This window comes from Rhipicephalus sanguineus, chromosome 4 (genome assembly GCF_013339695.2).
Source record: "Rhipicephalus sanguineus isolate Rsan-2018 chromosome 4, BIME_Rsan_1.4, whole genome shotgun sequence".
Classification (NCBI taxonomy): domain Eukaryota; kingdom Metazoa; phylum Arthropoda; class Arachnida; order Ixodida; family Ixodidae; genus Rhipicephalus; species Rhipicephalus sanguineus.
In genome coordinates this window covers 159,910,809-159,982,897 of record NC_051179.1, presented here as the reverse complement: position 1 = coordinate 159,982,897, position 72,089 = coordinate 159,910,809, and the positions used below count along the sequence as shown (strand labels likewise).

The 72,089-nt window shown below is 47.6% G+C and overlaps 1 protein-coding gene and 1 pseudogene across 1 annotated transcript; both read right to left on the bottom strand.

Moving 5' to 3' along the window:
* The window catches only part of LOC125758339 (uncharacterized), a 5,122-nt pseudogene extending 101 nt beyond the window's left edge, over positions 1 to 5,021 (bottom strand).
* A 16,062-nt stretch (positions 5,022 to 21,083) lies between these two features.
* Positions 21,084 to 22,127, bottom strand: LOC119391800 (uncharacterized). The gene has a single exon (XM_037659447.1). The coding sequence runs from the start codon at positions 22,125 to 22,127 to the stop codon at positions 21,084 to 21,086; it is 1,044 nt and encodes a 347-aa protein (XP_037515375.1).
* Positions 22,128 to 72,089: the final 49,962 nt, after the last annotated feature.

Below are 72,089 nucleotides of genomic sequence, written 5' to 3'. Positions count from 1 at the left end.
GACCAGTAGTGTCCATCGCATCTTGCGAGGCGACAGACAGTCGCTCTACCGAGCGGTGTTTGCGTAGTGTAGACTTCGCCGCGGTAGACGAAGTCTTTGCCCCCACCAAGCCGGAGGCCGATGGAACCCCCTTGGCCTCGTCATTGCCCTGGCTGCTGCCAGAGCTTGTGGAGGCCACTGGTGTGGGCTGAGTGACAGTGGGCAGGGCAGCGCCAGCTGCTCCCGCCGTAGGGGCGAGTGGCGTTAGCCTCGGCACGCTAGGCGTAGTCCGGGCAACTGCCAAGGGCCTTAGGGGTGCCGCCCCTCGTTGGACCACTTCGGCGAAGGATGTTTTCAGTGGGAATGACGATGCAATCCGTTGTCTTGCTGCAATCGTCAGTACTGTGGCCGGTGGTGCCACACTTAGCGCAAATAAGCTGCCCTCGGCAGCTCTGTGATCCATGGCCAAATCTCTGGCACTTGAAGCAACGCCTCGGGTTAGGGATATAGGGTCGGACATGAAGTTTCACATAGCCGGTTTCAAGAGTCTCGGGTAGTGTGGTTGAACTGAAGGTAATTATTAGATGCTTCGTTGCTATTTCGCTGTTGTTCCGTCTGATTTTGATTCGTTGAACAAGAACTACACCTTGGTCCCTCCATCCGTCGAGGAGTTCATCTTCGCTAAATTTTCGTTTTTTTTTATTTTCTAGCATTGCATAATAATGATCATGCTGTTATTGATGCGCTTGTCCCCCCCTTATGTAATAATGACCATGCTGTTATTGATGCTTTTGTCCCCCCCCCCTTATGTAATACCCTGAAAAGGGCCTTTAAGGGTAAATAAATGATGATGATGAATGTCAACAAGTCTTCGTCCGAGACTACGCCTTTCACTGTGTTCATCGTTCGGTGTGGACTTACAGATACAGGTATGTTACCAAAAGCTACTAGGTGTGCGAGTTTGTGAACTGTTCTTTGTCTTTTAGTTCGAGCAGCAGATCCCCACTTGCCATCTTTGTGGCTTTGTAACCGGCACCAATCGTCTCTTTTAGGCTCTTGGCCACTAGGAATGGTGAAATCGCTCTAGCTTTTGCCGTTGGTTGCTCACAGTGAATCACATGAAATTTCGGGAATGTTTCTTTCCTTTTGGGACAGAAGAGTGATGTTGCGTCGGTGCGTACCCTTTTCGGGGCACGATCGGTTGAAGAAGGGTTGAAGGTTCCCATAAAAAAGTAATTTGTTCGGAAACGGCGCCTACCACCCACCACGGAGCCCAACAAGGGGACGTCGCAGAATGTGTGAACAAGTCTGCGCAACGCCAGTAGTGTGCCGTTCCTATAACCAAATATGGTTTACCCTAAGTAGGATAGCCACACAAGGTTAACCCTTGCCGCCAGGAAAAGTGGAAGAAAATGGAAGAGAGCAGAGGACAGGAAAGATTAAAAGTGAGAGGTAAAGACGAAGATAAGGGGAGAGAGAGACAGGAAGAGGCGACTGCCGATTTCCCCTGGGTGGGTCAGCCCAGGGGTGCCGTCTGCGTGAAGCCGGGGCCAAAGGGGCGTGTTGCCTCTGCCGGAGAATATAAATCATGCAGAAAGGGATGACAAAGAGGAACAGTAAATTTACACTGAATAAGAAAGCTGCCAATTTCCAGAGAAATAAGGCACCAGGTACTGGTCAGCAAAAAACTTGCAGCACTTCACCAGCTCAGTGAAGAATGCCTCATCAAAAAGTACAGGAACTTGCACACACTTTTCTTCACTGTACACGAAGAGGACACAACTCTTCAGACCGGTAACCCCCATTTGTGTCTGCACCTGGGTAAAATACCTGCTGCTGGCTTTGAGGCATCCACCACGCAGTTCATTCTTGCAAAATGCATCAATTCTCATGGGGATTTTGATCTCCAAAAGGCGTGGTGCACAACAACTGAATGTAGCGATTCCGTCTGGGCTTGCCCCAAGGAAAGGATGGTTGCGGCATAAAAAAAGACCACACTGCCTCACGTCGATGTCCACGTGCTGTTTATTTTTTTCAAGGAAGGCCTTCCTTGCGCTGTCTTCGCATAAAAGGCCCCGCTTCATGGTATAAGTAGCACGCACTTTCTTACCCATGATAGTGCTTAGCAGAGAGCGCACATCATGGGGCCCCATCTTTCTTTTGCACGTACTATTCACCCATGTGTACACTCTATGCGCCGATTATGCAGTTATAATTCCTTTCCGGTAATGATGCCACATGGGTGATCCACTCTGGAGCCTTGTGGCATTCTCCACAGCACTCACGTCATTAACTGTGTACTGGACTGCACTTCCAGCTTTTACAGCATCAAGCCATCGTTTCGGCATTGCTTTGTCTTCTTCAGCACAATTTCCTGTTTCTGCAATTCTCACGGGCAAGAAGTCGTTTGCCTCGAGAATGTCGGCAAAGCAGTCGAGGCCGCATTTCTTAAGATTGCCATGCAAGTTTATCAGGCTGGGTGTTTTCATCACCTTTCTGTCTGCTTTCAAAGAGGAATACTGAATTCGCTTTTCGTGTCGTTCTGGTGCACAGCTGATCCTGTCGCAGGTGTCCTTGGAAAAGACTACATTCTCAAAATCTTCCGTGACCTTCCTGGGGTCTCTGGGGTGATACCACTGTCTTTCTGTCTCTGTGCACGAGAGAGAGTCTGGCACAGATGCCAGATCATGCTGTGCAATGTACATTAAACCATACAAGACACAGCAGATGTGCTTGCACACTGCACCTTTGCCTGCAACGCAGGTGCAGCTCCCCGAAACTACTTCACCATCATATTTATACAACTTGATGGATGCCTTGTGCAGGGTCCTAGTAGTCATGGAATAATAATAATAATAATAATATCTGGGGTTTAACGTCCCAAAACCACGATATGATTATGAGAGACGCCGTAGTGGAGGGCTCCGGAAATTTCGACCACCTGGGGTTCTTTAACGTGCACCTAAATCTAAGTACACGGGCCTCATACATTATCGCCTCCATCGATAATGCAGCCGCCGCGGCCGGGATTCGATCCCGCGACCTTCGGGTCAGCAGTCGAGCGCCATAACCACTAGACCACCGTGGCGGGGCAGTAGTCATGGAAGCTAGCACTTCTGCACGTACAACGGTCTCTGCACCACTGCCTTCCAAAAACTGCAGCTTCTGCAAATGTCCTGAAGTGAAGAGGCGTATCCCAGCATCTTGATGTTTTTGAGCACCTTTGCTTTCTATGTACTTGCATGAAATATTATAATGTCAGCATATAGTGTGCAACTTATTGAGTGCAGATGTACACCTGGAAAGATAAATAAAATGAATAATACCATTTTTATGGAATTGCAACTTATAACTGGAGTTCAAGAACTGTTCTGAAAGATTATAATTGTGTGGTAAATGACCCCTCAAGCTTCATAAAACAGTATCTCTCTCTCTCTCTGCCTTTTGTCACAGTGTACTGTGCTGAACAACTGAGTTAATGAATCAATCCAGCTGGTAAAGCATAAGCGATAACAAGCTACTGACCAAGGACAAGCACCTACCCGCAGCTCAACACTGCAAACACAGTTATATATCTGCAATCATAGGTCGGCAAAAAACATGGAGCTCACTCAGACTCACTCACAATTTATATATTGCGCTTAGGGCTCCCTCAGGCTGAGGCTTGCCAAAATTTTTCCTGAACTGGACTCACTCACACGAAATTTTTTTTCCCAACCGGACTCACTCGTACTCACACTCACGAAAATTTTACTCCCCCGGACTCACTCAAACTCAGACTCACGGCACGATCTGAGTCTGAGTGAGTTGGACTGAGCTGACTCATGAGTGAGTTTGCCGACCTATGTCTAGAATACACTAAAAGCAAACTGGGAACACAGAAGGCAAACAATTTCTGTGACAGTGAAAGCTCAATCCTTGAGAATGTCTGAAACGTCAGCATTTGACGCAGCAGCGCTTCAGTAAATGAGAAAAGACCAGTGTGAGGATTTTTTATTATGTCACAGACTTAACTGGCTTACTCCAAACTCGCAGTGTGCTGGCAGGTTTCCACGTGCCTTTATGAACTCTATCACATTTTTGAGGAATGCTGAAGGATTAAGTGGAATCATGCGCGTGTGTCAGACACTGTTTGCTGATAGTATACGCCTCCCATAGTTTGCGACACATTCTGGTACTACATGACAGGACATTACCTGGCATGTCCAGCAGATTTGGAGCACTCACTCGTTAAGCAAGCTTATTATTTTGCAGTGTGTAGGTGCAGTTTTATGTTGCACACACTGACTGTTTGCCGGATGCTTTCATGACCTGCCCCTTTTTGTAGGTTTATTATGTAGTTGTTTTTTTCTCTTTCTGTGCTTCCAGTTTTGTTTGTGTTCAAATCCTTCCTATTTGTCATCCCTTTTTTTTCATCTTTGTAGTAAAATATTAGATTCTTGCACTGCACTTTTTGTATACAGGTGTTTGTGACTCTGTAACCTCCCTGAAAAAATGTCCTTGTGATGCTACAACAGGTCCAAATAAATAATTAGGTAATGATATGTGCCATGCAGATGTTTATACCACTCTGTGGATGTGGTTGCTGAAAATTCAATGTCATTTAAGTCAAGCTGCTGCGTGCAAGAGCTGAAAGTTAACGAATGCTCTCTGTCTTAAAAGCCCCGTGGCATTCAAGAAGTTGACACATACTATTTCATATTTTCGTTATTGTTCCGAAAGGCTCAGATTATTTCTACATTCATTGCCATGTCATAATTTTGCTCCTCAACGTGCTTGAAGGAGAAATTTCATAGGTGTTATCTGTCAACAAACATTTTGTGGTGGCATAATCACCCTAAGAAAGGTTACTTATGTGTTCTGGCAAGGGGACGCACTGAAAAACAAGCTTTAACCTATGTCTCGGCTTATTTATAAATTGGTTCCATTTTAACACAATGTTGTACATACCTATAGATGTGTTCTTTTCCAAAGAATGGGTTCAGTGACTTTGTCTGACTGGTCCACTTTTCCTGGTCGTCAGTTATAGGTCTACATGCCATGATCACAATATACAGGCCTGCGACAAAACACTATTTAGCATACTGCAACCTACCATAGTCAAGTGCTAACACACTTTTATGAGCTTGTCATGTAATAAAATTTCATAAGCCAAAATTTCATAGTTATCCATTTATGTAAGCATATGTTACCCTGTGTATTCCCCCCTGCAATAATGCCTTCGGGCGCTGCAGGTACTTTAAATAAATAAAATAAAAATAAATAAAGGTTTATATGGCGTGATTATTCTTACTGTTTCAACCGTACTCTTAGATGACCACACTACGAGGACCAGCACACATGCAGCTAACTCCCACAGCCATATGCTGCTTAAAGTGCTAACTTGGTCGTCTTCCACAAACAAAGCTCCACTGAAAACGTAGCTGCTTTTGGAAAGTGCTAGCAACAAACTATCCATACACAATAACCATCAATGCAAAAGGAATGATGATGCAGCACGAACGCGGCACGAACTACGGTTCCGTAAAATTTCAAGTGCTTGGGCGAGCACGTTTTTCCGTGAGCGACGAATTTTTCTTAGCCCTTAAAGCACATGCCCATCAGGGGCTAGCTACCCATGATAACCGATGCAGCACGAACGCGGCACGAACTACGGCTCCGTAAAATTTCAAGTGCTTGGGCGAGCACGTTCCTCCGCGAGCGACAAATTTTTCTTAGCACATGCCAGTCAGTGGCTAGCTACCCATGATGACCGATGCAGCAGAGACGGCTGCATGATAGCGAACTAGACAAATCGGCATTTCGCCACCCACTACACAGGCGTTCTCGGCTGCGCGTCACGATAATCTAATATGTAAAGCAGGCTTTCCATTTCCTATATTTCTCCTTGTTGCGTATCGCCTGGGTGGTGGTCAGAGCGACGGTACGTAGGCGCGCGTAATCGGCGGGATCAGCTGACCGCTAAGGGCGCATTACAAGAACGGCAGAATCGAGCGCGCAACACAGCGACAACATATCGGGCCTGCACTTCCGTGCGTCTTTACTGCTCGGTTTTTCAGTGCTCAGAAAGCTCCAACTGCACCACACTCGGAATGTGTTTAGCAAATGCCCGTCGCTAATGCAGCGAAATACGATCAGCGCGATGCTTCTCACTTCCGCGAAGCGGCCCATACAGCCTTTGGCAACTACCTTTACATTGCCTTACGTTGACTACACCACTTACATAATCTAAACGTTAACTGACGACCAGCTCAGGGTCACAAACCTCTCTGTTTCAGAATAAATGCACGGAAAGACCACGCCGGCTCGTCGGTTTATGCCGGGCCGATCCGGCCGCTACAGCTGTGCAATATAGCGTGATATTTTATAAACAACGCTGTAAGAAAGAATAAGCTTCGTTGAAACACTTACCTAGAAGGTCTGAGTAGTAATGTCAAGCACATGCGATGTTGATCGAAGTCGATTTTCTTCACACGGCGCAAGTTGATCGGAGAGTCCTGCAAACCGCAGCGGCACAAGCGCTCCGAGAACTACAACTAAGATGGCGGCCGGTCAGTCGTCGTCGAGCTTGCGCATGCGCAGTATGCTCGGTGACATCGGTCTATTGTAAACGTGGTGACGCGGAGTGGTCGAAGTCGTTCGGCGGAGGAAATTCTTCAGATTGCTTTCAGCAGTGATGTTGAAAGAAACCATCTTGACGACGAGGATTTTTCACTGGACGTAGAAGACTGTGAAAGCACCGAGAGTGATAGCGACGATGAACCACCCGCTGCTAACTCACGATGAGGGAGTTGCACTTCACGTCCCCTCGTGCGTTAATGTTCTTTCACGCTCGTAACTCGTAAGTCACACTGATTGTATTTAATATATAATATCCTTGAGCGAGATCAAAATAAAAGCATAGTTCCTCTTGTGCATTGCATGTATCACAATTATTGTGGATATTATGGAGCGCCGCATGCCGCCAACACGCTCGGCTCGACCAGCGAAGCGAAATGGTTAGAGCGATGGAACGTGCAGTCACGGCCACAATCCACGCCTCTCGGCGAACTTCTTCGACGTTGCGAAAAGCATACGTGTGCATTCTTTTTGATATTCGTGTTTCGATCGTGCTGATCGAACCTGCAACATGCGAGTGAAGTACACACGGCTAGAGTCTCAGCATGGCTGTGACACAAACACTACTGAATGGCATGTTAAATGCTTGTGTTCCGTTAAAGACGTAACTCCGCGTTTCCGACTGCGCAAGTAATGACGAAGGGGTATTATCACAGAACACTTTTATGTTTGCAAGCCATCATCACGCACAGCAGCGATGGCGCTACTCGCTGGCGGCCTACTACTGCGGCAAATCCGTCAGGCAGGCTCGGTACGTACTACCTCGGAGTGCCGTTCAGCTCATACGTCAATTCTAGTTCATACAGGTTTATGTAGCACGCACAGGATTTCGCAAAGCATCGTTATGCACGGTAACGGAGCTAAAATATAACCTTTCACTTCGCAGCTAATAATTAGGTGTCGAGTACTTAGCACTTTCCATGGTTTGGGAAAGTATTTTAGTCCCATATCCATTTCAGCGCAGCTCATGACTTCATCCGGTGAAAGTGGCATGGTCCGTACGCCCGCACGTCCTAGCTGTTCCTATGCAAACAAACGGGTTGACCCTCCTCCTGGCGCCATCTTGAAAAGCACGGCGCGCCACCTATAGTTCGTGGGCATTGCGAATACCCGCAGACGTAGTCGAAAAGGAGGAAGAGATGGAAAAAGGAAGAAATGCGCCTCCAGGCAGCATGATGCGGCAACCTTTGTCTTTCGATCCACCGCTCACCAAACTTGAGCAGACGACCTGCACGCGTCGGCAAGCGCTAGCGCTAACGTGCGTTCATGTTTCGTCAGAGCCGCTTCGATGAAGGGCGAACTCCGCTTGAGTTACAAACGTTGCTCAAACGACGGATGAGATATAAAGAACGGATCAGTGTGCACAGCGAAAGCCAGATAGCGACGCGCAGATGCGCCAACAATTAGGGTCCATATCACGTAACGAAAAGCTCTGCCGGCAGCGGCATCCCTTTCACATGCGCGCGTCTCTCTTCCCGAGATGCCGCGATACGAGAGGCGCCGCGCGGCGTTTAACCCTTTGTAAAGCCTGCACGCCCTTCGGTTTCGTCCTCTACTGCGGAGCGCACTATCTGCGGTGAACCAGCAGGTGCAGTGTCAAGTATCCTGCACATTGCGGCTGCTTTTGATGCTTCTGTCGGCATACCCCTTTTTCTCGGGACAGAGTGCCGTGGTAGCAGTACGCGCATGTCTGCGACGCACAAGATGGAAAGATTGACATGTAAATTCAAGGGAATAAGGTAGAGGTAGAAGAGAGCGGAGAGTCCACTCCCTTAATTATCGAGATGCGCTAGCGCATGTACACCACCGCCGATCGCTTGTTTTGGTTACCTCTCTGACATCCCTCCGTAATAGAGGAACAGGTGGACACGCCTGTCGGCACCTTTTTCAAGCACACGAGCGCCACCAACGGACGCGCAAGCGCTCATGGGAAATGCGTGTACGCCGCAGCAGCAGCCGCGACGAGCGCGCGGGCCTCGCGCTGTAGTTTTGCGCTTGCGCCATGCCAGGACTTCTTAGACACAGTGAATTTGGCAAGGTGTAACATGTTACTGTGCAATTCAATCACGAACTTCAGTGCTTAGCTGCGACTGCCTCTCGACAATTTCGATCTGTCCCACTGCTGGACCAGTTGAGCGGCTCAGAAGCGTCACCTTTTATTATTATCTGGCGCCAGTGCGCCTTACGGCATAAATGAAAAAACTATATATATAACTCGGTTGCCTATGAAGTGCAGGAGCGGTCTATGATTCGCGGATGCATTTGGAATCGACGTCCATCGACACTGTGGACGAGTACAGTGTGAGGTTCTGATATTTAAATAGTACACTAGAAAGTGTAGTCGGCATTTGGGGAAATGAGATACATTCATTGCGTCGCTCGCACCCTATATGTAACGAACGATAAGTGCCTACCTTCGTTGGTGCTATACCTACAGGTTGGAATAATACTTAGAGCGAAAAAATAAAGGAGCACTACAAGGAAGGAAATGCACAAACCAGGGCTCACACATAACTGAAAGTTTATTGCACGCGTGAAAAAAAGCATATATACAAAAATGGGAGTGCGTCGCGCGTGTGATAAAGAGGAACAAAAAGTCAAACAACCAAGGCGCGTGCTTACAGTCGATTAATAAACTTGAATTCCTTGTCTTGTAACGACTCAGCAGGTTGACTGACACAAAGTTTCGCGATATTTTTAACATGATATACCTCCGAAATTTCTCGCGAGTCCGAATAGGTTGATGGTACAAAATTACCACTGCTTTCCAAGATGAGATTACATTTTCATGACTGACTAGCGATGCGAGATGAGACGGATCCATTCAATGAATTTCGATGCTCACTGAGGCGCGTATTAATACATCGAGCAGTCTGGCCGATGTATATAGGGACACAAGAAAGAGAAATTTGCGGTTAACTCCTACACAATCTACAAAACAATTGCCTCTGACCGCATTTTTCTTTGCCTACCGCAGACGCCTGCGACCTTAATGCGACTAAGCTTATTTGGGGCAGCAAACACAACCTTCATCCCCACATCGCTTCCTACGTTCTTCAGGCCATGCGACTTCTTATACATATGTGGAATAACTGCCATATTTCTAGTTTCTTCATTATTTACGGATGGAGGACGCCCGTGTTAATCTTTCTTTGCCATGCGAACAGACTTTCGTAAACCGATACAGCGATACACAGGATATCCCGCCTCTTTGATCACTTAATTTGCAGCTGGAAAAAACTGCTCATCTTATGTGCGCAAGTTTTTTTCCAATGCTGCGCGTAATCATGACATCACAATTCCTCGTTTAACAATATTCGAATGCGCCAACGCGAAATCAAACACCGATTTCGCTGAACGCGGGCTATAGACCTTTTCACAGACGGCTCCCTGGGCGCCGCCGTAGTCCTCTCTCGGCTGCGCTAAATACGCGTGACCCCCCAAAAATGCACTGCCAAGGCTGGGACGTCAGCCTTTGTACTCCCGCGCGCAGCCCAGCATGGCGACGTTTTTTCTCGCCTGTGAAAAGGTGTATACTGCCCCATAAGCGTGCGCAGGGTTCCCCTTCAGGGGGGGCGAAGGTTTGTCGCAGCGCCCCCCTCCCTATTATGTCAATGTATGCGGCTGCCTTTGCGCCCCTCTTCTCGCCCCCCCTACAATGTATAGGGCTGACTTTGCGCCCCTCCTTCTCGCCTCCTTGCCACCCCCCCCCCTGCGCACGCCTATGTACTGCCCTCAAACATGCTCCGCAGTGAAACTTAAAAGCATGTATCAAGAAACCGCAAATTATCAGAGCAAGGCATCTCGCAAGTGAATTCTAGTCCCATCCATTTTTCTTTAAACACGTTTAGAATGTGCTCACTTATTTGTACAGCGCGTGACTTGTCCATTAAAATCAAATAATCATCTGTATACCTGACCACTGTAACACCTCTCTACAGTTTGGTTAAAACCGATCACGAGCCGCTATGGCATTAAATGAAATAGCGGCTTGTGAAAAAGTAATTATTGAATAAATACGAATTCGGTGTTCCAGCTCACATTTTTCACGATAGCACGTTTTGTTAGTTAGTTAGTTATGTTGGGTTTAGTGGCGCAAAAGCAACTAAGGCTATGCTGCGCCAGCCACATGGTGAAAAGAAAAAAGGAGAGAAAAAAGAGCAAAAGAAAACGTCCCTAGTTAGCTCGGCATACACTGTGCTGTGAAAGTCTGATTGAAAAACTATTTTCTCTGAGGGAGTAAATCCGTCAGTCAGGGGAAATTGTGCTTCGTCGTCCAGGTGATTTTTCCTTTACAATGGTCATGACTATGAATCCGCGGTTAACGATGACTAATGGAATAAAATGAATAATGTGCGGCTGTAGAGAGACCTAAAACATTCGCGTAATGTGTATACTTTTAAAATTATGGACATGGTACATGGCGTGGTCAATGGGTATGGTATGTGCGTGAGGTGATTTTGTCGAAAAATGTAAGGGGATCGCTCCAGCACTCCCGCCTCACCTGTGTCCTTGTGCGCAAGGACCAGGAGGCAGGTGCTGTGTTCAAAAGAAGCTGTCACAGCACTGACCTCTCGCAAGAGGCCGTGCTGTGGCCACACAGGTTCGTGAATCTTGCAGATCTGTACCGTACAAATACGATGGCGTGCTTCTTATAACTTATTTAGAAATTTGGTGTCATCCAGGAAGTTGACAACGTCGGTAAGGGGTATCAGCGCATCATCTCCTAGAAGGAACATGGGGTGACGTGGAATGCGTAACTTGTATAAGGTGTAAAAATGTTTTCTTCGATGTGCTTCCAAATATGCGCATGTAAGCAAGATGTGCAACACTGTTAGAGGTTCATCGCATTTATCACATGTTGGCTGTTCTTCTTGTTTTAACAAGTAATTATGGGTGATGTGCGTGTGACCAATTCGAAGACGGCACAGGATTACTTCGATAAAACGTTCTTGGTGGTAGCATGACTTCCATTCACTTAGGAATGGCTTGATTAGTTGAAGTTTATTGTTGCCTGTCATATTCCATTCCCGTTGCCATTTAGATGTTAGCGCTGTACGGATTGCGCGGATACTATCCCTAACGGGAACATTTACTTGCGAGATACTTAAGTTCCTTGCTGCTGCTGCGCACTGATCTGCCCTTTCATTTCCGGGCATCCCGACGTGACTTGGGACCCAGCAGAACCGGATATTTTGTCCTTCACTTAGACGCGATAATACGTTTAAAATGTCGCCGATGAAGGGTTCGTATTGAGAGCGTATATGGAGGGCCTTCAATGCACTCAAGGAATCCGTAAAAAGTATTGCTTTCTTGTATCTAGCACTTTCAATTCTTTTTACTGCCATCCACAAGGCATAACACTCAGCAGTAAAAACTGAAACAAACTGTGGTAATCTGACTGTTTCTTCCCACGCACCTTGGACGACACTGCTACCGACATAGCTAGCCGTTTTGGAGCCATCAGTGTAAAATTCTTGGTATGTGCTGTACCTTTCTTGAACGATGCGAAATTCTTGCAATATGTGTTCATGCGGTGTACCTTGTTTTTTGAGATGTGTCAATGAGAGGTCAAGAAATTGCATAAAGTTTTTCCAGGGAGGCAGCCTTCTTGGCCTTTTAGTAACAGAAAGGGCATCTGTAGGGACGTTACACTCGCGACATTTTTCTTCGAATCTGAGTATAAGTGGCCTTATTGCGTTTGGTTTGTTTGTGTAATGGAGTCGTTTGTCACAGTGTGTGGTAATGTTGTAGCATATGTGGTTAGGCGATGAGCGAACTCTTAGGACATATGTAAGCATGAGCTGCGTTCGTCTGCTGTCCAGTGCCGGTTCGTTACTCTCGGAGTACAAGCTGGGAAGCGGCGAGGTCCGGTATGCACCGGTTGCCAAGCGTATCCCTTTGTTATGTACGGGGTCGAGTCTCTTGAGGTAGGATTGTCTCGCTGAACCGTAAACTACACTTCCATAATCTAATTTGCTACGCACCAATGAACGATATATGTGCAGAAGGCACTTACGGTCAGCGCCCCACCGCTTCCGCGACAGAACTTTGAGGACATTGAGTGCCCTAGTCGCTTTAATTTTCAGACTGGTAATGTGTGATAGAAAGTTGAGTTTCTTGTCAAATATGACTCCTAGAAACTTGTGCTCTTGTTTAACTGGTAGGGCTGTTTCATTCAGTTCAAGAATTGGGTCCGGCTGCAAGCCTCTTTTCTGAGAATACACTACGGCAACTGTCTTTTCCCCGGAGAAACAGAAGCCGTTTTTCTCCGCCCATTGTGTTAGTTTGTTCAACGTGATTTGAATCTGTCGTTGACATGTCACCATGTTAGACGCGCGGCACGCAATCTGGAGGTCATCAACATACAGAGAATGCATCAGTGTGGATGGTATAACTTTGTTCACAGAGTTCATTTTCACAACAAAAAGTGTAGTGCTCAGAACGCACCCCTGAGGTACACCGTTTTCTTGAGTAAATACACGAGAGAATGTCACGCCAAGGCGGACCCGGAAGGTTCGGTTGGACAAAAAGTCGGAGAGACAGTTAAGCATTCTGCCGCGGATTCCTAGATCCGCCAAGTGTCGTAAAATACCATACCTCCATGTAGTGTCGCAGGCTTTTTGAAGATCAAAGAAGACTGCTAGGCAGTGTTGTTTGTGGAAGAAAGCTTCTCGTATTGTGTTGTCAAGCCGAACTAGGTGGTCAATTGTTGAACAACCTTTTTTGTACCCACATTGGTGGATGTCTAGTGAGTTTTCTGTTTCGAGGACGTACGTAAACCTGATGTTAATGACACTCTCGTAGGCTTTTGCAAGACAACTTGTAAGTGCGATTGGCCTATAGCTGTTTGCTATGATGATTAGTGGGGCTTTTTGGCGCAAGGGCCATGGGTGGCCAAAGAGCGCCATGTCTGTTATGTGGTGTTGGCGATGACCAATGATTACGATGACAGGGTGTATTGTGGCTGTATAAAGGCCTAAAATGATGATGATATATGGTGCTTATTGGCGCAAGGGCCATTTGATGGCCAAAGAGCGCCAAGACATGATAACGAAACTGAACAATGGTCATGTTACCTGGCTGTATAGGGGCCTAAAATTCCTCGCGCTAAAGGCGGGTAAAACATATATGTAATAAAATCATGAGAGCGACGTGAAGCATGGGCATGGAGAATGAATGGCAAGTGGTCATGATGGTAAAACAATAGTGATATGGTGGGAGCACGAATGCCTCCTCAAGGCCTTTGAGATCAAAGGCAGGGAGGCAGGTGCTTTCTCCAGTATAGCTACCGTAGCAACAACCTCTTTTCAGAGGTCGTGCTACGGATTCCCTGGGTATATGACGTGAAAACTATCGACGTCTTTAAAAAAACGCGAACAGTGACTGATGTTTAAAAACGGCTTCCCTACCGACGAACATTGATGGGTGTAGTGGTAATTGTTGCCGGTAGGGTAGTAGGAAGTGTCGTTTTCTAAGCGTTTCTAGTTCCTTACACTGTATTAAAATGTGAATTACGGTTAGTGTTTCACCACATCTCTCACACATGGGTGGATCACCACCAGATAGAAGGTGTGAGTGTGTACTGTGTGTGTGTCCTATTCTTATCCTGGTAAGTGTTACTTCTGTGCGGCGTGACTGTGTTACTGACGGCCAATACGCGATATGTGGCTTGATAAGATGAAGTTTATTTTGTGTTTGCGTGTCCCACGACCGCTGCCAGTGATCTCGGAGCTTTCTTTTAATGAAGGGTTTTAGGTCGAGTGCAGGGACAGCTATGGATGTATCGGCGGTAGCATTTTCGTGGGCAGAAGCAGCTAGCTGGTCCGCCAAGACGTTTCCTCTAATTTCGCGGTGCCCTGGCACCCAGCACACTACGACATGCTGTTTGAGTGCGTAGACCGTGCATAGAATTGTGTAAACCGAGACTAGGACAGGGTTCTTGTGCTTTTTAAGATTTTTCAGAGCTTTCACTACGCTTAGCGAATCAGTGTATATCACTGCACTTTGTAGTTTATTTTCTTTAATATGTTTGATGGCCGCAAATATCGCGTATGCTTCAGCTGTAAAAATACTTGTATTGGGGTGCAGAACGCCTACATCTGAAAAGGATGGGCCAACCGCTGCGTAGGACACAGAAGTGTGAGACTTCGAGGCATCGGTAAAAAATTCTGGGAAAGTGTACTTGTGCTGGAGTTCAAGGAAGTGTGTACGGATATGTGCAGCAGGCGCGTGCTTAGTAACTTCCATGAATGATATATCGCAGTCTACGAGTGTCCACTGCCACGGCGGGGGATATGCAGCGGGAGCCACCAGACGGTGTTCAAGAAGCGGCACACCCATTTCTTCAGATAGGCCCCTCACACGAAGTGCGTAGGGCTTTCTCATGGCAGGACGGTTTTCAAACAGGACAGAACTGGACAAATCATTTATAGTAGAGTGTAACGGGTGTTCGTTGTTCGCGTTCACCTTGAGGAAATATACAAAAGATAGGTAGGACCTCTGGAGGTGTAACGACCACTCGTTTGATTCAACGTAAAGGCTTTCTACGGGGCTAGTACGAAAAGCACCCGTAGAAAGGCGAATGCCTAGATGATGGACAGGGTCAAGCATCTTCAAGGCGCTTGGTGTCGCAGAGTGATAGGTTATCGCCCCGTAATCTAGGCGCGTGCGTATGAGGCTTCTATAGAGATTCATCAGGCACTTTCTGTCACTTCCCCAGGTAGTGCGTGACAACACTTTCAGAACATTCATGGTTTTTATGCATTTGTTTTTGATGTACTTGATATGTGGTATAAAGGTAAGCTTCGTGTCTAAGATTAGCCCTAAGAATTTATGTTCTGTATTTACCGACAGACGTTGACCATACAGGTTGATGTCTGGATCGGGGTGAGTGCCTCTCTTTCTGGAGAATAAGATGCACGTGCTTTTCTGTGGATTTAGTCGGAACCCGTTTTCCTCTGCCCATTTAGAAACCTTGTTCAAACCAAGCTGAACCTGCCGCTCACAAATAGCAAGATTACAAGACTTAGAGCCGATCTGCACATCATCGACGTACGTAGAATAGAACATGTTACGCGGGATGTACAGTCGCAGCGAGTTCATTTTGATAATAAAAAGTGTACAGCTCAATACACCACCTTGCGGAACTCCTGTCTCTTGGACAAATACTCGGGACAAAACATTGCCCACTCGAACACGGAATGTCCGATTGGACAAGTAACTATCGATTATGGTGAACATCCTACCTCGTATACCTAAATGTGAGATGTCTCGAAGTATGCCAAAGCGCCATGTGGTATCATAGGCCTTTTCCATATCGAGGAACACAGATAGAAAGAATTGTTTGTGGACGAAAGCATCACGGATTTGTGCCTCGATACGTAGCAGGTGGTCAGTTGTGGATCTACCTTCTCGAAACCCGCATTGGTAAGGGTCAAGTAGACAGTTCGTTTCAAGGAAGTGTAGGAGTCGCCTGTTTATCATCTTTTCGAAAACCTTGCACAGACAGCTTGTTAGGGCTATAGGCCTGTAATTGGAAACTGAGGATGGGTCCTTGCCCTGTTTTAAAATAGGAATAATAATAGCTTCTTTCCAGGCAGAGGGGATCTCGCCGGAAAGCCAAACAGCATTATACAAGGAAAGGAGGGTTTTTTGGGTTTCAGACGGCAGGTGTTTCAACATTTCATATACAACACGGTCGGAGCCTGGGGCGGAATTATTGCAGCAATTAAGCGATGCTTGTAGCTCAGCTATGCAGAAAGGTTCATTGTATGCTTCGTTATTTGTGGATTTGCGCTCTAGTTTCTGTCTTTCGATTCTTGTTTTGTATCGTTGGAAGGCTTTAGTATAGTGCGACGGGCTCGACACCTGTTCGAAGTGTGCGCCGAGGAAGTTTGCCTGGTCTTCCAAGCTGTCGCCTTGTGTGTTAACTAGAGGAAGTGAATGTGCTTGTCTGCCTGCTACCCTACTAACCATGTTCCAGACTTTAGCCTCCTGTGTATATGAATTGATACCCGATAAAAACTTCTGCCAACTTTCCCTTCTTGCCTGTCGGCGCGTTCTCCTGCCTTGGGACTTTATTTTCTTAAAACTGTCCAGATTCTCAGCTGTCGGGGAGTCCCGAAGCAGCCTCCATGCCTTGTTTTGTTTTTTGCGCGCGTTTCGGCACTCAGTGTTCCACCACGGCACGCGTCTTTTGCCGGGCAGTCCACTTGTTTGTGGTATACACTTAGTTGCAGCATCAATCAAAAAAGCAGTAAAATATTCTACTGCTTCATCCATGCTTAAAGCACACATGTCGTTCCAACTTAGGAGAGCCACTTTACGAAAATGTTCCCAATCTGCTTTGTCAATTTGCCATTTGGGAACCTGTGGAGGACATTCATTTACTACTGGTGTGCTGAGAACTACAGGAAAGTGATCACTTCCGTAAGGATTATTAATGACTTTCCATTTGAGGAGGGGTAGAAGTGATGGAGATGTGATGCTGAGGTCTATGGCCGAGTAGGTATTGTTGGCGAGGCTATAATATGTTGGCTCTTTTTGATTCAGAAGACATGCGTCGGAAGAGAAAAGGAAATGTTCAATAAGACGACCTCGCGCATCGCAGCGAGAGTCACCCCATAGACAGCTATGTGCATTAAAGTCCCCAAGTACCAGATACGGTTCTGGAAGTTCATCTATTAGTGATTGGAATTCATGTTTCTGAAGGTGGTAGTGTGGAGGTATGTAGATAGAGCATATGGTGACGAGTCTGTTCAAAAGAACCGCTCGAACAGCCACTGCCTCAAGGGACGTTTGTAGTGGTAAACGTGTGCATGCTACTCCTTCATTAACTATAACGGCTACGCCACCAGATGACGCTACAGCATCATCCCGGTCCTTTCGAAATATAAGATAGTGGCGTAGAAAATTGGTGTTCTTAGCTTTTAGGTGTGTTTCTTGTACACACATCACTTTTGGCGAGTGTTCGTGTAGCAACTCTTGGATATCGTCAAGGTTTCTTAGAAGACCTCTAACGTTCCATTGTAGAATTTGTGTGTCCATTTTGGGTGTAAGTTAGTGCTGTGTGTACTGGAAGAACTATTGCCTTAAGTCACAGAGCCCTTTCCAGGCCCTGTGATGCGGGCTTTTTCTTTTTTGGCGCGCTCCAAGGAGCTACGCCGTTCCTTCGGCGCTTGAGACGCCGTTGGGCTTGCCGTTGTTTCCATCGCCTCGGCAGAGGCGCTGGATGCCCGCTCGCGGCTTACGCGCACGGGTGTCAGAGATTTGAGGCTTTCTGCCTGAGCAGAAGGCCCTGGGCCTGCAGATCCAGAGGCCTGCGTGCCCTTTGGTTGCGGAGCAGCACGGGCTGCTTCCGCTGAGGGGGCGGATGGCGCTACCGCCCGTCCACTGTGCGTGGTACGCGCGGCCGCCGCGAACTTTTGTGGCACTGCCCCCGTGCGTGCCACATCCGCGTACGAATGACCCTGTGCAAAAGAAAGGCGTTTGCGCGCCTCCCTAAAAGATATGTTTTCTGTGACCTTGAGTGTGATTATTTCCTTTTCCTTTTTCCACGAAGGACATGTGCGAGAGTAGGCGGGGTGCCCACCGTCGCAGTTTGCGCAGTGTGGGGTTTCGATACAGTTGTCAGCAGGGTGTTCGTGTGAACTGCACTTGGCACAGGTTTGGCGGCCACGGCAACTCTGAGAGCCGTGACCGAAACGCTGGCACTTAAAGCAGCGGCGCGGGTTCGGGATGTAGGGTCTGACCTTTAGTTTCAAGTATCCTGTTGCGACATGTTCTGGTAGGGTGCTTGTGCCAAATGTGAGGATTAGGTGCTTTGTCAAGATTTCTTTGTCATCGCGCCTGATTTTGATCCGCTGGACATTTATCACATGTTGTTCACTCCAGCCCTCGAGGAGCTCCGCTTCTGTAAGGTCGAGAAGGTCTTGATCTGATACCACACCTCGCGAGCTGTTGAGAAAACGATGCTGGGTGATTGAGACAGGTGTGTTTCCCAATGAAACAAGTTTAGACAGTTTTTCGTACTGGGTTTTGCTTTGAACTTCAAGGAGGAGGTCTCCGCTAGCCATTCTAGTTGCCTGGTAACCATGGCCCAAAGTTTCAGTAAGGCATTTTGACACAACGAAGGGAGAGATTGTTCTGGCATTCTTATCGAGTGTTTCACAATGGATGACGTGGAATCGCGGGAAAATTTCATTTGGCTTTAAGAATAGGTTAGCTGTATCTTCGGTGCGTCCCCTCTTTGTGCGAGGACGATCATTGAGTCTGGGAAAGGAAGTGGAGGCCATAAGATAAGTGCATTTTCGGCAGCCATGCCAGCCGCCCACCATGGAGCCCAACATGGGGACGCGACAGCACTTATGTTTATATAAGGCATGCCAACGCCAGCTGTACACAGCCACTATAACCAAATATAATGTGCCCAAGTGAGGGCACACACACAAGGTTAACCCTCGCCGCCCAGAGAATGGAAGTAAATTGAAGAGAGGAGATGACAGGAAAGATTAAAAGTGAGAGGGAAAGACGAAGATGAGGGGAGAGAGAGACAGGAAAAGGCGACTGCCGATTTCCCCTGGGTGGGTCAGCCCAGGGGCGCCGTCTACGTGAAGCCGGGGCCAAAGGGGTGTGTTGCCTCTGCCGGGGGGCCTTAAAGGTCCAATCACCCGGCGTCGGCTCAACCCCCAGGATCCCCTTTTCCCCGGACACTGCAAAGCCACGCACGGCTAGGCGTGGGAGGGGGTCGAAACCCCCCCGTTAGCTCGGGTCCGTGGTGTCGCTACACACCAAACGCCTGCTTCCACAGACGCCCCTGCGGGGGATATAGCTGTTTGCTAATGTAGAATCTTTTCCCGTTTTTAGGAATGGGATTATAATGGCCTTCTTCCAATCCGTGGGCATTCGACCAGTTTTCCAAATAACGTTGAAGAAAAACAGAAGGGCCTCGACTGTTTTTGGCAACAGGTGGGCGAGCGAGCATTGCATAGTGTATTGTGTCAGGACCAGGCGCTGTTTTTTTACCTGTAGAGAGTACTGTGTTCAGTTCATGGATTGTTAAAGGCGCATTGTATGGCAAGTCTAAGAAACCTGCTGTAGGAAGCTTTTGTTTTTCTATAGATTGCTTGTGCCTTAAAAACGTTTCTGAATAGTTTGCTGAGCTAGATATGTCGTAAAAGTGAAGCCCTAATAGGTCTGCCTGTTCCTGTAGGGAGGTCTGGGTACCTGTTGTTGAAAGAAAGGGGATGGTATAGGCAGCGTAGTTGCCATTGAACTTGCGAACCTGATCCCACATTCTTTTGGATGTGACCGAGCTGTTTATGGATGAAACGTAGTTTTGCCAGGAGATTTTCTCGGCTTGCCTACGAACATATCCAGCTTTCGCTTTCGCCTTTTTGAAGGAGATGAGGTTCTCGTACGTCGGGTGCCTCCGGAAGATACCCCAGGCTTTGTTTTGGAGTTTTTTGGGTTCTGTACATTCGTGCGTCCACCAGGGCTTCAAATTCTTTTTTAAGCAACCAGAAGACTGAGGGATAGCTCTCTTTGCTGCCCGCGATTATACATGTTGTAATCCTTTCATTCATTTCATCTACGCTCAGATTATCTAGACTCTTTATCCAGGCTGGCTTGATCGGTAAAGAGAGCCCAGTCTGCCAAATGAAGTCGCCAGCGGGGTGGTCTGGAGGGTACGGTAGGAAGTGCTGTGGTTAGACTGATGAGTGCAGGCATGTGGTCACTACCGTATGGATTATCTATTACCTTCCATTTAAAATCTGTGAACAGCGCTGGAGAGCATAGCGCAAGGTCCAGGCAGCTCATAGCTCCTGAACTTGGGGAGCAGTAAGTGCCAGCACCAGAATAACCCAGCACCAGAATTTAAAAGACAAACATCGTTGGCTAAAATAAAATCTTCAAGTGTTTGTCCTCTAGAGTCAACTGTTTTACTACCCCAAAGCGTGTTATGTCCATTAAAATCACCTGCTATCACAAAAGGTTAGGGTGGTTGGTGTAAAATTAATTCTAAATCGCTTACGGTGAATTGTGTGTGCGGTGGAATGTAGAGGGAACAGACGGTGATGGTTTTGTGCGCTAAAATGGTAACGGCGGCGGCCTCTATATGACTATTAATATGAATTTCTCTCACTGCTATACCACCTTTAACAACAACAGCCACACCGCCCGACAGTCGGCTTGCCTGCGTACGATCGCGCCGCAAAACAGTGAAGCCTTTTAGGATGTTTTGATATCGATCACCTAGGTTGGTTTCCTGAAGGCACAAGGCTACAGAAAAAAAGTCGTGTAGTATTTCCTTTACGTCACCAAAATTGTTTAAAAGCCCTCTACAGTTCCAATGAATCATAAAAGCCATGTTGAATGTGAAAGTTTAAAAATCGAAGAGCAAGTGAGTAGGATATAGTAGAATGGAAGGTGACTTGCTTCTAAAAGAACTAAAAAATGCGAGTTCCAAAATGGTGCAGGTTCACTTATTTTACAGGACCCTTTTCTGGCCCTGTAATTGGGGTTTTGCTTTTTTTGGAGCGGTCGAGAGTGTCTCGCCGCTCCTTAGGCGCTGCCTGCACCGCTGGGCTAGAAGTAGTGTCCATTGCCTCGTGCGAGACGTCGGACAGTTGCTCTAGCGAGCGATGATGGCGTTGTGTAGGCTTCGTCTTGGCAAACGAGGCCTTTGACCCCACCAGAGAAGAGGTCGGCAGGACCTCTTTGGCCTCTGAGCTGTCCCGGCTGGTGCCAGGTCTAGGAGAGGCCTCCAGTGTGGCCACGTTAGGGGAGGGTAGGGCAGCCGTGGCTGCTCCCACCGTGGGGGCGAGGGGCGGTCGCCTCAGCACACTACGCGTGGCCTGGACGGCCGCCTGATGCCGTTGTGGTGCTGGTCCCCGTTGCACCACTTCGGCGAATGATGACTTTTTAGCAAGGTACGGTGAGAGACGCTGTCTGGCTTCGCAGAAGCTTATGTTTTCTTTATATTTGATAATGATGATCTTTTTTCTCCAAGCTGTGCAGGATCTCGAGTACGCCGGGTGGTCACCATCACAATTTGCACAGTGAGCTTCAGCATTGCAGTCGTCATCAGCAGAGTGTCCCTTAGCACTGCACTTAGCACAAGTAAGCTGCCCTCGGCAGCTCTGTGATGCATGGCCAAACCTTTGGCACTTGAAGCAGCGCCTTGTGTTCGGAATGTATGGTCTGACGTGCAACTTCAAGTAGCCTGTTTCTATTTCGTCTGGAAGTGTGCTAGAGTTGAAGGTAACGATTATGTGCCTAGTGAGTATTTCCCTGTTGTCTCGTCTGATTTTTATTCGTTGTACCTGTACAACATTCTCATCCTTCCAGCCGGCCAGGAGTTCATCAGTAAGGTCCATGAGGTCATCGTCTGACACGACACCCTTCACCGTGTTCATTGTGCTGTGGGCGGTGACAGTTATCGGTTGGTCCCCAAACGCTACAAGGTTCGTCAATTTTTGATACTGCGACTTATCTTTAACTTCAACCAGCAGGTCCCCACTGGCCATCTTCGTGGCTTTGTAGCCGCTTCTAATGGTCTCAGTGAGACACCTTGACGCTAGGAAAGGTGAAATGTTACGGGCTTTTTTGTCGGCGTTCTCACAGTGGATGACGTGATACTTGGGGAACGTGTCTTTCTTTTTCTGGAGGATTTCAGCGGTTGCATCGGTGCGCCCCCGTTTCGGAGGACGATCATTTGCGAAAAGGTTGGACGATCCCATTAAATGAGTACATTGTTCGGCAACAATGCCAGTCACCCACCACCGAGCCCAACAAGGGGACACGGCAGAGGTTGTGATGGAGCAAGCCCTGCCATGCAAACTGTACATCGTTGCTATAACCGAATATGGTGTAGCCAAGGTAAGACCACCACACAAGGCTAACCCTCGCCGCCAGGAGAAATGGATGTAATAGGAAGGGAGAAGACGACAGGACAGATTGAAAGTGGTAGAGAAAGACGAAGATGTGCGGAGAGAGATAGGAAAAGGAATACCGATTTCCCCTGGGTGGGTCGGCCCAGGGGTGCCGTCTACGTGAAGCCGGGGCCAAAGGGGCGTGTTGCCTCTGCTAGGGGGCCTTAAAGGTCCAAGCACCCGGCGTTGGCTCAACCCCAAGGATCCCCTTTTCCCCGGACACGGCACAGCCACGCACGGCTAGGCGTGGGAGGGGCCGAACCCCCATTAGCTCGGGTCCGTGGTGTCGCTACACACCAAACGCCTGCTTGCGCAGACGCCCCTGCGGGGGATAGCACGTTTTGACTGCATGTATCGGCACGTGATAACTCGCATGCCGCTTACCTGCTACATCCGGTATACATCCGCTCGGTAATACCTACACTGATTGCATCGTTCCTTTTGCATTTTATGCGTAGAGATACATGCAGGTGCGTTCAGACATGTGTAGTATTTAGGATTTATTAAGAGTCAACCAGGGGCTTTAGCGGCGACGCGTTTTTTTTTTTCGTTTGGTGCTCACTACGGCAACGAGCAGCGAGCGACGGAACAGCCGGCGGGCTCCCCGTACACATTTTTCCCATAGTGCTTCACGCGCCCGCGGGGGGTTCTGGGATCGCTTGAAAAAGGTCTATCGAAGCATTTCTCCCGCGTCGAAGGCGGACGCGAGAGAGAGATAGAGGGCCCTGTGCATGGAGGGAAGAAAAAGATGCTGGGATACCTATAGCATCTCAGCGAAAGGAAGATGAGAGAAGTGTACTCACACTCTTCCGTTCTCTTTGTTGTTTTTTCTGATAAAAAGGCACGACTGGGCACAGCTTTCCATCATTCTTGCTCGCTCACGCCTTTTTGCAAACATCATGTCGATGCAAGTTATTATTCACGGTGTGCTGACGGATGTTTACCCGGGCATCGACGTTGATGGACTGCCCATCATCGAAGACGGCCGTAGTCAGAGCGTAACGATTTAACTGTCAACATATTCGACAGACATCTGTCTGGCTGGGTGAAAATTCATACGAAAAAATAATAAACTCTCCAGCCACTTATAGTCCAAAGTTGCTAAAGTTAAAATTTAACTATACCTGACCCGACGTTTCGGGACCGATTCGGTCTCTTCCTCAGGGGTGGCTGTTCGGCCGGCTCCGAAGCTAGCGACTTTCTTTGGTGGTGTCCTCCTCTACATCGTCCTTCTTCCCGCCGTTTTTGTTGCTGCGGTGTTTTTTTCCACTGGTTCCGTAGACCGCGCACGTACACACTCGGTAAGGTTGCAGTTGAGCGGTTAACATTTTCAGGCCACCCCTGAGGAAGAGACTGAATCGGTCCCGAAACGTCGGGTCAGTTAGAGTTGTTTAAATTTTAACTTTAGCAACTTTGGACTATAAGTCTATAAGTGGCTGGAGAGTTTATTATTTTTTCGCGTGAATTTTCACCCAGCCAGACAGATCTCTGTCGAGTATGTTCAAATTTAAATCGTTACGCTCTCACTACGGCCAAGAAGCAACCCTGCTAGCGAAGCGGTACGTCAACCTATTGTTGTTATATGGTATTTTTTGGCACAAGGGCCAGTGGTGGCCAAAGAGTGCCAGGTCATGGTATGGGATGTGATCAATGAGGATGTTAGATGGCTGTATAAGGGCCTAAAATTGTTCGCAGTGACGGTGCGTAAAAAAAGTATAATTGCTAAAATCATGACAGTGGCGTGAATTGTGTGGTGAGGATAAATCAGTAGTGCTTGCGTTACTAAAATAGAGCATGGAGGTAGCACGAAAACCTCACGTACGCCCTTGAGACCAAGGGCCTGAGGTAGGTGCTTTCTCTTAGAGACTACCGCAACATCGACCTCTTGTGAGAGGCCGTGCTACGGATCACCTGTGTATATGATGTGAAAATTACGAAGTTCTTTGAAGTATCTTAAAAGATTTTCATATTTGAAAAACGGATCCTTGCCTAGCAACATTGCTGGGTGTAGTGGGATTTGCTGTCGGACTGGTACAGGAAAATGTTTTCTCCTAAGCACTTCAAGTTCTCGGCATTCCAACAAGACGTGAAGGACTGAGAGTGGCTGGCCACATTTATCACAGCTGGGTGGCTCACCACCGGATAAAAGGTACGCGTGTGTGCTGTGTGTGTGTCCTATTCTAAGTCTGCATAATGTTACTTCGGTGTGGCGTGTCTTTGCAGTGGGCGTCCAACTACAAAGGTGTGGCTTAATCAAGTGTAATTTGTTATCTAGTTCTAGATCCCATGACCTTTGCCAGAAGGCCCTGAGCTTTTTCCTTAAAAAGGGTTTCAGGTCCGTTACGGGAACCCCCATAGATGTATTAGTAGCATTTACGTGGACAGAAGTGGCTAGCTGGTCAGCCAAGACATTGCCTTCGATGTCTCTATGTCCAGGCACCCAGCATAACACGATACGTTGGCCAGATGCATACATGGTGCAAAGGAGTGCATATAGTTCCATCACTACAGGGTTTTTATTCTTTCGGAGAGACATGATGGCTTTCACCACACTAAGAGAGTCTGTGAATATAATAGATTTTTCTAACTTTTCTTTGCTGATATGTTTCACAGCAGTCAATAGTGCAAAGGCTTCTGCTGTGAAGATACTTGTTTCTCGGTGCATAGCACCGGATTCTGTAAATGAAGGACCTATCGCTGCATAATGAACACCGGCATGCGACTTGGAAGCATCAGTAAAAAACTCAGCACAACAGTACTTTGCCTGTAATTCAAGAAAATGTGTATGTATATGCGCTTGTGGAGCATGTTTGGAAGTTCTGATGAAGGATATGTCACAGTCAATTTGTTGGCACTGCCATGGCGGGAGTGGTCTCGCCGGGGGCATTACATGGTGTGTAACAATCGAGACATCCATTTCTTCATTAAGCTTCCTGACACGAAGTGAGAACGGCTCTCTTAGTGCCGGTCGCTTGTGGAATAGTGTGGCACATCCTGTGTCATTTACAGTAGGATAAGCAGGGTGTTCAGATTGTGCATTCACTTTCAGAAAATACGTGAAGATATTGTATGACCGTTGCAGGTACGTCAACCTAACCCGGGATGTGTCAACCTACAAGAACCACCTCTCCTTCACGAAGACATGCCAGGACCTGAACGTGATACCACGCAGCCTACGCCTCAAGCGCCTGGTCCACACGCCGGAAGGAAACAACGTCATGGCACAGGCCGAACGCCGCCTCGTGAAAGTCCGAGTACACGGATGCCACATCATCATCAGGAAGAAAGAACTGGACTTATATTTCCTCCGTAGGCAACTGGAATACCAGATGCCCGACGTATTCGGGTCCCTGGACACATTCGCAAGAAACGTCGCCGCAACCACGGACCAAGTCAAACAAACAGCCTTAAAGAGTAAACTCGCGGCACTGAAGAACAGCAAAGAGCCCCGGAACGACAGCAAAACCACTCAATCTCTCATCAAGACAACTATCGGAGCACGAGGCAAGCGTTCTGTCTAAAGGACACAATTTCAATACAACTCCGCCACCTCTTCCACAGATCATCGCAGCTGTTGAAGATCGCATACAACACATAGACAGCGATTCAAGAGACAACGTAAGACTCAAAGCCATTGGAATCCTCTCGAAGCTACCAGCTCGACCACGAGAGAACCTTACAAAAGCCGAAAAAGAAACACTTCAAGAACTCTGAAAAGACTCAACCATAACCATCCTACCAGCAGACAAAGGTAATTCGACCGTTATACTTGATAGAAAATCCTTTGAGAACCAGATAAAAAACCTACTGAACAACCCTGAATACGTGAAACTCACGAAAGACCCCACGCCCAGGATTCAACGAGAGCTAAACAAGCTATTGGCTGACATTTTCAAATAGCACCCAGAATCAAGAACGCTGTACTTACGCCTCGTATGCAGAAACGGTTCTGCGCCAGGTTTCTATGGCTTTCCAAAGATCCACAAGCCGGGGATACCGCTACGCCCGATATTTCACTTTAGAACATCCCCACTTCGCATGCTGTCCGAACATCTACACAGGACCCTATCACCACTAGTGGGGAAGAGAGCCATGTAAGGAACGCCACCCATTTTGTTCAGCGGATGTCGGAGGTGACAATCGGCAGTGACGAGAGCCTCGTGTCATTCGACGTAGTTTCGCTGCTCACGAGTGTGCCCGTACCCCTGGCGGTCTCATCTGCCAGAGCCGCCCTGGAGAGGGATGAGAACCTCAGCGGAAGGACGAACCTCAGCACTGACGAACTGGGCCGTCTGAAGGAGTTACTGCCTCAACACAACATATTTTTCTGTCGGAGGTGAATTCTACCAACAAACAAGTGGAACCGCCATGGGAGCCGCCATTTCAGCCACAGCGGCAAACTTGACGATAGAACACATCGAAACACGAGCTTTTGACACGTTCGCTGAACCACCAAAAATATTTTTGAGATATATGGATGACGTCTTTTGCGTGATCAAGGAGTCTAACATCGACAGTTTCCTGGCACACCTAAATTCGATGGAACCGGCGATTCAATTCACCGTGGAACGTGAAAAGAACAACGTTCTTCCTTTCCTGGATGTGCTAGTGAAAAGCAAAAAGCGGCGCTGAAAGGACGTTTGAGCTTCTCGGTGTACCGAAAACCTACACACACCGGACGATACCTGCAGTTCAGTTCTAACCACCCGACCGCCCACAAAAGATCAGTGGTCAACGCACTCCCGAATCGCGCAGGGCCATCTGCAGCTCCAAAGAAATACGGAGAAAAGAAGAAAAAGCGATCACCACCGACCTCCTGGACAATGGGTACACGAAGAGCTTTATTCGCCGAGTACGCCAGCTACGCCTGGAAGCCCCCCCCCCCCCCCCACACACCTGCATTCTTCTACAAAAGGTGACACTAACAATTAAGCCACCCCCAAACGTTCCTACCGCATCTCGGTCCCATACGTTCCGGGAATCAGCGAGCAACTGTCCAGGGTGCTGGGGAGGGAGGGCATCCAGGTAGCGCAAAAACCCGTGTCAACAATCGGGCGACTCTTGCCACGGCCAAAAGACCGGTTGCCAAAAGCAAGATCCCCCGGTTTGGTCTACCAGGTTCCATGCACGGACTGCAACGCCACTTACATCGGTGAGACAAAAAACATCCCCGAAAAGATACGGCAACATCAAAACGACGTGCGTAGCTTCAACGCTGCGCGAAACACTCTTGCAGAACATAGCGAAAAGATGGACCATCGCATCGATTTTGAGGACTCCCGGGTCATCGACACGGAAGGCAGCCGCACAAAAAGACAGTTCTTAGAGTACTGGCATATCCAAACAACACCTGGAAATGTTAACCGCTCAACTGGAACCTTACCGAGTGTGTACGTGCACGGTTTACGGAACCAGTGGAAAAAACACCGCAGCAACAAAAACGGCGGGAAGACGGACGATGTAGAGGAGGACACCACCAAAGAAAGTCGCTAGCTTCGGAGCCGGCCGAACAGCCACCCCTGAGGAAGAGACCGAATCGGTCCCGAAACGTCGGGTCAGGTATAGTTAAATTTTAAGTTTAGCAACTTTGGACTATAAGTGGCTGGAGAGTATTTTTTCGTATGAATTTTCACCCAGCCAGACAGATCTCTGTCGAATATGTTCACATTTAGGACCATGTATATGTGTTAACCAGAGACAAAAAACATGATGATCGCGGTTGAAGTTGTTAAGTGCAATCTGCCAAGACCACAAAGTCTATATTACGATATTTGTGACTGAACAGTTCCTGGATTATTGGCTAGTGTTTATTTTGACCGACAAGTTATGTCAATCGCTTCTTCGAACTATTCCACGGCCCCAAATGGCTCGTGTAATGAGCACTGTAAAAAGAGGAATGTTATGTGCAGTGCGTCTCCCCCATGCTCTTGTTTTGATCATTGAGCAATATCCTCAATTTAATATTTGCCGACACCAGCATGCAGCGCTTCAATGTTTTCCTGTCAGCTTGTGACTTATTGTGATGTGAAGACACATTCGTGCATGTGTTATGGCACATGTGCCATAATAATTTTTCATCCCATGTTCTCCAATATTTGTCAGTTTAATTTTTGCTTAAGTGCTTGTATACCTTTTTCAGGGATCCTTCATGACAGTGGACTGTACGAGAAGCTTGAAAAGCTGAATGAAGGCAACCAACAGTTCGCGCTGTATGGGGATCCTGCTTATCCACTGCGTCCGCTGCTCATGAAGCCATATGGAGGGTCAAGGAAAACAGTACAGCAGGAGACTTTCAATGCTGCCATGAGTGCTGTCAGGCAGTCAGTAGAATGGGGTTTTTGGTAAAATAAGCTCCGAATTTGCTTTCTTAGATTTCAAAAAAAAAAAAAAACAGAAGATGTTACTTCAGGCTGTACCTCAAATGTACAGAGTGGCCGTCATACTTAACTGCCACGCATGTTTGTACGGCAACCAGGTCTCTTCATATTTTGACCTAGAACCACCTTTTCTTACGTATTACCTCAAGCCGACTATGCAGTTGTCAGTGGAAGCAAGCACATACGTAAATGCGCAATGCGGAACAGTCTCACAGGGCATGCAAGTAGATGCAGGGCATGGAAGTTTTTCTTTAACATTCACCCAGCACTGTGTGCATTTTACTTTTATTATTTCGCGAACTTGTTCACCACTGCATCAAGAATTAGCAATAAAGCCTTTTGCTTCTTGCTGAGCAATTCATTCTGCTGCTCTCGTGCTTTGACCTCTTGAGCGCGTAGCTCCAACTCCTTCTCTTTCAGCGTGTATTCTTTTTCCAACTTGCTTTGTTTGTGCTTATATTTTCTTTCCGACTGGCTTTCCTTAGCTTCAAGTTCATGTCTTCTTAACGCTATCTTTTCCAGCTCCACCTGTGTTTCCTTTATTTTGAGTTCTCTTTCATAGTTCCATTGCTTCCCAAGGAACTCGTGATCTGCGTTGGTGCCCGAAGCATGGGACCTCCTCTTCCCTGCATTGACCATATTGAAATGCGCCGAATGATAACGCAATTGAGCTCATGAGTGTGTTCCCATCGCACATCTGGTAATGACAGCAAGTAGCCCTTCTACTGTTGATATAATCAGGAATAATTGTGTTCAGTTGGTGAGAGTACATTACCGTTAACACGAAGCAGCAATGCAAAAAAAAAATGCTTGTGAAGTTGGATACAAAATACCGAACATTTTAAGGTATGAAATTTATTTGGACTGATAGTCGTCTTCAATGTGCCGTCTCTTAAAAAACTATACATGTCTCATGCTGCACGATACTCACTGGGGATCTTCGATTTTAATATTCCTGGGTTGGTTCTCGTGGACCGAGGGCTGCCGACTGATTCCGGTTCTGACAGGAAACGACGTCAGAATCACGTAAGCTGGGTGCCCGCGGGAGCCCGAAGGTCGTAAAATCGAACGCCGAGTTGCTCGGCGCGCCGCGAGAGGCTGAGGGAGCGGTCGTCGTCGGATTGTTCGTCATCTGCTCGGAAAGTTCGTTTCTTTTCGCCGCGTTCTCCGCAAGCATGATTGACGAAAAGGTGCTTGCCGCAGCCGCTGCATTATTTTCCCTCCTCGTCAGGAGAACACCCCTTCATGAAGACAATGACAAGGAGTGCAGCGGCGACGAATTCGCTATGGCTTTGCTCATAGCAAAGTTGGAAAGGCACGATCGGCACAGGGTGCCTTTGTACGTCGAACGTGTCGTGCCGACTTACCTTGACTTCGAGTTTCGGAAGTTGTTTCAGCTCTCGAGAAGCACCTGTGGAGCTCTCGTGGAGGAGTACCAACTATCCAACTTCTATCCTGAGAGATTTCGAGGACGCCCTAAAATATCGGCCGAGAAGACGCTTCTGGTGGCGCTTTCGTACCTAACTACACAACCGTCTGAGTAGTACGAACATTGTGTGCATTGACGGCAAGAGCTATGAGCTTGTAGCTCGTAGCAATTGCCGTGTACGCTCGACCGACTAGGTACGCAGCAAACCATGTACCAGATCGCCGACAAGGTTGACGTCAGCGAGTCGACGGTACATGCAGCTATCAGCCGTGTGCTGGTCTTTCTGGACTCCATTAGCGCTCGGGAAATCTGCAGGCCAGACCGCGACGAGAGAGAGCGGAACAAGCGCGCTTTCATGACGCTGGTTCGCCGCCGATCGGGGCTCCCGGACGTTGTCGGAGCGATCGATTGATGTCATGTCCGCATTGCTAGACCAACGGAGTCGGAACAAAGCTACTACAACCGCAAGAAGTTGCACTCGATAGTTTTGCAGGGCGTCTGCAATGCGGACATGATGTTCATCGATGTCTTCATTGGAATTCCCGGGAGAGCTCACGACTCTCGAGTACTCCAGGACAGCTTCTTCTACGAAGAAGCAGCGGCAAAGTGCGAAGGTATGAAGTGAATTACTATATTCCGTGCACCTAATTTATTATTAGGTCCAAGAAACGAGGGCGCTGAGCTAATAACCACGTACTGGTTCATTGCTGGGATAGAACACAAACAAACGGTCCCGTGTCCAGTGTTCTTTCTTCCCGTCTCAATCATGTACCAACCAGCCCAGTTAGATGCAGGCCTGCGCAGTTCACACAGGCGGCGCCGCTATCGGTATATCCTGCAGAGGAGACATGTCTGTAATTAGCGCAAGAAAGACATCGGGCGAGACGAGAAAATCGACCGGACACAGCATTACTTTTCTTGTTCTAGGAATTATTCAATAATTATTAATTGTTTCTGATAATTGTTTCACACGACGCCGTTTTTTCACGCATTATAGATATTGTGATGCCTCAAATCTCCAATTCGCACAATTAGCCCAGTTCCCTACCGACTTACTGAACCTACAAGTGCCTTCAACTATATTTATCGCCTTATGCGAAACGTCGCAGTAGGCTACCTCGTGGGAGATGATGCGTATTCGCTGAAGATGTGGTTGCTGCCACCTTACCGCCACACGACGTCGAGACGACGAAATGGGAGCCTTGGATGATGGCCTTCAACTACGCCCACACCAGGCAGCGAGTGGTCATTGAGCAGGGCTACGGAATTTTGAAGGCCCGCTTCCAGAGGCTCTACGACATCGACGTCGGCAGCATCAAGTATGCAGTGCAAATTGTGCTTGCATCCTGTGTGCTGCGCAACATGGCTCGACGATGCGGTGACATCGTGGAAGACTTGAGGTGAGCGACAGCGGCACTGATGTATCGTCTACCGAGTCTGCCGAAGGCGACGATGCATCTACCCGCTCTGCCGCAGCATTCCGCGATGGCATCGCCCAGAGCCTTTGTAGCACGCATGGACGCATGATCTCCTCATGTTGTTATGTCTGAATTTCGGCAGTGCACTTTTGTTCAGCCAGTTTTTGGCAGTTGCTTTCCGAATAGTTCTGTGCAAATAATCGAGCACATGTTATAGTTGTCAAATTCGCTCCGCCGTTCATACAAACTTTGAAAGTATTTGAAAAGAATGAATAGACATATTGCACCACATGTAACCCGCACTAAAGATGGTTTCACTGCGCGACCGGCCTGCCTTGTCGTGAAACCACCTTGTCAGGGGGAATTCCGTACCGCCACGAAGTCTCACTTCTGCGTTTCGTTCACTTTTTTTTATCAGCGTCTACCGACGGCCAAGTATGAATATATTTTTATTTTACGTATATTGTCTATAAAATTTGCAGCCTACTACTATTCAAATCCTGCCATTGTTCGAATTCATGTCAATTTTACATTGATATTAATTGCATATTTCAGTAATGGAAGTGCAGCTCCAATTGCTCCAAAAGAGTAATGCTGTTCCAAACAGCAATTTTCGTTAGCAATCAGCACCGAACCTGCTCCGAAATGGCGATGGGAAACTGAAGAGTGAATTTTGACCGTGTGATCATCAAGCAAGCCTAACAAGCCGCATACATCTAGTACGTATGCCGCTTTTATAGGCTGCATACTAGCAGTCAATACATATCACCTTTAGCTGTATATTTGTACCTCACAAGCATACTGTTTCTCATAATAAATCTGCTTCTCAGCGCAAACGCTTTCTCTCGGAGCAAGTTCATTTGAGGCAGCTCTGGGCGAGGAAAGTGCAAGGGGTGTCCTGTTTCGAAGTGATCTAAGACATCAGTATGGCCCTTACAGCATATCGTTAACAAGCTACCACTACACCACCGATTGATGAAGCGTGTTCTTGCTGGCCTCTTGTTTGAAAGAACTTCATGTGTGCGTATCAGTTGATGGACCTGCGAGAGCGTCAGTACAGATCATTGTGGCCTTTAATAGGCACTTCGGCTGCACAGGGTGCCTGATTCGATGATGATGATACGAGGGTTTTAATGGCACAAGCGCCAGTTCTGGCCAATGAGCGCCAAGACCTGCTATTCAATCTAAGTACGATGGTCTGGCGAAGGAAAGTGAGTGGTTGTAAGTAGGCTGTATGGAGGCCTAGAAAACATGCGCAGCAAAGGTGCGCCAAATGGCTATAAATGATAAAATCACGAAAATGGCAAGGAAGGCGTGTCTTTTTTTGCGCGTTCTTTTTCTTTCTTCTTACCAAGCGTATTCTCGCAGCAAGTGTGGTGTTTCGGTACTGCGACGCCATGCTAGTGACGACAAGACGAGCAGTCATTTGTACCAACTTCTCTGTCAGCAAGAAACACATGATCTACATTACCCAGAGCAAGTGCCACTATGAATGCTGGACAAAAATGTGATGCTCTTCGAGAAAGCAGTCAAATATCGTCCTCGAACGGCAATCCTCGAGACTCTGCAGTTGACTGTCGAGACATAGCTCGCAGACTGACCGCGCCTGTACTGTATGGAAGGTGTCAACAACAGTCAGGCCAGTGTTCGCTCATATTATCTCTGAAAAGTTTTTCCACATTATTCTTGTTAACTACACAAAACAGTTAACAGATCAGAATGGCATGCCTTCTGGTTTTAGTCACAAGCCCACGCTGAAGCATTCCATGCTGTGAACGATGTGATCCTTTAAACTGCGAGCTTCACGACCGTGTTTTTCCAGCGGCGTCTTCTTTTATCAGTTCTTCACGCGCACTGTTTTGTTGTAGCACCAATCAGAACATCGTTTAATATTGGAAGGATTCTCTGAAAGTTGTTTGTTTCCTCTTCGTCTCCGGCGTGCATTATTCCATCTGAAGACTTTTCTCATCTATTCACCAGCGCACTGAATACTGCATCTGAAAGGCGCTGATCTGGACTCGTGTGGGCTTGCGAGGAAGTGTGCCTGCAGGGACTTGGCATGGTGTGGTGCGACTTGGGTTCGTCTTTTTTGCTATACTTTAGTGCCTGCCTAAGACTATATGAGCACGTGCTATTTCATGTTATTTTTACCTTGTGTTTTTTTGAACAAGTTATCATTATTATTATTTCTGCTCTGTAATAGCGATTCCCGGCTACTTGCAGAAAACAGCCCCCCCCCCCCCCTCGCCTGGTGCTCAGACCGTAAAAGAATGAGCGAGCGAGCGCCTCCAGAGCGGCCGTGACGGAGCAGCCGAGCGACGGCCAAACTGGGCAAAACGAACCCCCGAATTCATAAACCCGACTTGACTTAAAGCGCGCACCTCAGCAAGTGCGGCTCGAGCAGCGCTCGACTTCAACACGAACAAGTGAGCAATCGCGTTTCGTAAGCCTTCCCCTCTCCTTGCTTCAAGTTAGAACATGGCGACAGCACAGTGCGCATGCGCACGAGAGTAATGAAACAAACAGCACGGAATACGCGTTTTAAACCTTTGTAATATGCAAATTATGTAAAGTTAGTTTTGCCCACGTGTTTATCACTTGCTGTTTCGCCTAGGAGGCATTACTACACAACTGTCCGAGGTAAGACATGATGATGATGATATATAATGTTTATTGGCGCAAGGGCCATGTGATGTCCAAAGAGCGCCACGACCAGATAGCGAAAGTGAACAATGGTTGTGTTAAGTGGCTGTATAGGGGCCTAAAATTCCTCGCGCTAAAGGCGGGCAAAACATATCGGTAATAAAATCATGGGAGTGACGTGAAACATGCGCATAGAGAATGAATGACAAATGGTCGTCATGATAAAGAACTAGGATATGGTGTGAGCACGAATACCTCCTCAAGGCCTTTGAGGCCAAAGGCGGGGAGGCAGGTGCTTCTCTAATGTATCTCCCGTAGCAACGACCTCTTTTCAGAGGTCGCGCTACGGACTGCCTGGGTGTGTGATGTGAAAGCTATGGACTTCGTTTAGAAACGCGAAGAGTGACTGGTGTTTAAAAACCGGTTCCCTACCGATAAACATTGACGGGTGAAGTGGTAATTGTTGTCGGTAGGGAAGTAAAAAGTTCTTTTTTCTAAGCATGTCCAGTTCATTACAATGGATTAAAATGTGAAGCACGGTGAGTGCTTCACCACATCTCTCACACAAAGGTGGATCGTCGCCGGACAAAAGATATGAGTGTGTACTGTATGTGTGTCCTGTTCTTAGCCTGGTAAGTGTAACTTCTGTGTGGCGTGACTTTGATGTTGGCGGCCAACTACCAAGGTGTGGTTTGATAACGTGTAGCTTATTTTGTGTATGCCTGTCCCATGTGCTTTGCCAAAAGGCCCTGAGCTTTCTTTTGAGGAAAGGTTTTAGGTCTAGTGCAGGGATATTCATGGATGTATTTTGACTATTTTCGTGGGCGGATGCAGCTAGCTGGTCCGCCAGCACATTTCCTTGTATCTCGCGGTGCCCTGGCACCCAGCACACTACGACATGTTGTTTGTGAGAGTAGATCGTGCATAAAAGAGAGTATAGCGACACAAGGACAGGGTTTTGGTGTTTTTTCAGAGTTTTTAAAGCTTTTACCACGCTTAGGGAATCCGTATATATCACTGCCTTTTGTAGTTTTAATTGTTGTATGTGTTTAACGGCCGCAAGTATCGCGTAAGCCTCTGCCGTGAAGATACTGGAATCAGGGTGCAGAATACCGGAATCGGAAAAGGATGGACCAACGGCTGCGTACGACACAGAAGTGTTAGACTTTGAGGCATCTGTAAAGAACTCAGGGTGTGGGTACTTGTATTGTAATTCAAGGAAGTGTGTACGGATATGTGCATGTGGCGCATGCTTGGTAACTTCGACGAAAGAAACATCGCAATCTATAAGCTGCCACTGCCACGGCGGGAGATGTGGAGCGGGAGCCATTAGACAGTGTTCGAGAAGTGGCACACCCGTTTCTACAGCTAGGCCCCTCACACGAAGTGAGTAGGGCTGTCTCATCGAAGGTAGGTTGTGAAAAAGTTCAGAACTGGACAAATCATTAATTGCAGTGTGTGAGGGGTGTTCATTGTTTGCGTTCACCTTGAGGAAATATACAAAAGATAGGTAAGATCTCTGGAGGTGTAACGACCACTCATTCGATTCAACGTAAAGGCTTTCCACGGGGCTGGTGCGAAAAGCACCCGTAGAAAGACGAATGCCCAAATGGTGGACTGGGTCAAGCATCTTCAAAGCACTTGGTGTCGCAGAGTGATAGATTATCGCCCCGTAATCTAGGCGCGTGCGTACAAGGCTTTTATAAATGTTCATCAGGCACTTCCTGTCACTACCCCACATAGTGCGTGACAACACTTTTAGAATATTCATAGTTTTGATGCACTTGTTTTTTATGTACTTAATGTGCGGTATGAACGTAAGTTTTGTGTCTAGAATTAGCCCTAGGAACTTGTGCTCTGTTTTTACCAACAGACGCTCACCAGTAAAAAACTCAGCACAACAGTACTTTGCCTGTAATTCAAGAAAATGTGTAGGTATAGGCCTGACTGGCTGCCCAGGCGGCGCTGCGAAAACGGTGCTAAAAAGCGCCCCCTACGACAAGTTCTTTGGTTTCGAGTAGTCATACTGGCGGCCGCATGCAGCACTAAGCTCAGATGCGCAACGGAGCCGCCGCTGTCGGTTGTGCTGCGCTTTGGATCTCGGCCAGTTTCTGGCGTGGCTGAGTTCTTCAGGCCAAGCAATCTGCGTACACGCAAGAAGCTCGTCAACGTCACGTATGTTTGCGACGTGTAGGATATTGAAGGAACCATTTCGGCGCGCTGGAACTCGCAAGTGCAGCGAATCTCATACGACGTTGAACTCGAGTTAAGTTTTACGAGGCATGCTCGCGCGATTAACGACAGTGCATAAACGAAAAGATTGCTGTTAAGAGAGCCGACATGATTTGCATTACACGACGAAAGGGAATCAAGAAAGGTCCAGTGACGAAGGCTAGCCGTCGGCGGCCCGAATGAGCGCATTCGCGTCGTGTGCCGTTTTCTGCCGCAAACACACTTTTTCCCCATGCACGGTCGTAATTTTCAACATTTGCTTCTAGGGAATTCGTCAAATTCTGTCAGCGTGCGGTGGCGGTCGAGAAGCGACGGCGCGCAATGTTTACAGCCGGCCGCTGGAAGCAGCCGGCTGTAAGCTGCCGGAAAAATCGTAGGCACATACGCAGGGTGACTCATGGCATTGTTTTTCTCGTTTCGCACGAAATGCCGGCTGCATATCCTCGTGATCGCCGTCGGCAGCCACGGCGTGCCGTCTGGACTGCACACAGGGAATATATACATATATAAACGCGTGCACGCGCGTACAAAAAGTGATCAGCACGTTACGTTGCAAACCACGTTTTGCTCGCGTACTCCCTTCACACGTCGGACGGCACGTATCCAGCGGTTCCGTCGCTCCACTTCGTACGGCTTTCAGGGGAACCAGTAAAACCGCACATTAGGATCCTTACCCTCATGTTCGAGGCAATTAACCACGCAACAATAACGGCGGCGATCGCGCTTCGGGACCGCGCGCTGCTCACAGCCGTCGCCCAGACCACCTGCTTTCGGCACGGTTTGTTGAAGAAGGGATCGCTCGTCAAACATGTCAGACTCTGCAGGCATAGCGGACAAGTTCCTGCGTACGTTTTAAGCACTTTTTGAGCCTGAAAACTAGGCGCAAAATTAAGTAAAACGCTTAAAGCAACTGAGAACTGCGTAACTCGCCGGTCGGCGTCCATTTTTTACTACCCAAGCAACTTCGGCGCACGCCACCAGGCTCCGCCTCAGTACTCAAAACTCCAGCGCGTGGGCCCTATATGCGCTTGTGCAGCATGTTTGGAAGTTCTGATGAAGGATATGTCACAGTCAATTTGTTGGCACTGCCATGGCGGGAGTGGTCTCGCCGGAGGCATTACATGGTGTGTAACAATCGAGACATCCATTTCTTCATTAAGCTTCCTGACACGAAGTGAGAACGGCTCTCTTAGTGCCGGTCGCTTGTAGAATAGTGTGGCACATCCTGTATCATTTACAGTAGGATAAGCAGGATGTTCAGATTGTGCATTCACTTTCAGAAAATACGTGAAGATATTGTATGACCGTTGCAAACTGAGTGACCACTCGTCTGATTCCACATAGAGACTTTGTACTGGGCTCGTCCTGAAGGCGCCAGTGGTTAGGCGTATGCCCAAATGGTGAATCGGATCAAGCATTTTCAGCGCACTTGGTGCGGCAGAGTGATACACCACACTTCCGTAGTCTAAACGTGTCTTGACAAGACTCTTGTAGAGGTTCATTAAGCACTTCCTATCACTTCCCCAGGTTGTGTGTGACAGTATTTTTAGGATATTCATTGTTTTTAGGCACTTTGTTTTAATGTACTTGATGTGTGGGATGAAGGACAGTTTTGAGTCAAGAATGACACCTAGAAACTTATGTTCTTTGTTGACCTGCAAGCGTTGTCCATCCAGCGTAACCTCAGGATCTGATACAAGGCCTCTTTTTCTGTTAAAAAGAACACACGAGCTTTTAAGGGGTTTTATCTTACAACCATTTTCATTTGCCCACTTAGTTATTTTGTTCAGGCCAAGCTGAACTTGTCGCTCACAGATTGAAAGGTTACATGATTTGAAGCCTATTTGGACGTCAACACATACACAGTAAAACATTGCGGGAGGAATAACCGTACGAAGGGAGTTCATTTTTACAATGAAGAGGGTGCAGCTAAGCACTCCTCCTTGTGGCACACCAGTTTCTTGAGTGAACGGTTTTGACAGGACATTTCCCACTCTAACGCGAAAAGTGCGATTGGACAGGTAACTTTCTATTGTTTTGAGCATGTTGCCCCGAACACCCAACGCGGACAGGTCTTTGAGGATTCCAAATCGCCATGTTGTGTCATAGGCTTTCTCGAGGTCGAGAAATACGGAAAGAAAAAACTGTTTATGGATAAAGGCATCTCTAACTATTCCCTCAATGCAAACAAGGTGGTCTAGTGTTGAGCGACCCTCCCTGAAGCCGCACTGAAGTGGGTCTAGTTGGTTGTTGTTTTCGAGAAGATAGATTAATCGCCGGTTTATCATTTTTTCATAGAGTTTGCACAAGCAACTCGTCAATGCTATTGGCCTATAGCTACTGGCTAAGGACGGATCTTTCCCTTGCTTGTGTATTGGAATTATAATGGCTTCTTTCCAAGACGTTGGAATGTACCCAGCTGCCCACAAGGTGTTGTAGAGAGACAGAAGTGAATTCTGTGCTTCGGGGTGTAAGTTCCTGATCATCTCATATATTATACGATCACCACCTGGTGCTGAGTTGTGGCAGGAGTTCAAAGCGGCCTTGAGTTCGGCTACATTAAACGGACGGTTGTAAAGTTCATCTTTTGCGCACTTTCGTTCAAGGCGTTCCCGCTCAGCGCGTCCCTTGAACCTCAGGAAAGTTGGATTATAGTGGGATGCGCTAGAAATATGTTGAAAGTGTTCACCCAGAAAGTCTGCCTGGTCTTCCATGCTATTGCCTTCGGTATTTACTAAGGGTAGTGGTTGTGTTTCCCGGCCATTTATTTTGTTTAGGCTATTCCACACCTTACCCTCATCCGTATAAGAGTTTATGTTAGATATGTACTTTTGCCAGCTTTCGTCTGCCCTGCGACTTTGTTTGCTTGAAATTAACGAGGTTCTCAGCTGTTCGATGGTCGCGAAGTAAAGCCCAAGCTTTGTTCTGTTTTTTTCTTGCTTCCCTACATTCTTCATTCCACCAGGGTATACGACGTTTTCTAATTTGTCTGTTGGTTTGTTTAATACATTTTTCAGCAGCGTCTATAATAAAATGTGTTATATACGCCACAGCGTCGTCTATGCTAGAGGAAGCAATGTCATCCCACTGTAGATATGTGTGTTCTTCGAACAGCTGCCAGTTTGCCGACTTAATTTTCCAACGAGGAAGCTGGGGGGAACCACTGTCTCGTTTTGTTAAGCTTATCGCTATAGGGAAGTGGTCGCTTCCGTATGGGTTTTTAATAACCTGCCATTCATGATGATATGTGGTGTTTAATGGCGCAAGGGCCAATTGATGGCCAAAGAGCGCCAGTTCATGAGACAATGATATGAACAATGGTTGCGGTAAGTAGCTGTAAAGGGGCCTTAAAGTTCCTCGCGCTAAAGGCGGGTAAAACATATATATATATTAAAATCATGAGAGTGACGTGAAATATGTGCAGTGGAATTAATGACAAGTGGTCGCAAGAATAAAACTATGAAGATATGACATCAGCACCACTGCCTCGTCAATGCCCTTGAGTCCAAGGGCCGCGAGGCAAGTGCTATCTTTAACGTATTCACCGCAGCAGCGACCTCTGTTTAGAGGCCGTGCTACGGATCACCTTGATATATAACATGAAAACTCTGTACATCGTTTAAAAAGGCAGACAATGACTGGTATGTAAAAAGCGGGTCCCTACCGATGAACATTGAAGGATGAAGTGGAAATTGCTGTTGGTAGGGAAATGAAAAGTGCTTTTTTCTGATAGCGTCGAGTTCCTTGCACTGGATAAGGATGTGAAGGACAGTGAGTGGCTGGCCACATCTATCACACAAAGGTGGCTCGCCACCGGACAGAAGGTGTGTGTGTGTACTGTATGTGTGACCAATCCTAAGTCTGCAGAGTGTAACTTCTGTGTGGCGTGATTTCGATACTGGCGGCCAATTACCCAGATGCGGTTTGACAACGTGTAGCTTATTTCGTGTATGCGTATCCCATGTGGTCTGCCAAAAGGCTCTGAGCTTTCTTTTCAGGAAGTGTTTTAGGTCTAATGGGGGAATAGCTAAGGATGTATTGTGCCTGTTTTCGTGGGCAGATGCTGCTAGCTGGTCCGCTAACACGTTGCCTGAATCTCGCGGTGCCCTGGCACCCAGCACACTACGACATGTTGTTCAAGTGCGTAGATCGTGCTTAAAAGAGAATACAGCGAGACAAAGATGGGGTTTTTGTGTCTTTTCAGAGTTTTTAAAGCTTTTACCACGCTTAGAGAATCTGTGTAAATAACTGCCTTTTGTAGTTTTAATTGATGAATGTGTTTAACGGCCGCAAGTATCGCGTAAGCTTCTGCCGTGAAGATACTTGATTCAGGGTGTAGAATACCGGAATCCGTAAAGGATGGCCCAACGGCTGCGTAAGACACAGAAGTATCGGACTTTGAGGCGTCTGTAAAGAATTCTGCACAAGTGTATTTGTGTTGCAGTTCAAGGAAGTATGTACGGATATGTGCAATAGGCGCGTGTTTCGTTACTTCCATGAAGGAAAGATCGCAGTCTATAAGCTGCCACCGCCACGGCGGTAGTTGTGCAGCGGGAGCCAATAGACAGTGTTCGGAAAGTGGCACACCCGTTTCCACAGCTAAGCCCCTCACACGAAGTGAGTAGGGCTGTCGCACCGAGGGACGGTGGTCGAAAAGGGCAGAACTAGATAAATCATTTATTGTGGGGTGTGAGGGGTGTTCCTTGTCTGCGTTCACTTTGAGATAGTATAGAAACGACATGTAGGATCGCTGCAGGTGGAGCGACCACTCGTTCGATTCGACGTAGAGGCTTTCCACGGGGCTGGTGCGAAAAGCACCCGTAGAAAGACGAATACCCGAGTGGTGGACAGGGTCAAGCATCTTCAACGCGCTTGGTGTCGCAGACTGATATATTATCGCCCCATAATCTAGGCGCGTGCGTATGAGGCTTTTATAAAGATTCATCAGACACTTCTTGTCACTACCCCACGTAGTGCGTGACAATACCTTTAAAATATTCATGGTTTTAAGCACTTGTTCTTTATATACTTTATGTGTGATATGAAGTTTAGTTTCGTGTCTAGAATTACGCCGAGGAATTTATACTCCGTTTTCACAGGTAGCCGCTGACCATGCAGCTCAATGTCCGGATCGGGATGGAGGCCTCTCTTTCTTGAGAATAATACGCAAGTACTTTTTTGCGGGTTAAGGCTGAACCCGTTCTCGTCTGCCCACTTGGTTACCTTGTTTAAACCAAGTTGCACCTGCCGTTCGCACATTGAAAGGTTGCAAGATTTATAACCGATCTGCACGTCGTCAACATATGTGCAATAAAACATATTCCGTGGAATACACAGACGTAGGGAATTCATTTTTATAATAAAAAGTGTGCAACTCAGAACACCACCTTGCGGCACTCCAGTTTCCTGGACAAATATTCGGGACAAGACATTACCCACTCGAACACGGAACGTGCGATTGGACAAATAGCTTTCGATTATGGTTAACATCTTTCCTCGGACACCTAAGTGGGATAGGTCTCTTAATATTCCAAATCGCCATGTGGTGTCGTAGGCCTTTTCCATATCGAGGAACACCGAAAGGAAGAATTGCTTGTGAACAAAAGCGTCGCGAATTTGTGCCTCGATACGGATAAGGTGGTCAGAGGTAGATCTACCCTCTCGAAAACCGCACTGGTATGGGTCAAGTGAGTTGCTGGCTTCGAGGAAATGTAGAAGCCGCCGATTTATCATTTTTTCAAAAACCTTGCACAGACAACTTGTTAGGGCTATTGGCCTGTAACTGGGTACTGAGGATGGGTCCTTACCCTGCTTCAGAATCGGAATTATGATGGCTTCTTTCCAGGCCGAGGGGATCTCGCCGGAAAACCAAACAGCATTGTACAGAGAAAGGAGGGTTTTTTGGGTTTCAGTAAGCAGGTGTTTCAACATTTCATATACAACACGGTCGGAACCTGGGGCGGATTTATTGCATGAGTTCAGCGACGTCTGTAGCTCAGCTAAGCCGAAAGGTTCATTGTATGCTTCCTCGTGTTTTGTGGATTTGCGCTCTAGTTTCTGTTGTTCGATTTTTGCTTTGTGTCGTTGGAAAGCTTCCGTGTAGTGTGACGAGCTGGACACCTGTTCGAAGTGTGCACCTAGGAAGTTCGCCTGGTCTTCCAAGCTGTCACCTTGTGTGTTTACTAGGGGAAGTGAATGCGCTTGTCGGCCTGCTACCCTATTAACTATGTTCCAGACTTTAGCCTCCTGTGTATATGAGTTAATTCCCGATAAAAATTTCTGCCAACTTTGTCTTCTTGCCTGTCGGCGAGTTCTCCTGCCTTGTGACTTTATGCTTTTAAAACTGTCCAGATTCTCGGCTGTCGGCGAGTCCCGAAGCAGCCTCCATGCTTTATTTTGTTTTTTGCGCGCGTTTCGACACTCAGTGTTCCACCACGGCACACGTCGTTTGCCGGGCAGTCCAGCTGTTTGTGGGATACACTTCATTGCGGCATCAATCAAAAAAGCTGTAAAGTAGTCTACAGTTTCATCTATGCTTAAAGCACGCATGTTGGTCCAACTTAAGAGAGCCATTTTACGAAACTGTTCCCAATCGGCTTTGTCAATTTGCCATTTGGGAACCTGTGGAGGACATTCGTTAACTATTGGGGTGCTCAGAACTATAGGAAAATGGTCACTTCCATAGGGATTATTAATGACTTTCCATGTTAGAAGGGGCAGAAGTGATGGAGATGTGATGCTGAGGTCTATGGACGAGTAGGTATTGTTCGCAAGGCTATAGTATGTTGGCTCTTTTTTATTCAAGAGACACGTGCCAGAGGAGAAAAGGAACTGTTCAATTAGACGACCTCGCGCATCGCAGCGGGAGTCACCCCATAGACAGCTATGCGCATTAAAGTCCCCAAGTACGAGGTAAGGTTCCGGGAGCTCATCTATTAAAGACTGAAATTCATGTTTTTGCAGTTGGTAATGTGGAGGTATATATAGAGAGCAAATGGTGACGAGTTTGTTCAAAAGAACCGCTCGAACAGCCACTGCCTCAAGGGAAGTTCCAAGTGGTAAATGTGTGCATGCTACTCCTTGATTGACTATAACCGCTACACCTCCGGATGGCGCGATGGCATCATCCCGGTCCTTCCGGAAAATAATGTAGCTGCGTAGAAAGTTCGTGTGTTTGGATTTTAAGTGTGTTTCTTGTACACACAGCACCTTTGGTGTATGTTTGTGTAAGAGTTCTTGGACATCGTCGAGATTTCTAAGCAGTCCTCTCACGTTCCATTGTATAATTTGTGCTTCCATATTGGATGTCAGGTAGTGCTGTGTGTACGAGAAGGAAGTGGGTGTTGTTTAGGCCGAAATTTGGAGCTCAAGCAGCAGGGCCGTCGTCGGGCCCCATTATCGGCTTTTTGGTTTTCTTAGCGCGCTCCAGGGAGCTACGCCGCTCTTTCGGTACCAGAGGCACCGGAGTTGTGTCCATTGCCTCGTTTGAGGCACTGGACGCCCGCGTATGCGAGCTGCTGGCTTGTTTGTCCGACCTCGCCTGGCGAGGCGTGGTCGTGAGACCCGACGACCCTGGAGTCGCCGGGATCTCTGGCTTGGCAGGTGGGGACTTCGCCTGGTGTGACGAAGTCTTGGACGCCACCGAGCCGGAGGGCGATGTGCTCTCCTTGGCCTCTACGGTGCCGGAGCTTGTAGTGGCCGCCGGTGTGGTCAGATTCAGAGTAGGCGGGGCAGCCTTCGCTGCTCCCACCATGGGGGCGGGTGGCGTTTGCCTGGGCACGCTGCGAGTGGTCCGGGCAAACGCGATAGGCCGTTGAGGTGCTGCCCCCCGTCGCACCACTTCGGCAAAAGATGTCCTTGCTGGAAATGATGATGAAACTCGCTGTCGTGCTTCGCGGAACGTTACGTTTTCTTTTACTTTTATCGTGAGTATTTCTTTCTCTTTCTTCCAGGCCGGGCAGGCCCTCGAGTACGCAGGGTGATCACCTTCACAGTTCGCGCAGTGAGTCCCATCACCAGCGCAGTCATCAACAGAATGACCCGTCGTTCCGCATTTTGCACAGGTGAGCTGCCCTCGGCAGCTTTGAGACGCGTGACCAAATCTTTGACATTTGAAGCATCGCCGCGGGTTTGGTATAAAAGGTCGTACAGCAAGCTTGACGTAGCCGGTTTCAATGTTTTCGGGTAGTGTGCTGGAGGCAAAAGTAAGTATCAAATGCTTGGTCAGTATTTCGGTGTTGTCGCGCCTTATCTTGATCCTTTGGACATGAGTGACATTTGAATCTTTCCATCCATCGAGTAGTTCTTCCTCGCTGAGGCCAATCAGGTCCTCATCGGACACTACACCTTTGACAGTGTTCATGGTCCTGTGCGCGCTCACAGAGACGGGGATGTTTCCAAACGCGACTAGATGTGACAAATTAAGGTACTGTTCCTTGTCTTTTAATTCGAGGAGTAGGTCCCCGCTTGCCATCCTTGTGGCCTTATATCCCGTTCCTATGGTGTCTTTCAAGCACTTAGCAACAAGAAAAGGTGAAATGGCTCTAGCTTTTTCAGATGATTGTTCACAGTGAACCACGTGGTATTTCGGAAAATTGTCGTTGTTTTTGGGCCAAAAGAATTGAGATGCATCGGTGCGTACCCTTTTTGGGGCACGATCGGTGGAAGAGGGGTTCGAGGGTCCCATGGAAAAAGTCGCTTGTTCGGCAACGGCGCCTACCACCCACCACGGAGCCCAACAGGGGGACGTGGCAGAACATGCGAAAAGTCTGCGCAACGCCAGCAGTACGCCGTCACTATAACCTAATATGGTCTACCCAAGGTTGGGAGCCACACACGGTTAACCCTTGCCGCCAGGAAAAATCGGAAGTAACGAGAAGGGAGAAGTAGACAGGAAAGTTCAAAAGTGAGAGAGAAAGACGAAGATGAGGCGAGAGAGACAGGAAAAGGCGACTGCCGGTTTCCCCTGGGTGGGTCAGCCCAGGGGTGCCGTCTACGTGAAGCCGGGGCCAAAGAGGTGTGTTGCCTCTGCCGGGGGGCCTTAAAGGTCCAATCACCCGGCGTCGGCTCAACCCCCAGGATCCCCTTTTCCCCGGACACGGCAAAGCCACGCACGGCTAGGCGTGGGAGGGGGTCGAAACCCCCCCGTTAGCTCGGGTCCGTGGTGTCGCTACACACCAAACGCCTGCTCTCGCAGACGCCCCTGCGGGGAATAACCTGCCATTCAAGATACGGAACTAGAGTACTGGATGTGATGGTTAAGTCGATAGATGAGTATGTTTGGTGCGTGGCATTGAAGTATGTGTGTTCGTTTTTGTTGAGCAGACATGCACCAGTAGAGAATAGGAAATTTTCTATCAGTCTTCCTCTCGCATCACAACGAGAATCTCCCCAAAGAGTGCTATGTGCATTGAAATCTCCAACTAGTAAATAGGGTTCAGGAAGCTCATCAATTAGGTTCTGGAATTCAGTTCTACTAAGTCTATAGCCTGGGGGAATGTATAATGAGATGACAGTGATTAGCTTGTTAAAAAGCACCGCTTGAATAGCGACTGCTTCTAGATGTGTTCTCAGATGGAGTTGCCTGCAGCTAACGCTACTGTCAACAATGATCGCCACACCACCGGACGAAGTGACTGCGTCGTCACGGTCCCTGCGGAATATGGCATATTGTCTAAGGAACTTTGTGTGTGTTGGTTTAAGATGTGTTTCTTGAACACACAGCACTTTTGGACTGAATTTACGCAGGAGCTCATTAACGTCGTCTAGATTATGCAAAAGACCTCTGACATTCCATTGCAATACCTGCGTATCCATCTTGAATGGAAGGTTAGTGCTGTGTGTTTAGAGAAACCTCAAGTTACGGAGCTCTTTCTAGGCCCCGTAATAGGAATTTTTCCTTTCTTAGAGCGGTCGACAGAGTCGCGCCGCTCCTCTGGCGCTTTCCGCGCCGCCTCACTCGAACTAGTGTCCATCACCTCTTGCGAGGCGTTGGATGTTCGCCGAAGAGGCTTCGCCTCAGGAGGCAGAGCCTTTGGGCCCACCTGCTCAGAGGCTGGTGGGTCCTTTTTTAGAGATGGCGATGCAGCACTGGCTGCAGCCGCCGAGGGGGAAGTTGGCGTCACTGCCAGCTCACTACGTGTGCGCTGTACAGCCGCCGGAAGCCGTTGTGACGCCGCCCCCTGTCGCGCCACATCGGCAAAGCTACCATTCGGTAGGTAGGAAATACGCCTGCGTGCCTCCTTGAAGGAGATGTTTTCTTTGACCTTAATTGCAACTATTTCCTTCTCTCTCTCTTCCATGATGGGCACGATCGCGAGTACGCGGCATGGTCCCCATCACAGTTCACACAGTGTGCAGCATTTTCGCAGGACTCGGACGGATGCTCAGTTGCACTACATCTTGCACAGGTAGAGCGGCCGCGACAGTTTTGTGAACTGTGGCCGAATCGCTGGCACTTGAAGCATCGGAGAGGATTTGGAATGTAGGGTCTGACTTTGAGTTTGATGTACCCTGCCTCGATCGTTTCGGGCAGGATACTGGAGCCAAAAGTAAGGATTAGATGCTTCGTCTGTATTTCCTTTCCATCGCGCCTCATGCTAATTCTCTTCACATTCAGGACATTCTGGTCACTCCAGCCCTCAACAAGTTCAGCCTCAGTTAGTCCCATGAGGTCATCATCTGAGACAACACCACGGGATGTGTTCATCGTGCGGTGGGGGGTGACTGTCACTGGGACGTCCCCAAATGATGTTAGATTCAACAGTTTCTGATGCTGCATTTGGTCGCGGAGTTCTAAGAGGAGATCTCCATTTGCCATTCTCGATGCTTTGTAGCCTGCTCCAATTGTATCTGACAGTGTTTTCGAGACCAGGAAAGGTGAGATCATTCTCACTGTCTTTCCTGCTTTTTCGGAATGTACAACATGATAACGTGGAAAGTTTCTTTCTGGTGTCCAACAAAGCGAAATACATCTTCGGTGCGCCCCCTCTTTGGGGACGATCGGGAAGTTTCGGGAAAGAGCTATCCATAGGATGTCGTATGTTTCGGCAGTAACGCCAACCACCCACCACGGAGCCCAACTAGGGGACGCTGCAGGAAGTGTGAAAAGCACATCCTGCAAGCGCCAGCTGTACGTTACCGCTATAACCAAATATGGCGTATCCAAGGCTGGCTACCCACACAAGGTTAACCCTTGCCGCCATGAAAAAGGAAGTAAGTTGAAGAGAGTAGAGGACAGGAAAGGTGAACAGTGAGAGAGAAAGACGAAGATGTGGGAGAGAGATAAGGAAAGGCGACTGCCGATTTCCCCTGCGTGGGTCAGCCCAGGGGTGCCGTCTACGTGAAGCCGGGGCCAAAGGGGCGTGTTGCCTCTGCCGGGGGGCCTTAAAGGTCCAATCACCCGGCGTCGGCTCAACCCCCAGGATCCCCTTTTCCCCGGACACGGCAAAGCCACGCACGGCGAGGCGTGGGAAGGGGTCGAAACCCCCCCGTTAGCTCGGGACCGTGGTGTCGCTACACACCAAACGCCTGCTTGCGCAGACGCCCCTGCGTGGGCTGGGACGTCTGGCGTGGAATGACCCAAGTGTAATAAATTTTAACGTAGCGCTCAAGTGTGACCTGTTACGAAAACAGCAATTATGGATCGATTCTCTGTTCCCATGACTTTCATTACAGGGAGGCTATGAACAACTGCCACAGCAGTGCAAGCTAACTGGGCAACAGCTCAATAACACTGAGAGGATCCTTTCTCTAGGAGGAAACAAGCAGCTCATTCAAACAATTGATTGATTGATTAGTGGGGTTTTTTGGCGCAAGGGCCATGGGTGGCCAAAGAGCGTCATGTCTTTTATGTGGTGTTAGCGATGACCAGTGATATGATGATAGGGTGTATTGTGGCTGTATAGAGGCCTAAAATCACGCGCTATAAAGAAGCGTAAAAAATGTGTATACAGTCTAAATTTATGGCAGTGAGAAGTGGTGTGATCTATGGTTATGGGATAAATGACGAGTTATCATGGTATTTACAAGTGAAAAACGGGATAAGAGCACGAGTGCCTCCTCAAGGCCTTTGATCCCAAAGGCCGGGAGGCAGGTGCTTCCTTTGATGGAAACCGTAGCAGCAGCCTCAATCATGAGGCCGCGCTACGCAGCGCCTGGAAAAATAACGTTGAAATTATGTACACTTTTTAAAAATTCAAAGAGGGACTGATATTTAAAAAGGGGTTCTCTGCCAATGAACATAGCAGGATGAAGAGGGTACTGCAGGTATACAGATGGAAAATGCTTTTTTCTGAGAGCGTCTAGTTCCCTGCATTGCAGTAAGGTGTGGAGTACAGTGAGGGGGTCGCCACAATGGTCACACACAGGTGGATCGCCTCCGGACAAAATATATGAATGTGTACTGTATGTGTGGCCAATCCTAAGTCTGCAGAGTGTAACTTCTGTGTGGCGTGATTTTGATACTGGCGGCCAGTTACCTAGTTGCGGCTTGATAACGTGCAGTTTATTTTGTGTGTGCCTATCCCATGTGCTCTGCCAAAAGGCCCTGAGCATTCTTTTGAGGAATGGTTTTAAGTCTATTGGAGGGATACCTACAGATGTATTGGGACTGTTTTCGTGGGCGGATGCTGCTAGCTGATCCGCCAACACGTTGCCTTGAATCTCGCGGTGCCCTGGCACCCAGCACACTACGACGTGTTGTTTAAGAGAGTAGATCGTGCATAAAATAGAGTAGAGCGAGACAAGGACCGGATTGTGTGTTTGTCATAGTTTTTAAAGCTTTCACTACACTTAATGAATGCGTGTATATCACTGCCTTTTGTAGTTTTAACTGTTTTATGTGTTTAACTGCCGCAAGTATCGCGTAGGCTTCTGCCGTGAAGATACTGGAATCAGGGTGCAGAATACCGGAATCGGAAAAGGATGGACCAACGGCTGCGTACGACACAGAAGTGTTAGACTGAGGCATCTGTAAAGAACTCAGGGTGTGGGTACTTGTATTGTAATTGAAGGAAGTGTGTACGGATATGTGCAAGTGGCGCATGCTTGGTAACTTCGACGAAAGAAACATCGCAATCTATAAGCTGCCACTGCCACGGCGGGAGATAGGCAGCGGGAGCCATTAGACAGTGTTCGAGAAGTGGCACACCCATTTCTTCAGCTAGGCTCCTCACACGAAGTGAGTACGGCTGTCTCATCGAAGGATGAGACAGCCGTACTGGTGCGAAAGCCGTACTGGTCCGAAAGCCGTGCGAAAGCCGTACTGGTGCGAAAGGCGCCCGTAGATAGTCGAATGCCTAAATGGTGGACAGGGTCAAGCATTTTTAGGGCGCTTGGTGTCGCAGACTGGTAGATTATTGCCCCGTAGTCTAGGCGAGTGCGTATGAGGCTTTTATACAAATTTATCAGACATTTCTTGTCACTGCCCCACGCAGTGCGTGACAATACTTTTAGAACATTCATTGTTTTTTATGCACTTGTGTTTTATGTACTTGATGTGTGTTATAAAGGAGAGTTTCGTGTCTAGGATAAGCCCTAGGAACTTGTGCTCCGTTTTCACCGACAGACGCTGTCCATGTAGGCCAATGTCTGGATCAATGTCATTTTGATTATAAAGAGTGTACAGCTAAGTACACCACCCTGTGGCACTCCGGTTTTCTTGAAGGAATGGTCTTGATAGAACATTTCCTACACGGACACGGAACGTACGATCCGACAAGTAGCTCTCTATTATATCTAGCATTCTACGACGTACACCAAGGTGGGACAGGTCTCTTAGTATTCCGAAGCGCCATGTTGTGTCGTAAGCCTTTTCCATATCGAGGAACACAGAAAGAAAGAACTGCTTGTGGGCGAATGCATCACGGATTTGTGCCTCGATACGTAACAGGTGGTCGGTGGTGGATCTACTCTCGCGAAATCCGCACTGGTACGGGTCAAGTAGATTGTTTGTTTCCAGGAAATGCATAAGTCGGCGGTTTATCATCTTTTCAAAAGTTTACACAGGCAGCTTGTAAGTGCGATGGGCCTGTAACTCGCAACGGAGGATGGATCCTTGCCCTGTTTAAGAATGGGAACGACGATCGCCTCTTTCCAACACGAGGGGATCTCGCCGGAAAACCAGATGGCATTGTACAAGGAAAGTAAGGTTTTTTTGCGTTTCGGCAGGTAGGTTTTTCAGCATGTCATATACCACACGGTCGGAGCCTGGGGCGGAACTACTGCAGCAGGTTAGCGATGCCTGCAGCTCAGCTAAGGAGAAAGCTCTGTTGTACGCATCGTGTTTTGTGGATTTGCGCTCTAATTTCTGTTTTTCTATTGTTGTCTTGTAGCGTTGGAAAGCCTCGGAATAGTGCGACGAGTTGGACACTTGTTCGAAATGTGCGCCTAGAAAGTTTGCTTGGTCTTCTAAGCTGTCGCCTTGTGTGTTTACTAGAGGCAGTGAATGTGTTTGTCGTCCTTCTACCCTACTAATCATGTTCCAGAGTTTGCCTTCTTGTGTGTATGAACTGATGCCTGATAGAAATTTTTGCCAACTCTCTCTTCTAGCCTGTCGGCGCGTTCTCCTGCCTTGAGACTTGATAATCTTAAAATTTGTAAGGTTCTCCGCTGTCGGGGAGTCGCGAAGCAAATTCCATGCTTTGTTTTGTTTCTTACGCGCATTTCTGCAATCACTGTTCCACCATGGAACTCGTCGTTTTCCAGAGTATCCACTTGACTGTGGAATACATTTGGTTGCGGCATCAATCAGAAATGATGTAAAGTATTCTAGAGCTGCGTCTATACTTAAGGAAGACATGTCCGTCCAACTTAACAGTGTAACTTTCCGAAACTGTTCCCAATCGGCCTTCTTAATCTGCCATTTTGGAACCTGATGGGGGCATTCATTTGTAATTGGTGTGTTCAGAAGTATTGGAAAGTGGTCACTTCCATAAGGATTATTGATAACTTTCCATTTAATTAGGGGCTGAAGTGATGGAGACGCTATGCTGAGATCTATGGACGAGTATGTTCTGTTTGCAAGGCAATAATATGTTGGTTGTTTTTTATTCAGGAGACATGCGCCAGAAGAGAAAAGGAACTGTTCAATCAGACGACTTCGCGCATCGCAGCGAGAGTCACCCCATAGACTGTTGTGTGCATTCAAGTCTCCAAGGACCAGAAATGGTTCTGGAAGTTGGTATATTAAGGACTCGAATTCATATTTTTGGAGCTGGCACTGCGGGGGTATGTAAAGTGAGCAGATCGTGATCAGTTTGTTGAATAGGACGGCTCGAACAGCCACTGCCTCAAGGGATGTTTGGAGTGGTAAGTGGGTACATGCAATTCCTTGGTTAACTATAACGGCTACGCCACCAGATGACGCCACAGCATCATCCCGGTCCTTTCGGAATATGACATATTGGCGTAGAAAATTAGTGTTTTTCGATTTTAAATGTGTTTCTTGCACACACAGCACTTTTGGTGAGTGTTCATGTAGCAGCTCTTGGATATCGTCGAGGTTTCTTAGTAGACCTCTGACGTTCCATTGTATAATTTGTGTATCCATTTTGAGTGTAAGTTAGTGCTGTGTGTACTGAAAGAACTATTACCTTAGGTCACAGAGCCCTTTCCAGGCCCTGTGATGCGGGCTTTTTCTTTTTTGGCGCGCTCCAACGAGCCGCGCCGCTCCTTCGGCGCCTGAGACGCCGTTGGGCTTGCCGTTGTGTCCATCACCTCGGCAGAGGCGCTGGATGCCCGGTCGCGGCTCACGCGGACAGGTGTCAGTGTTTTGGGGCTTTCTGCCTGAACAGAAGGCCCTGGGCCTGCAGATCCGGAGGCCTGCATGCCCTTTGGTTGCGGAGCAGCACGGGCTGCTTCCGCTGAGGGGGCAGTTGGCGCTACCGCCCGTCCACTGTGCGTGGTGCGTGCGGCCGCCGCGAACCTTTGTGACACTGCCCCCTTGCGTGCCACGTCCGCGTACAAATGACCCTGTGCGATAGAGAGGCGTTGGCGCGCCTCCCTAAAAGAGATGTTTTCTGTTACCTCGAGTGTAATTATTTCTTTTTCCTTTTTCCATGTAGGACACGTGCGAGAGTACACTGCGTGTCCGCCATCGCAGTTTGGGCAGTGGGGAGTTTCAGCACAGTTGTCACTAGGGTGTTCGTGTGAGCTGCACTTGGCACAGGTTTGACGGCCACGGCAGCTCTGGGAGCCGTGACCGAAGCGCTGGCACTTGAAGCAACGCCGCGGGTTCGGTATGTACGGTCTGACTTTTAGTTTCAGGTATCCTGTTTCGATGTGTTCTGGTAGTGTGCTTGTGCCAAAAGTGAGGATTAGATGCTTTGTGAGGATTTCTTTCTCATCGCGCCTGATTTTGATCCGCTGTACATTTATCACGTGCTGTTCACTCCAGCCTTCGAGGAGCTCAGTTTCTGTCAGGTCGAGTAGATCTTGGTCGGACACTACACCTAGGGAGCTGTTAAGGGAACGGTGCGGTGTGACAGAAAGAGGTGTCGTTACAAAAGAGACGAGTTTGGAGAGATTTTCGAACTGTGTCTTGTTTTGAATTTCAAGGAGAAGGTCACCACTAGCCATTCTTGTCACCTTATAACCTTGGCCAAGTGTATCGGTCAGGCATCTTGAGACAACAAAAGGAGAAATCGTTCTTGCGTTCTTTTCAAGCTTTTCGCAATGGATTATGTGGAATCGTGGGAAAATTTCTTTTGGTTTCTGAAAAATGGTGTCTTCGGTGCGCCCTCTCTTTGTGAGAGGAGGACGATCATGCAGTCGGGGGAAGGAAGCGGAAGCCATAAATTATGTATCAATTCGGCAGCTATGCCAGCCGCCCACCATGGAGCCCAACATGGGGACGCGACAGCACTTAGATGTATATAAGGCATGCCAACGTCAGCTGTACACAGCCACTATAACCAAATATAATGTGCCCAAGAGAGGGCACACACACAAGGTTAACCCTCGCCGCCAGGAAAACGGAAGTAAATAGAAGTGAGGAGAAGACAGGAAAGATGAAAAGTGGGAGAAAAGACGAAGATGTGAGGGGAGAGAGAGAGACAGGAAAAGGCGACTGCCGATTTCCCCTGGGTGGGTCAGCCCAGGGGTGCCGTCTACGTGAAGCCGGGGCCAAAGGGGTGTGTTGCCTCTGCCGGGGGGCCTTAAAGGTCCAATCACCCGGCGTCGGCTCAACCCCCAGGATCCCCTTTTCCCCGGACACGGCAAAGCCACGCACGGCTAGGCGTGGGAGGGGGTCGAAACCCCCCCGTTAGCTCGGGTCCGTGATGTCGCTACACACCAAACGCCTGCTTGCGCAGACGCCCTGCGGGGAGCTCATTCAAACAAACCTGCGGAGCAGTGGCAAGGTTGTGCTACTTCGAGATCTCCGTAATGTGCAGAGATCAGCAGCCACAAGCAAGGAATCACATCAAAGTGAAACACTGCAATCCATAGCAGCCATTGCCAAGAAGGCCGGAGGGACTCTAGACATTTTGGCCGGTGAAGAAGATAACCAGCTCATTGGAATATTTTTTTCAAGATGAGGACATGAGAAGCGCGTTTAAAAGTTATCCTGAAATAGTCTTCGTCAATAAAATCCACAAGATAAATGACAGAACGTTGCCGCTCCACTTTATCTGAGTGGAGGATTCCAATGGCTATACGGAGGCTGCTGGCTTCATGTGTGTATCAGAAGATGAGAACACTGTGCGGTCACTTTGTCGCAGATTTGTTGTGAACTCTGGAGAAGAAAACATGCTGAGAACGTCAGCAGTGATGACAGATAAGGATTTTACCTAGAACAAATTCTTGCAGAAATATTTCCCAAAGCAAATTTTTATCTTCGCCTTTTCCATGTCCTGCGAACTTTCAGTAGGCAAATAACACCCCAAAAAATGTCTATTACACCCGACGCCAGAAATTCAATCTTAGAAAAGGTGCAATCAATGTGTTATGCAAGAACAAATGAACAATATTCACAGCTGCTGCAGAGCATTGAAGATATGGAGTGTCCTAAGGTGATGGAATATTTCATGAAAAATTGGCATCAATCAGATACGAGTGGGCTTCAGGCATGCAAAGGTCACTGACCTTACGTAATAGAACTAACAACAGGGTTGAATGTATCAATCAAAAAGTGTTGCAAGTCATTTCTAAATATGAGTCTGCCCCGGCTTTTCAGCGACCTGATGGCATTAATGACCAGCTTTTGTATTGAAAGGGACCAGCGGGCTGTGGAGCCCTTGTTGAAAGCACCTGCAATATTGAACCTAACAGACGATGAGAGCAAGTTTGCACAGCTTCTCACACGATACTGCTTTAAGAGGGTGCGTGAGCAACTGAAAGCTTCTGAAAATATAGATCAAGTTTCCCCTTCAATGGCATCAACAACTGACAGTTGCACATTCCCCACACATATAGCTCTCGGAATGCCCTGCACACACGTTTTACATGCGAAGAGTGGAAGGTTTACCAGCATTTTCTGTGTCTGGTGTCGCCGAACGCTGGACTAAGTCCTACTATTCTAAGACCTACAGAGTTGCAGCATCATCTGATGACATGCTTGGGACTACAGCTGTGTATGATGTGCAGACCAGTGCAGGACCAAGAATATTGTCCGAGATTCAAAAATACAGAAAAAGCAGCGAAGCATTGCAGCAATTCCCATCACGTATTGTTGAGCAGCCAATGTCTAGATTTGAAGCTTTGATGACGGCGGTAAACCAGTTTATCACCGCCGTGGAAAATGGGTCGTCAGTTGTTATTCTTGAATGCCGAGAGCAGGAAGATGCATCAACATCAGTTCCCACAATTGAGCATGACATGCCTGCTGCAACTCCTTCACACGAAGGTAAGCTATTTGCCGTGCCACCTTATCTCCTCATTCGAGGTTCGACACAGTTATACATGTACCCATTTGCCTTCAGGTGGACACCAGCCTCTAAGCACCCCACATGCCGCTTCTTCACTCACAGATAAGCCACTTGCATGCAACCTCATCTCTTCATTCGAGGTTCGACATAGTTATACATGTACACATTTGCCTTCATGTAATATGACTTGATATCGACATTATGGCCAGTTGCTTTGTCAAGAACGCTCGAAAGAAAACACTCCTCCAAAAATATTTTACCTGCACTGTGATCTGCATGTTTGTGTATTTAGCTATTCTCTATGGTTTACTACATATATTTTAAAAGTAACATGTTTTCTGTTGTTTTATTTCACCTGCAAGATTTCCAGGGATTTTACATTTTATTCACTCCATTTTCTTTCTTTATTTATTCAATACTGCGGACATTATACAGGTCCAAGCAGGGTGAGGGCAAGAAAGGGAAACAAAGCAAACATAAACATAATTATTACAGTTTCAAATAATCACAATGTCAGAGAAGGCAACAAGGAATTTTGTCTAAACTTGGGTTGCTAAGACTTTGTACAGTTAAACAATGAAACATTCAGTGGCCACTAGTAGGTGCGAATGGGGCCCGGTTTGAAGCTTGCTCTAGTTTTCTACATATTTTACCATAATATAATTTTCCTTCGCAGGTTCCTGCCACATCGCTCCAGTATGAAAGTAATTGCTAAATCGTACCACATCTGTGATAGCACAGCCTCCAACATTTTTCCCCAAACCTGCCTGGCCTTGAGGAGGTAAAGTGTTTGAGACCACTTTACCTCCCAACACCAACAACGGTCAAGTGCAGTCACATAACCCAAGACTTCGAGGAACTATGGCACTTTCTCAACCGCATTGGCGCACTCGTTGGGAAGCATGTTTACATTGAAACTCCACCGCAATCAGGTTCTATTTTCTGTTGTTATAAGGGTCTTTTAGCACAATTCTCCTTGCAGTTTGTGATGCAAAAGTACCGTTTCACTTTGGTTAATATAGGAGAGTGCAGATCACGTGGTGAAGCAGGCCTCTTTGGTGATTGCAGCATGAGCAAGGATTTAGACAATCACCGGCTCAGTCAGTATTCCATCTCCAAGCAATGTTCCAGGTGCTTCAATCAAGTTGCCCTACGTACTTGTTGGGGATGAGGCATTTCCTTTGGAGGAAAATCTCATGCGACCATACCCTGGTTCACAGATCGATGATGACCGCAGGGTGTTTAACTACAGGTTGAGTCGCGCTAGGCGCACCATCGAGAACACGTTTGGCATTCTTGCTAATAGGTGGCGCATTCTCCGTCAAGATATCAGAGCGCCTCCTTACACTGTTGACCTCATTGTGTGGGCAACAGTTATTTTGCACAACTTTCTCAGAACACTTCATGGTGAAGCAGACGGTTTTTTTCAGTACTGTTCTGACAGGGATGTTGAAAGGGTTGGGAAGAATGGTGAAATCCTTCCAGGCAGTTGGAGATCGGGCGAAGTTAACACTGGAGGTCTGTTTAAAGATGCCAGGTCTCTTGGCAATAACAATTACAGAGTCAAAGCCAAGTCAGTGAGAGACGCCTTCAAGGCATACTTCCAATCTCCTGAAGGGCTTGTGCCATGGCCAGAAAAAGTGCTGTGGCAAGACCCTTAAAGCATGCAGCCTCCCTACATTGCTTCCAACTGCTAAGATTTGAGTTGCCTCTTTGGCACTACTATTGCCTTCAGTATAGTCAGGAATGAAAAGATGCCTGGTCAGTTAAGATAAAAGCGAAATTCCAAATGTGAAGTAACTGTCTTTTAATTGCTCAGTGACTATATTTGTTTGCCGTCAGGATAAAATACCAAAGCTATTGGATTAGTATAAATGCTAAGGAGGGAGAACTATGCAACATATTCTTTTTTGCGGTGACACACGTGCGCTTCTTCAATACTGGTGCAATTTGTTTTGTAACAACGATATGTGGTGTGATGTAAGACTAACTGCTACCTTACGGTAGCCTAGTGTTTTAAAAGTTTGCACACGCCATTGTTTGTGTTCTGCAGCGTGTCATCAACCACTGCCTGTGTCAGAGCCTTTTCAGCTGATGTGTATGCATTTCTTTCAGGCGGTTGCACCGTCACCACCTTCCTTATACACAGTGTGCGGAAACGGTCAGCTGCATGCAGCTGCACCGATCCAGGTTGGTTGTATCTCGTTGCTTGTGCAAGAATGAACCAGTCCAATATATATAGCACGTCTGGGTGGTGGACAGCCTAATGAATACGCAGCTATGTATGGCATATGGTGCACTGATCCTGTAGCCCTCACTTTTGTGTTTTGTCATTACCAAGCATCAGCCAGGTGGCTTACCAGTTGCTCAAAAGGCTGCATTTGGGAAGCTATGGCTTCATTTCTGCCTCTCCCCAGTAGGCAGGAATTTCAAATCATCAGCAATTTCTCTACTCGCAAAACTGTGTCGGTGCCCGTGTATTGACATTTGTAAAAGCCTGAGAGGCATTACATGAGACCACAAAGGTGATGGAACACAAAAGTGTGAATTCCTAGGACACACTTTACTGAGAGAAAAAAACATGAATCAGTGATGCAAAATGTGTTCATTATAGGTCATGTTGAGTGCTGGAAAATGCGAAGTTCTAACCAATACCAAAGAAGTTGAGGTTTATGAAAACGTCATGGACCTATTACATCGTAGTCAGTATTACATGCAAGCACGTTCGGCAATGATACTGAATGTTGTCATCACACAAGTCAGGACGTCTGGAAACATGGAATCGGCACAAGAAATTCTTCTGAACATGAGCTGCAGCCAAGAAACCTACACAGACATTTAAGGATTAGGTGTTGATAAGTGTCCAGTGCTCAGTAATGTAGAAAAGTGTCACTGAGCACTAAAGCTTCCTCGGAGTGTAAAAGAAGAGAACAGACTCTGCTACGTAAAGCGCAAGACACATGAAATTACTAGAGCTGCAGCCTGCTGTAAGAAACATTCGCTCCGGAATTCGCACAGCATACGTCATTGAAGACATTTCATCCCAATTCAATTGCTGCACCTCTGCCAGCTAAAAGAACCTACACACAGCGTACATCAAGTGCACATCTTTCCGAGAGCGTTGCCGTCTGCTGTACTTGATACCTGTGAGCGTAACAATAAAAGATGTGCAAAGCATCATTCCAGAGGCAACGAAGCAAGCGATTCTAAAGGCCAGGAAGACAGCTGCAGAGCAAAGTGTGTGGAGCCTTTTGGAGCCATACTGCAGAGAAAAATTGAGTGAAACAGACACCAAGAAAATCCTTGAATACTACACAAATATTGAGCTGGACTGTTCAATTCAGAGTCCAAATAAGAAAGATGTGGCGCGCGTCGGCATCAATGGAAAAACCGAATTCGTTGCGAAGCACTTCATCACGCAGTCACCACGAGAGACATCATCAGTCTACAAACTTGCTAAACCGCTGTCAGCGGTTGGTCTGATCTGACAAAGTTCATATCTTTGCGCCCAAAATAGGTCAAATGCTTACCGTATCGGGAGGTGTGTGTATGTGCATATTGTGCAAATTTCAAACTGTCCTTTATTGGAATAAAAAATGCGTCGGAGTCTGATGTCAAGCGACGATGATCAGGCACTGTGCGTCTGCACGCAGCCTAGCACCAAATGCTTCTTAGGCGAGTGCTAGCAATGTCCTCTGAAGAATGGTCTCAGCCTGTGAACTCTTGGCATAGCACCGGACGAAGAAATTGCAGTTGCTACTTGAGAATCAGGTGAACTAATAAAGAAGACCATCATGCCTCCAGCATTCCTAAAGGAATTTCAAAATGTGACCATGGAATGTATCCCTAATAACTACCTGAGGCGCACGCAAGCGAATGCCATACACGATGAAAAAGTGTTGTGAAAAGGGTTCTATTGTTTTCCACTTTGACTTTGCCAAATATTAGTCCATCGTACTCCTCAGATGAAGTACAATCCTACCATTGGCGAAGTGCGCAAGTTAGCATATTTACTTGCGTTGTATCGACAAGGAAGTCGACATGGAACTACGCATTAACTAGCGATGACGTTTACCACGGCTCTGTGCATGCTTGCTTGGCACCGAGAAAAATCAAGGCTCACATTGAAGATTATGCTCCAATTTGCAGGAAACTAACCCTTGTGAGTGATGGAGCAGCTGCCCATTTTAAGAAGCGCTTCCAACTACACGAGTTGCAATGCAGTCAGCTTCAGAAAATCAAGTGGCTTTTTTCGGCAACGGGGCACGGCAAAAATGCTTGAGACGGCGTCGGTGGCATTGTCAAACACCAAGCCACACTACATAACCTGCGATCACCCGCCATCGAGGCCATTCAGTGCACAAGTGATTTCGTTACTATTGTAGCCAGTAAACTTAAAAACGTTTTCTTATTGCATATGGTGAAGAGTGAAGTGGAAGCCTTCAGCGAACTGAAGAAGGAGTAATGGCAACTTGCCAGACGGGCTCAAAGGATTGCAACACACATGTGGAAACACATAGAACCCGACCAAGGGAATTTCCTGTACGTAGCGCGATGCGCACACACTTGGAACGTGGGAGGAGCTATGAATCTGCAGTGTGCAAAACTTGATTGCCCGACTGGATATTGCTCGTTCTAGGTGAGGCGAATAAACTATTTATTGCGCAACATGGACATGTGGTTCTTGTAGATTCATAACTTCCTCATACCCAACATCTCAACCCATTTCGGCAAATGGTAAATTATTCAATATTTACTAGCCCCGCAACGCTATTAATATTCTCGTACAAAGGTAATACTCGAGCCACCTGTACATTATTGCAACCAACTCTAGTCGCCATAAATTTCGTTGCTTGATGGAAGAAAATCAGGGTAAGTACGCAGGTAAAGATGGTAACACGAAAAGCATTAATAATTAAGTATGGGAAGATATTTTTTGAAGGAGTTTCACCCAAATATGGCCGTGAAGTGGTCTTAGGGCAAGTTAATAATCATTTTCGTTAAAGAAACAAACGCAAACCTTACTTTTCGCGCCCCCTTTGCCACCACCCAGCAACCAGCAATTCGCTCTAGGCACACTAACGCAATAACATTTTCCCGTAGGTGGTGGTGGTGGTGGTGTTGCAGCAGGCGGGGTTCGCCATGCCTGCATGGTCGGCAATTGCTCCACCTAAACCTAGTGCGGCTGCGGTCGAAGTCTGCGATGTTTGGAGGGCGGTGGTTTCGTGGTGGCGTCGCCGCGGGTCTTTGAGTTTTGTGTGTCCTCTGGTTTGTCGGGGCTCTGCGCATTGTGCGGTTTGTTTGTTTAGTGCTTGAGTGGTGTGGTGCTCTGGGTGCCGTGGATGTTTCGATTAGGTGTCTCTTTGAGTGGTGATTTGATTTGTTGCTGTTGGGTCACTTGGCGGTGGTTTTCGTGGATGTGCGTGACTTGCTTTTCTTTCTTTGTGTGAATATCAGGTGTATTCTTGATGTATGCCTCCTAAATGGTTCATTATTGTGTGAATTGTGTTGCGTTACCTTGTATTATTTTATTTTTGTGGCTATATTTGTGCAATGAAAACTACCTACTGCGAGTGTAAGTTGCCTGTTCGCTTGATGCACACCTCTCATTAAATGTTGCCTCTCCAGATGGCTCGACGGGGCATGACAAAAATTCACTTGTTGTTTTTTACATTACAGATATTGGACACACACATTTAAGGTTCCTAAAGAAGCTTCTCTCCTAAAACTGCAGGCTTGCCACAGCAATGCCATTTATAAAAATATGGAGTGCAGACCACAGCGCGAAAAAAACAGCCTGCGTGGGAACGCTGTCACAGGTGCTTGTACAGGGAAGGAAAAAGGGTGTCTGCAACTCTACAGATTTAAGCCAAGGCTTAATTTGGCTTGAGTGGAGCACGAACATTTTCCCGTACTAATAGGTAAATACTCATTAAATATTTTTTTGCATTAGATACGTGGTATGATGTGAACTAAAATGGTTGACGTGTAAGAAAGCACTCGCAATTCGTAAAACATGTGTTATTCCACGCCATATTTGGTCCACCGCAGCTTCGGCCGCGCTGGACCAAATATGGCGGCTGGCCGAACAGTCGCAGTGCTTTTCCCATTCCAGTGACTTTAGGCAAAACAAGGGTATAGTGAACTAGAAGAACTCAGTGCAGAGAGCGGAGAGGGCCCCGCCTTGCTTCGCGTGTCACCGCGAGCACAACCGTTGCATTTCAGAGGTGTGTTTCGTGGCTTTATGATCTGTGTGGTTGTGTTTCGAGGGTGTGGTCATGTGAACCTGGTCACTTGCGTCCATAAGCGCAAAGCAACGTCTTAATCACTGCAACGCTCCAGGGTGTAGCACAGGCTATGCGCGAACTAACAGCGCGAATAAGCTGTCGCTATTCAAGACGCCTGGAGACCCGGAACGGAGATCCACGCTTGAAAAACACCGTATAAATGGTGAGGAACTTTGCAATCCACGCTGGAAGCCTACGCGCACTGCGGACACAGTCCCTACAATTTGACAAATCTGCCAGCTTCCCTGAGCAAGCAGCCAACTCCCAAGAGGAACGAGCAAGAAAGGAAGAGCGATGACAAAGTCCCTCAGCGAGATAAGGCACGTGGGGAGGTTGCAGAGGCGAGAGATGTTGACGAACCTACGAGTGGCAATGACGTTCGTGCGTCCGTCACTGTCGCTTCGTTGACGGAAATCAACGTGCCTGGGAGGCGCCGGGCACTCCACGGACTTCACGACGAAGACGGCGTGTAGTTTGCTTCATGTTCACTTGACTCACGTTCAGGCGAGGCCACGTTGGAAAACGCCATGTTGTTCACTGCAAACAGTGTCCATGCATTGCACTCGGATACGTTCGTGCTGGGTAAGCAGGTGGCTGGCTCGTCATTGACAACTATTCAAGTTGCTAAACCATTCTGCACGAATCACGTGACATGCGTATCTCCAAAGGCACAACATCACGAGATCAAAGTCGCCTGAAGACCAACCTAACAATTAACAATGAGATTGCAAGGCCAAATTAAGTGCGAGGCAAGGGCAGTTGACACGTTTACACTGCGCGAAGAAGACAAGACGTTAGAAATATAGAACACACACACTGCGCTTCGTATGCGTGCGTGTTCTATGTTTCTAACGAGTTGTCTTCTTCACGCAGTTTAAACGTGTCAACTGAATCTGTGAATTAGCCCAGCAACATGCCATAGGGAACCAACAATCGTCGGGTGGCGCCACCAGCGCGCTGACATCTACGCCACCAACGGAGGTGTCGCCAATCACACAGGCGCTCCGCCGCGTGTCGGCGGCCTTCGAGCCCTTCTTTCCGCGGTTGCTTCCAATCGTCTCGTCTTCTTGCGACGTGACAGTTCCCAATCAAGGTTGCACCGCGCACCAACTGTATTTGCTCGGGAACTTTTTCACTCAGCAGCACCTGCAGACAGCGCGCAAGCTGCACGCGATGTCGCGGGTTGTGCATTGCGGTTTCAAGCCTGTCGAAGGCCTCGACGACTATTTTCGGCCGTCGCTATTGCGGAAAGGACGCCGCTTGCTGGACAATAACCATGTGTTCGGTGTCCAGGAAGTTGACGAGACTGCGATCTCCGCAAAATGCCTGTCGGAGCAAAGCAAACACACATACGAAGTTCAATGTAAGTAAACAAAACAATGTTGCTTAAGTATGCTTTGTTGCATGCGCAATAGCACGAGGCTTGAGAAATGCATTAACCGACCGTTGCCGTCGTTCAATCAATGTTTGTTGCGGGCCGACTTCACATTTATTTTGTTTGGTCTCACATTATGCCTAAGGGGCTTGCTGTTCTCTAATCCAGATTCGCAGCCGACGACTGAACCCCGAACAACTGAAAGTGGAAAATGCTCGTGCCGTTACGGTAGCCTGGGCAATTACAAGCATTGCGCTGCAGTTGATTTGTATTTGAATTAATTCGAGCATGAATCCTGCACGAGTGCACCACAGGCATGGGGAGAGCCACGAGGGAAGCCGCACCTAAATGACAAGGCCAGCGTTGAAGAAGTGTTTGGAAGTATGATGCACTTGGTTGTATTGCTGTTACATCGCATGTGTGCTGCTAATATTGCTTGCATGAAACATCTGTTATCTCATGTCATCCTTGCAACTATAGTGATATGTTAATGCATCTTTTCTCTGGCTATCGCCTTTATAGCTGTCACCGTTTTTATGTGGTTCTGTGCTGAGAAAACTGATTGGCTGTTCCTTAAGGCCAACTCCGGCGATTTTTCGAGGTTGATGGATCTCAATGAAATTCGCTGGTTACGTTCCTTTGCGCGTTTCCGTCAATTATGCCAAATTACAGGCTTGAGACATGCGCAGATTGTTTGCAAATGAATTTTAAAGATTGTCTGCAAACGCCCTCCTGGCTTCCTATAATTATTGGCAACATTGCGTCTGTGACGTCAGTATTGGGAAGACGGCGGAAGTGACACAGCTGAGGGCACCGCTAACTTCGGCGCTTCGGCCGCTACAGCGAGCGTCTGCTGTGCACAAGGCGACAGACAGCGTTGGTTTGGCCGGCGCTTCGCTGCTCGTCCCGGCTGTCACAGTTTTCATACTCCGCGCCGGCGTGACCGGCATGCCTTGCACGACTTCGGGTTCGTTCGTTACAACGTCTACGTCATACATAGACAGTACACTCGGTTGAGTTTCGATTTCGGTGTTGCGCTTTTTTTGCTATTTAAAATTATTCTCCAATTTGCCGAGTATTTCTGCTATCGGGTCCGTAACAGGAGCGTCTCAGGAACATAAAAGCACCATTACTTTGACATGGCCAAAAAATCGCCGGAGTTGGCCTTTAATATGCAGTGAATTTTGTCATCCTTGCTCCCACACTGCAAGAGCTCCTTTGTGGGAAACAAACAGCCTGCAGAGCTGTCCCCATTTTATGCATTGAAGTACTTCCCGGGTATTCTTTCGCCGTTTACGGAGACACTGGAAGAGATGGCAAGGAGAGAGGCAGATTTAATCTGCATTGAAGCAGAAGAAGCCAGGCGGGTTTGACAGCTTGAAAAAGTTATTCGGCTACTTCCAGCGCCTTGCAAGACTTTGCATGTGCTGCAGATGTCAGGCACCTACCAGAAGCAACATGTAGCAGTAAAAGATTATATACAACTCATGACGCAAAAGCAGAAGGAGTTTTACCAAAGAAATATTGTCTGTGAGTCACCGTCAGACCTATGTAGGGCCACCATGGGCCAGTCAAGCTGTGTAAAGTATGGAAACAATAGCGACAGAGAACATTGTTGCTCTTTACATGTGTTTATTCTTTATGCTTCACACATTAGGTATATTACTCTAACTTAGGTAGCACAAAGAAAACAAGTTTCGAATAAGCAGTACCACAAGCCGCACAATACTCCACGCCCGACAAAACCCCGAGGAGGTTGCCAGGGCCATCCTGTACTCAAGGCCATTTTCTACAGAGGCCACGGCATACGGTGAGTACATAGTACTAGGTTTTTCTATTGAAACACACAGACCTTAAAAACAATGACAGAACAAAAGCCATGTACTATTTCATTCTTGTTTTTAGTGCTGTGTATTCCAACTGTACAATGCCAAGTTGAAAGTTTTTTTTTTTTCATGTTATTTTTTCGACTGCAGGACTCCGTACGGAACCGCAGGCTCGGATGAAGTTTGAGCACCTACTGGGTGTTGAAGTTGTGGAGGTGAGGCCATAAAATTCAGCTGCTCAGCTGAACACTTCAGAGGCAAAACCTCCGAAGAAAAAAAACAACATTGAAAGGTCACAACACTAAAACTTAACTGCAACATGGCTCAGATGTTTTTCTTTTAAGATGGTGAAACTTTAACTAAACTGTGGGAGGTATATTGTGGAGGCTAGCATCATGTCATTACCAGTGACAAGCTACAGTAATCATTCAGTTCTTGTAGTGCCTACTTGTGAGATAATTGTATTTTTCAGATGGGTTTGCTCATACACCGAGATCAGCCTTGGCTGTGTGGCAGCCCTGACGGCAGGTTCTGTCTCTCTGGAGAAACGTGCCTTTTAGAAATCAAATGTCCCCACATGCAATGCAATGTGAGCATATCTCAGGGTAAAGTAGGTATTAGCGCGTACCTCAGGCAGAAATTCCAAAGCAAAGAAATGTTGAAATTGTGCGAAAAATGAAAACTGTGGCAACCAGAGATGTTTATATTAATGCTAGTGGACTTTTGCACGCCTGTCACGCAGGCCAAAGTGGAGAGGCCATTGCCGGCGCTGAAGTTTGTTACAGCAAACCCAGGCGAAAATGTGTAACTGGGAATCCAACTGGTTTCAACTGGTATTAACTGGAATCAACTGGTACCAGTTGGGAACTAACTGGTCCCAGTTGATTCCAGTTAGCAGCTGGTACCAGTTACAACTCAACTGGTCCCAGTTGATTCCAGTTGCAACTGGTTCCAGTTAGCAGCTGATTCCAGTTACAACTCAACTGGCCACCAACGGGAACCATGACCAGTTGAACTGGAAGCAGCTGGTCCCAGTTGGAAACCCTAACCAGTTAAACTGGAAGCAAGCAGTCCCAGTTGCGGCCTTAACTGGAAATGCTACCAGTTGTACTGGTTGTACGATTCTTCACAGTTCAAGAAGAAAAAGATGAACGAGAATTTATACAACGTAGCATTGCTGTACTTGTGCGAATGGGTTTTATCAAAGCGTTTTTTGTCCTACTCACGGAAGGGTACCGGATTACTGGCCTAGTGATGCTGTAAGGGGCCGGCATTAAAACAAAGGGCAATGAGAAATTAAGAAAATTGCGTCTTGTGATTTGTAAATGAATGATCTTCTCTTGTTTAGACGTCATATTTGGCGATCGCCCCCACCCCCCGTCTGGATCCGCCACTGGTGTCAACTAAATTTAATTTTCTTAGACTCGGACTTCCCACACATTCTTTCGGGCACTACAAGTGACAGCGTCTCTTGCACACAAAGAAGGAGATCAACATCGAGGGGTAGGTCCCGCTCCCGATCTAAGTCAAGGTCAAGGTCAAAAAAGGCAGTGAGTTATGCAGAAGCTGCCAAAAACAGCTCCACCTCCTTCTCCGAAGCACCCATAACACAAGTGCCCGAGGAACACGAAATTGCAAGGCTCCGTAAGGAAATTGAAAACTTAAAGCAAGTGAACCATGAATTGCTTAGAAGATGCAACGACCAGCAGACTTTCACCAAGCAGCTTGAAAATATGGAAAAGAGACTAGAAGAAAAACAGGATGCCAAGCTCCAAGCAGCCCTAACACCTATCCTGCAGCAACAGCAACAGCAACAACAAGCCATTCAGGCACTCACGACTACAGTAAACCAACTTAAAACAACACTTGACGGGTTTATCGCCCATGTTGACAAAACCTTTGGCGAAATTGGAGCACGAATGGCAACTCTGGAGAAGACATCTGAACAAAACAGAAAGAAGCCAAAGTACCCAGTCAGAGAAGCACGTATGACTGACACCATGGAAGGTCAAGATGGATAGCACATCCAAGGATAACACACGAGACAAGCACACAAGACTCAAGATATGGCAGTGGAATTGTAGATCCATCAAATCCAAAAGGCAGAGTTTATCACAACTAACTACTCAAGAGAATCCAGACGTTATAGCCCTGCAAGAAACCCAATCAGGCACAATCAAGATCAGAGGATACGAAACTTATATAGCGGAGGGAAGGACACGCACGGCAATCCTAATACAGAAACTGCTTGTTGCACAACAGCATCCTATTGACATCTGCATCGAACACACCTTTGTAGAGATTCTTCCTAGCAAGAAAACGAATCAGAGCCTTTTCATTCTCAACATTTATAGTCCCCCGAGGGAATCTCTCGCAAGCTTCGATGCACTTCTGAGAGAAGTGAAGAAGTATGCAAAAGGACACAAGCTCGTGGTGGTGGGTGATTTCAATGCGTACCACACGGCTTGGGGTTATCACAAAACGGACAAGAAAGGAACCAATGTCCACGACACAGCACAACACCACCAGTTAACATTGTGGACGGACCCGCACATCCCTACAAGAATCGGAAACAGTGTATCAAGAGACACCAACCCGGATCTCACCTTCACAGCGGGGATATCCCAAGTGGAATGGACGAGACTCGAAGAAACTCTGGGAAGCGACCACCACTTGGTGCAAACGGAAATAATCTACAAAAGGGCACCCCTCAAGATTGGTAAAGCAAAAATCACGGATTGGACTGCTTTCCGAAAAGAAGAGCTCACACAAAGTATTGAAGACCTTGAGGAGTGGACCAAACTCACGACAGAAAAAGCACAGAAGTACACGAAGGAAATTCAACTGACTGTTGAAAAACCAGCTGCGGATCCTCACCTGCTCCACCTGTGGGAAGCTCGTAGAAGCCTTATCCGTCGATGGAAGAAACAGAAACGGAACAGGGTCCTAAAAAAACGCATAGCGGAGCTAACCAGGCAAGCCGACAAATACGCCGATGAATTAGCAAGGCAAAACTGGAACCAGATGTGTGACAGACTCCAAGGAACATTAAGTACCCGTAAAACCTGGAACATCCTCAAGTCAATGTTGAGCACTACGGAATCAAAAACAAATTCCAGAAAGAATCTCGCAAAACTCATTCACAATTACGGGGGCTCGGAAAGTGAAATCCTGCAAGAATTAAGGAAGAAGCTGACGGGAGGTGCCCAAGCTGCAGCGATTCCTGCTTTGCACCTAGATTACACAGGAAAACCAAATGATGAACTCGATCGCCCATTCACTCTGGGAGAAATGGCAGCGGCACTGGCAAAACTTACTCGAAACACAAGCCCAGGTAAAGACCGCATAAATAACAAGATACTCCGCAACCTAGGCAAGAAAGAGGAAGACTATCTCCTAAAAACTATCAACGACAGCTGGGAAAGTGGGACCGTTCCAGCAATCTGGAAACATGCTGACATCGTCATGATTCCGAAGCCGAACAAACCACTGGGAATAGGAAATATGCGACCTATATCCCTGACATCCTGCGCCGGTAAGCTGTATGAGCATATGGTCCTTAACAGACTAACTGCATACTTGGAAGAAAACCGCTACTTGCCTGACACCATGTATGGATTCCGCCACTATTTATCAGCGCAAGACATTTTATTACAGCTGAAGGAGGATGTCATCGATCATCTAGGCAAGCACAGCAAGAGCGCAGTCTTGGCATTGGATGTGAAAGGAGCCTTTGACAATGTCTCTCATAGGGCGGTACTGAGGAACCTTCAGGACACGCACTGTGGCGAAAGAGCGTACCGCTACGTACGAAACTTTCTCACCGGCAGAACAGCAACAGTGCGCCTTGGCAGTCTGAAATCGGACCAGTTTGAAATGGCCAACAAAGGAACGCCTCAAGGCTCCGTTATCTCGCCACTCCTTTTTAACATTGCCATGATGAAACTGCCGAACATATTGAAAGAAATAGAGGGGATAAGACACGCCCTATATGCAGATGACCTAACCATCTGGACAACCGGTGGCTCTCCAGGAATGCAACAGGACGCACTTCAAGAGGCGTTGGATCGCACAGAAAACTACCTCAATACTTGTGGGCTCACATGCGCTCCCGAAAAATCCGAGTTTCTTATACTAAAAGCTAGAACAAGAGGACGACCACCAATAGGTGAAATCCCAGAACCAGAGCTTTGGATGAATGGAGTACAAATACCTAAAGTAGACTCGCTTAGAGTCCTTGGTCTGCACATCCACAAAGACGGATCGGGCGCAGCCACCTTACCAAAACTGCAAGCAACCGTCACGCAAGTCGCGCACTTGGTACGACGGGTATCCAGCAAAAGGCATGGCTTGAAAGAAGAGGACACAATCAAAATCATCCAAGCGCTCATCATTAGTAGAATTACTTATGGGACCCCTTATTTAGACCTCAAGAATGCAGAAATTGAAAAACTGAATACCCTCATACGAAAGGCCATCAAGACTGCCATAGGGATCTCTGAACGTGCTTCCACACAGCGACTACTACGCTTAGGTCTCCACAACACCTGGGAGGAGCTCGTGGAAGCACACAAAGTGAACCAACTCGAGCGACTTAGACTTACTGAAACAGGACGGGCTACACTTCAAAGATTAGGCTATCCTGAAGCCATACAACAATGTGATGAGAAAAGGCCTATCCCAGCAACAATTCGACAGTACATCTCGGTAAGCCGCATCCCACGAAATATGCATCCTACCTACCATCTAGGAAGAAGAAATCCAGAATAGAGAAACTGCGACAAGACTACGGCCGAAATCCGGACACAAGATACACTGATGCAGCAAAATATTCAGGAATCCCAGCCCATGCCGTGAGCGTAGTCGACAGTAAAGGAAAAGAGAGAACGGCAGCTAGCATCTTAACTACGGAAATCGATACGGCTGAAGAAACAGCCATAGCGCTGGCCATCTCAACCTGTGCTGAGGAAGCAATCATACTAACCGATTCACAAGCAGCTTGTCGAAATTTTCAGAAAGGAAGAATTTCCAGGCAAGCCTTACAAATACTCACAGCTACAGCAAAGAAGAACCTACCAGAAACGTACATCGTTGGACTCCGGGTCACGAGTCCCTGATGGGAAATGAGGCAGCCGACGCTTCCGCCCGAGCTCATGTTCACCGGGCCTTCCCACAGGACTCACTTAGGAGGAAAGATGATGTACCCAAAAAGTACAGCGACATCTTACAGCACTACAGGCTAGGCCGAAGAACTTATCCGCCAGCTCACCCCAGCCTAACTAGGGAAGAGGCAGTAACCCTCAGGAAGCTGCAAACAAACACTTACGTTCACGGTATATTACTTCACCGTATCTCACCGACTGAGCACTCGTACATCTGCAAGTCCTGTGATGTCCCGGACACTCTATGCCATATGCTATGGGGATGCAAACAAAACCCTAGCACCGCTACACTGACCGAAGAGCAGTGGGAGGCCAAGTTATCGGACCCAGACCTGAAGAATCAGCGAAGCCTGATTCAACGGGCACGAGAGATGGCGAAGGCCCGCGGCTACCTGGAATAAGGAGGCCGCCCACCTTGGGCGCACAGCGCGCTTGCTCAAAATAAACGTTTATTCTCTCTCTCTCTCTCTTAAATTGTTAAAATTTGTTCCGCTTCCATAGTTGGCAATGAGCCAGCCTAAATATAGAGAACCATGAAGAGAGGAACCACAATGTGCACAATGAATATTTATTTGGTTTGATTGCATTTCATGAGGCAGTGCAGCTGCAGTATATTGTCACGTGGTCGTGACGTCGACGAAGACAGCGGTCGGCGTTTGCAGGATGAAACTGTTTATTTGGCCGAACTTGTGGCCGGAAAATGAGAACTAGGACTACAGCAATACACGCTGTACAATGATAGCGGCGAACAGGGCGTCGTCCGTCGATCAACTGACAAGCGGTGAAGCGCGTCGGCATTTAAACATGTGCCGTCGAATATTCCAGCATTATCGCTGGCTGTCGTGCAAATTCTAGAATAGGCTCGAGTGTGCGCGTCTTGCGCGCAATCTTAACAAAACGATCTACAATGATCGCGAAGCCTCTCGAACAATGAGGCGCGGTTTGCGCTGAGCGTTGCTGACAGTCTTTGTGGGCGAGAAACGAATAAACCAAAAGTGATAATAAGAAACGCCCGTGGCAATGCCCCCCTCTGAAAAAGCATCGTCCCGATGCTTAAAACAGGACAGTCCAATGCATGCAACAATAAATAACAAGAATAAAGCAACAAAGTACAATAAACAATAAGCACAAGCAAGAAAGTACAATAATAAAGCAAAATGACAGTCCTCAGATTCGCTAACGCGTGTAATATGGTTTGAGGCGCACGACATGGACGACTTCAGGTCGTGCACGGCGCCGCTGAGAGTTCGTAATGCCGTCAGGGACAACATCGTAGTCGAGTGCGCCGAGGCGGCGAAGTACCCTGTACGGTCCGAAGTATCGTCGGAGAAGCTTCTCACTAAGTCCCCGTCGGCGTATTGGCGTCCATACCCAGACACGGTCGCCGGGCTGGTACTCCACGAAGCGTCGTCGAAGATTGTAGCGACGACTGTCGGTGCGCTGCTGGGTCTTGATGCGCAGGCGGGCCAGCTGTCGAGCTTCTTCGGCACGTTGTAAGTAAGCGGCGGCGTCGACATTTTCTTCGTCGGTGACGTTGGGTAGCATGGCGTCCAGCGTCGTCGCCGGGCTCCTTCCGTAGACCAACTTGTACGGCGTCATCTGCGTCGTTTCTTGGACGGCCGTGTTGTAAGCGAAGGTCACGTACGGAAGGACGGCGTCCCACGTCTTGTGCTCAACGTCGACGTACATGGCCAGCATGTCGGCGATGGTCTTATTTAGACGTTCGGTGAGGCCATTGGTCTGCGGGTGGTAGGCGGTGGTGCGGCGGTGGCTCGTCTCGCTGTATTTGAAGATCGCCTGAGTTAAGTCCGCAGTAAAGGCGGTACCTCTGTCTGTGATGAGGACCTCTGGGGCGCCATGACGCAAGACGATGTTCTCCACGAAGAACTTGGCTACCTCGGCGGCACTGCCTTTGGGCAAGGCCTTTGTCTCGGCGTAGCGG

Excerpts from the sequence above, each read along its gene's own strand:
- LOC119391800 (XM_037659447.1), bottom strand. The coding sequence starts at position 22,127 with ATGGCCAGTGGGGACCTGCTGGTTGAAGTTAAAGATAAGTCGCAGTAT.